This window comes from Leguminivora glycinivorella, chromosome 5, assembly GCF_023078275.1.
Source record: "Leguminivora glycinivorella isolate SPB_JAAS2020 chromosome 5, LegGlyc_1.1, whole genome shotgun sequence".
Lineage (NCBI taxonomy): Eukaryota > Metazoa > Arthropoda > Insecta > Lepidoptera > Tortricidae > Leguminivora > Leguminivora glycinivorella.
Window position 1 is genome coordinate 20,442,128 of NC_062975.1, and position 72,089 is coordinate 20,514,216.

Sequence of the window (72,089 nt, forward strand, 5' to 3'; positions counted from 1 at the left end):
TATACTTTAAGATGCTCACTGATTTACTGATGTATTCTTAGTATAAGTATAACGTTATTCTCATTAAGTGAAAATGTAAATTTTCTTTTGGGAAATAAAGTTCTTTAAACACAATTTTATATCTTAAGAAATTCGAAACGAGTGGCGATAAATTAAAACACGAACGTAGAGAGTTGCAAATTACTTATTCGCACGTGTATCGTATGTACAATGTGTGGTACAGTACACATGGTCATTTCAATTTCTGACATAGTTGCATAGTGCGGTAATATAGCGCCATATGATATGTACCTACTGTAAAACATACATACATACAATCACGCCTGTATTCCATAAAGGGGTAGGCAGAGCACATTAAACTACTCAAGTTTATTGTAAAAATCTTGCAATTTCTTGCATGTAGTCAATTGTGCGTAGTATATTATTATTGATTTTCAGGAGCGTCATGCAAGGACAATCACGAGAGTCTCCGTTGCGTGCCGCCGTGCCCGCCTCCTAGAACATGCGAGAACCGGAACATGTGTGCGATATCTGACGACTGCTCCTTCAAATGCGTATGCGATAGCGGTTATTACAGGAAGGGGACGTGGTGCGTGAGATATGAGGAGTGTGGTAAGATTATTTGATTCTTGATGATCAGCCTGCCTTAGTTGATAGTGCTAAGTCGTTCCTTGCCTGCTAAGTCGTTCGTATAATGGCATTTATTTGTGTGATGACCACAGATATTTGTTCCTGAGTCATGGATCTTTTTCGTGTAGTTAGAAATTAAGAATGTATTTACTTATTACATATATTGTTGTCCGAGTACCTACAACACAAGCCTTCTTGAGCTTGCAGAGGGACTCATGTCAATCTGTGTATTTTTTTAAATTTTGGATTCCCGACTTTCCTGGTAAAACTCAATCTAGAGATTTTTAAGATAGTTAAATATCTACCTTTTGTATATTAGCAATAATTACTTCAATAAGACCTTGATTATTATTTTTCCAGATGAGTGATGCCGATGATTATTGATTACATGAATAAGAAATGAAAATAAACTTATTTCGTTCTCATATTTCGATTTATTTATAGTAAGTATATCTACTTTCTTAGGTAATTACTTAATCACCTAAATACCTTGAAGTACTTTCATTCTTTATTCCGAAGCATTGGAGTCGCTTTTGCCAGCTGCAAACAAAATAAGAGTTTGTACTTAAGTGTATTTTCTGGATTTTAAAATGAAGATACAGTTAAGAGACAAAGACAATAAGGTACCTACTTATTGTTATTAAAATTCAGTTGATATGAAAGCAGACATTCTAAGTAGCAGAAGATAATATGTAGTGACCCTGCCTGCTAAGCCACGTTCCCGGGTTCGAATCCCGGTAAGGGCATTTATTTGTGTGATGAGCACAGATATTTGTTCCTGAGACATAGATGTTTTCTATGTATATAAGTATTTGTATATTATAATATATCGTTGTCTGAGTACCCACAACACAAGCCTTCTTGAGCTTACTCAATCAGCTCCCAGAAGTGCATTTTCTGGACTAAGTACCTAGTCTAAAGTGTCCAGTCAGTGGTTAGAAGCTTGTCCTGTTTGATTAATTAAGGACACTCCGAATATAATGAATTCCACAATTTAATGTTAATAAGTTAGATTAGAACAAGTTTAAAATGGGAAAAGTATCCTTAAAGAGCTGTTCCAATAACCAATATGGTGGAAAATTTCGCTGGCTTGGTTGAAATCTTGGTGTCTTAGTTGGCAGAGCGCTGAAATACATATATATGAGCCCGTGAAGTTCAAGTCTCATCCAAGGCAGTACTTTCAACTTTTATTTATTCTAAGCATCGATTGCTGACGTATCTGCTTGTAAAAAGGTAAAAGTAAAACGAGTCAACGTACGGCATTGATTGTAAGGCACGCAAACTTTGTCCTCGTTCCAGAAGTAGCCCTTCTTGCAGCGGCAGCTCGGGTTACATTCCAGCACGATGCCAATGTTTCCGACGATTGGAGGACAGTCTCCTGACGGCGTCGCCTGGCTGCAGGAGCCGTTTGGACAGAGCGGCGGGCAGGGGTCGTATTCTTCGTTGGCCTGGTCACATTTGAATGGGGCTGTGGACACAGTTAAGGGTAATATAAATCTTGTAAATAAGTTAAAAAAGTACATTAAGATTAATAGGTATATTAGGAGAACCCAAAAGCTGATCAAAGGCCAGGCATGTATTAAAAAATATAGTAAATTAAAACATACATTAACAGTTATGAAAAATAGGGTTCAAGACTGTCATTCAGAGCTGGAAGTCAAGGAATCAAATTTTCTGAAATTAAATGCCGACATTAACAGGCTGAAAGATGAGCTTTTGGCAGTATCCACCATGTATGAGACTACTAAAAAACAAGTTGAGGAGCACATACAGGCTTTTAATAAATTGCTGCTAGAAAATAGAGATTTGGAGGAGCGGTGTAAGGCATTATTAAATGGAAAACATTGTAATTGTGGCCAAATGCCACCAGCAAAGATTATTCAAGCCGATGTGGCCCACGACACAACTAGGCATGCGGCAGTAGTTAAACAGCCCCCTAGAGCAGTCAGTAAGACTGTTGTTTTTTCAGATCAGATTGGGTTAGGAATGGGCCCATTATTAAGCTACCAGTTAGAGCAACAAGTGACAAATTACTGTTATCAAAACATTACTTTGTCTCATTTATGTGACCTTATTTCAAAGGGATGTTATGATAGCAGTACTACATTAGTAATTTTATTAGGAAATAGTCTTAATGTAGATAAGCTTAGCATAGATAAATTGATGTCCACACTAAATGTTATTGAAAAATCTGGTGTGGGGAAAATTATATTATGTGCACTACCTTATGCAGAAAATGTATCATATGACTATAATTGTAAGATAGCTTACTATAATTCTTTAATGTACCATGCCATAGCTGTTAATAAAAAGTACCATTTCTTTGACTTAAATAAATTCATTGAGCGCTTCATGCTAGCTCCACGGAAGGTATTTTTGCCAAAGAAATTATTTGTATATTTAGTGGAGTTATTGGCCTTCAATATTGAGCCAAATAGATGTAATAGTGTTATATATAAGTCTCAGTCAGCTGACAAAGCCAAGGACCCCATGCCTCATTTAAACTAGATTGTAAGACAGCGGAAAAACACCTAAATATGAACGTTGTTCACCAGAATATTCAGGGTTTTTCCAGCAAAGAATTAGAAGTAGAATTATTTTTAGATAGTAATAATGTTGAAGTTATGTGTATTACTGAACATTGGTTGAAACAAGAACAGTTGATATTTGATTATGTTAATTTTAAATTAGCTAGTTTTTTTTGCCAGAAAATCTGCTGCTCATGGTGGCTCCCTTATTATTGTTAAAAATTGTATGAAGTGTAAAGAGCGCAAAGATGTTGTAAAATATTCCATAGAAAGAACTATAGAAATTTCATGTGTTGAATTAGACAGATATATTATTGTATGTGTTTATAGACCACCATCAGCTGACTTCAGCATATTTGAATCTACAATGGAAAATGTTCTGAATTTAGTATGCAAGGGCCAAAAACATGTTATTGTATGTGGAGATTTTAATGTTAACTTGCTCGAGTCATCTAGTAATACTGTTAAAATGTTCTGTTTGTTTAAATCATTTAATTTATTTAATTTATTTCTTGAACCTACCCGGGTAGGTGTGACTAGTGCAACATGCCTAGATAATATTTTTTGTAACTGTGAATGTATAGATAAGAAATTATTTAACTGTTTTCATTCCGATCACAGCGGCCAAAGGGCAGCTTTCTTAAACGTTATTCATGATACTCCACAAACAATAACATATAGACCCATTACTGGATCTCGCTTGGAATCATTCAAAAATGAAATTCTACATAGTTTGTCTATAATACCATTTTCGCATTATGACTTGTATCAAGAGTAATCATTTGTATCAAGATGTTTTCAATGTAATTCTTAATCAATTTAATAACAATTTCAAAGTGAAATCTATTAGTGGGTCAAAAGTTAAAACAAAGTTTAGTAAATGGGCTACTGTAGGTATTCACAAAAGTAGAAAAAGACTTTATGAACTTTATGGTGAGAGAGAGCTGAACAAGAATTCAGAATTCCTGGACTATGTAAGAAACTACTCAAGAATCTTCAAGAAAGTGTGTTTAACTGCCAAGAAAAACTTTATTAGTTCTAAATTGAAAGTGTCGGACAACAAAGTGAAAACAACTTGGAGTATTATAAATAAAGAAGCTGGTAAATGTAAATCACGCGATTGTCAAGTCAACATTGTATCAGATAATCAACAAATAGTGTCGAACAGCGATGTTGCCTCGGCATTCGAAGATTATTTCTCAAATATAGCCGTTAACACCACAAAATGTTTACATTCTTCTGCGGCTCAAGCCCATTCATTACTTTGTGCTAATGTTAAGAAATGTAATAATTCATTTGAATTTAGTCAAGTAGACTCTGTAAATATTGTTAAAACATTCAAGTCACTCAATTTAAAGAAAACGGAAGACTTATGGGGAACATCAGTTAAAGTAATTAGTCATGTCATAGATATAATAGCACCTTACTTGGCCGTAATATATAATATTTCAATTTCACAAGGCACCTTTCCAGATCTTATGAAATGTAGCAAAGTCATACCGCTTTTTAAATCGGGTGATTCGAGTGATATAACCAATTTCCGTCCCATATCAATACTTCCTGTACTAAGTAAAGTCTTTGAGAAGCTAATGTTAAATGATCTACTGGGACACTTCAACAGACATAGATTACTTACAAGCAAACAGTTCGGTTTCACAAGGGGCCGTTCCACGACCGATGCTGCTTCGGTACTCATTAAACATATATATAATTTTTGGGAAAATTCTTGTGATGCAATTGGCATATTTTGTGATCTTTCAAAAGCCTTTGATTGTGTGGATCATGGAACGCTCATTTTGAAATTAGAACACTATGGTTTGTCTATAAATGCCCTAAACTTTATGTCTTCTTACCTTAGCAATAGAACACAAACAGTAGTTGTTAACAAAACTCGCTCTAGCGGGACTGTAGTCCAATTAGGAGTGCCACAAGGCTCAATTTTAGGTCCATTCCTGTTTTTGGTTTATATAAATGATTTGCCATGTATAGTGAAAAACTTTTGTGAAATAGTACTTTTTGCTGATGATACATCACTGCTTTTTAATGTTGACCGAAAATCTACGGATTACAATGTAATTAATAGCACGTTAGCTGATGTACTGCAGTGGTTTACTGTCAACAATTTACTTCTTAATTCTAAGAAAACCAAATGTATTCGATTTTCTCTGCCGAATGTTAAACCAATCGATACAAAAATACTTTTGAATGATGAATGCTTAGAGATGGTAGATACAACACTGTTCCTTGGTTTAACATTGGACAAAAATCTACAATGGAGTCCTCATATAAAGAAACTAGCAAGCAAATTAAGTTCAGCCGCATACGCCGTTAGGAGAATCAGGCAACTGACTAATGTTGAGACAGCTCGCCTAGTGTATCATAGTTATTTTCACAGTGTAATGTCATACGGTATTCTGGTTTGGGGCAAAGCAGCTGACATACAGACTATCTTTGTATTACAAAAGAGAGCCATTCGTTCTATTTACAACTTAGGAACACGTGAATCAGTAAGAGAACTCTTCAAAGAAATTAATATCTTAACTGTAGCTTCCATTACATTTATGATAGTATAATTTATGTTGTTAAGAATTTAGACTGTTTCACTAAGAATTCTGATATCCATAATTATAACACTAGAAACAAAAATAAGCTTGCCATAAAGAAGTTTCGTGTCCGTAAAGTACAGAAGTCATTTGTTGGGCAATGCATTCATTTTTATAATAAGTTACCTGACACTGCTTTGAGATTACCCTCCCAGCTCTTAAGAACTACTTTAAAAAATCATTGATGTTAAAGGCTTATTACAGAGTCGAGGACTATTTGACAGACAAACATGCATGGCCCGAACCAGAAACTACAAAAAACGAATAGCAATTAAAATAATTGTATTATGTATAGAGGACACAGTTCAGATAAGAAAGCACATCAAATATTTTATATTTTATGTTGTGTAGGTAAATTACATATTTAATGATATTGAGATTCATATTATCTTTTTCTTCTATGACAATTTGATATGTTTTCTCTGAAGAAGAACGACGTATTATTAAGCAATAATATAATTTATTGAAATTGATTTCCATAGAGTACCTAGTCTGTTCATATTCTTTGATGAATACTTTTGCATGTTAAATTGTATGTTGTTATTTAATGCATGTTAATTATAAGATGTAATGTTTTGAAAAGAAGTTGCCCGCCGAGTTTCTTGCCGGTCCCATAGTGGATACCCCCCTCCCAACTGAGGGGGGACTGAAATCTTCTCGAGGCTGAGGCGTAGGGTTAGAGCCGGCGTAGCTTTATTTGACGTTCATATGCGCATTGTAATATGCCTACTTGAAAAATAAATATTTCATTTTCATTTTCACTTGCCAATTGTTTTTGGTATCTGAAGACTGTAGTTATCAGATGTCATATTTATGTTACATTAGTCAGTGAAAGCTTATGAAGCACTTGAGTGGTTAGATGAGAGTTAGGTTAGACGACCGGTCTGGCTTAGTTGGTAATGACCCTGCCTGCTAAGCCGCGGTCCCGGGTTCGAATCCCGGTAAGGGCATTTATTCGTGTGATGAGCACAGATATTTGTTCCTGGGTCATGGATGTTTTCTATGTATATAAGTATGTATATTTATCTATTTAAGTATGTATATCGTCGCTTAGCAGCCATAGTACAAGCTTTGCTTAGTTTGGGGCTAAGTTGATCTGTGTAAGGTGTCCCCAATATTTATTTATTTATTTATTTAGATGGGGCCTTAAATCGATTAAGAACAGCGGTCTGAAGAAAAATAAATAAATATTATAGGACATTCTTACACATATTGACTGAGTTTCACGGTAAGCTCAAGAAGGCTTGTGTTGTGGTAATCGGAATCCATGACTCAGGAACAAATATCTGTGTTCATCACACAAATAAATGCCCTTACCGGGATTCGAACCCGGGACCGCGGCTTAGCAGGCAGGGGCAATGCCGTGAAATAGGCGTTTGATCGAGCCATTCTTGGCTATTCTTATAAACAGAGTGACTATACATGTAAAGACACTTCAAACTTGGGGCTATTCATCATTCATCTTTTAGTTTAAGGATTTCCTCTAATATTGATAGATTTCGTATTTGGAATTTTGGATTCCCTGTTCCTTTTGCCTTCAACAGCATGATGGGAAAAAGTCGTAGAATAGAAGCACAAAACAGCGAAGAATACTCACGGCATTCGCGTGTAGGTATGCAAGTTCCATTCTCAGCACGACGGTGGTTGAATCTGCACTTGCACTGGGGCGGGGGACAGACATTCGGGCGAGCGCAAGCCACGGTCTTCGGGCCCTTTGGGCAAGAGTCGGAGGCGCAGTCAGCTGGGCAGTAGTCTTTTGTTTCGTCGACACCGCATGCTGGAATACATGTATTATGGTCTGTTAACTAGGTATTTAACCTAACTATAAGTTGTCAAAGCTGACCTCTGACTCCCATGAGCTGTGGCAAAATGCTGGGATAACGTAAGGAGGATCATAGTCTGCTAACTTGGGGTAGAAAGTAGTTAGGTACACCTAACGAATGAAATGTGTGAATAAGCTACGATCAAGGTGCATTCTACCATATTATTTATACCAGAGGGCACGAATAAGGAAGACCGAAAGAGAAGTACCCTGATAGTCGAAATGGTTTCGACGATTTTCCCTCAGGGTCACCGAGGATCGTCAGCCGTGATAAAGCAAATGCGCGGTCACCACCACATCGCACGTCAAATACCTCAATCGAAGTGGGATTAGCGTTGTGATTGTGACCAAGCAGGTTACCTCAGCAACTCTAAAAAGGATTTTTATACGAGCGTTTCAAACGCTTTAACTTTCGGTTCGGTGGCAGCATTTTTAACCGAAACCCGAATGTGGCTCTTGAATTCACGTAAAAATGTTACCACCGAAGTTAAAGCGGTTGGAGCGCTCAGAGAAATGCCCAATAAATTATACTTAATATTTTAGTGATATACTTTATATTTTCTGAGTTCTTACGTTTGTTGCACTGGTCGGTCGGCACGCACACATCGTTCTCGTCCCTCACGGTACCAGGGTTGCAGTAGCATTGCTCCTTACACTGCCCACTGTTCTGGTCTGCTGTCGTGTCGGCTTCGGGCGCCGCACACGTCTGGTCTGGTTGAACCCGGCACGAGTAGTATTCGTTTTGGCCACCGCACATTGCTGGAAGGAAAGGAGAGGGTATTTTGATTTTTGAACTCCTTTGCGGAACTTTTTCGGTAGATTTAGAGTAGATACTTAGGGCTCATCCATAAATTACGTCACACGTTAAGGGGGTGGGAGGGGGTCGACGAAATTGTAACTAAACCTCCGCTCACCTTACTTACTTGACTAACCGACAGTATAGCTAACCCCCCTTTAAATATACTCCGTAAATTTTGGCCTCGTGTCGTCTAGTGTGATTATGTAGAACCCTTCGATGTGAACCGCGATAACCTAGATCCTTTAATGAGTATCAGCTGTATTCTTGACTAATTTTTAAAATTTTATTTATTTATATTTTAAAGAAGATAAAGGTTATTGTAGCATAATAATATAGTGTTATAGAAGAGTATTTTATCAGATTTAGGCCTAGAAAGTTATGAGTGAGAAAATTAATGACGTAATGAAGAAATTTTTAGAATAGAAGTCAGTGAGTGAAACATACATGAAATAAATATTAAAAAATATTTTAGTAATCATCCGCTACGCCTTATTAGTGGTCCCGGCTTGGGCAAGGGCTTGCGATACGGTATGGGACCCCTGACCTGATCAAACCACTTTATCAGGATCCTAAGCAAGTAAGCCTGAAGGGCTATCTATCTACGAACTAACCCCCTTTTTGTTTTGTTCCTTTTTCCCTAGCTAAACCCCCCGTTCCCCAATACTGCTAATAGACCATAACTTCTCGATCTTTCTAATGTTTTATCGAAACACCGAGCAGTTGCTAACTTTTATAAGAACTAAGTCTACTAACTTTTCTAAGGTTTTGACTTTCCATCAGTGGACGGCGCTCGCATGCCACTGGGCCCTATAACAAACCTATGCTTTTTATTCCAAAGAATAGTTTGTTTCCCTAACCATCTTGATAGAATTTACCTTTAAAACCAGTTAGCAACACTAAGTGTCCCGCAGCCACACCGAAAAAATCAGAAATTGCTACCACAATTATTAATTTCACTCAAATAAATTAAGTAATAAGAGTTTTTATAAATTACCAGTTTTACCACATATTTTAATATAGTAAACACCACATTTAAAGTCCATTAAAACCATAATAGTAGTAGTTAAATTATTTCTCCACAATACACGTTGACCAATTATATTCCAAGACCAATCATAAAAGAACTCTACTTTCATAGAAATAGTGTGTGACTCTACCCTAATCCTATCGTTTTCCCTACTCTAGCATATCTGAAACACAGACCGTCACTTACCATAGATCTTGTGTTCAAAATATGCACAAGTGTATCCCTACCATAAGCTGTAGAGTTCAGCCAGCGAAGCTGAGATAGGCAACCTATAGGCTTGAGTTGGTTAGACCCCCCCTCTGCTTTTGCCCGCAGGCTAGGGTAGCAGAGAGTAGATCGCCCTATCCGTGTATATATCCAGTATTCTGGGACACACCAGTACCAGCCACATGACAGACCCAGCTGCGATCAACTTTACTTAGATGTGGATCGATCACAACCGAAATCCCCAGCGACCAACGCCAGCATGGACCAGAGCACCGAGTAAATAAATATAAATATATATAGGACCCCAGCCTCAAATACTGCCGACTTCAGTGAGCAAGGATTACTCCTAATGTCTTTCGTCAATCGTGAAAGTCCTCACTTCCATCTAACAGTTGGACTCTTTGAGACCGGTGAGAAAGTACGCCTTTTGTAAGTAAATAAAGACGCCCAAGCCTCCACTTGGAACAAAAAGACCCCTAAACGCCTTATGTTTAACAGCCGCAAGGTATAAAGCGCTTAGCCGGACAACAGTCTGTCACAAACAATGATCTGGCTTATAACTTTCACATAATAACCCCATAGAAAATTGCTAAGTTCAATTTTACTGACCAACTAAACAAACGAGTGAAGTTTCCTTTATGTGCTATAATCTAAGCTTAGTTTTGCAAGAATTACTCCCTACAAAACCAAACACAGACTTATCTCCAAGCACCAGCCATACATCGACCCAGTCTTTGTATTGCTTGACGGCACTCAAGAATCAAAGCACAGAAAACTTCACTATACAGATTAATTTAAATGTAACACTACACTATAAATAGAACACTAAAATAACCCCACAACTGACGGTAAAGCCATTCCACCACAGGTCCAAGTTCAACTGTACGACGATATTGTCCCCGCACAATCAAACAGAGACACAATTTCAAAGTTTACAATCACTTAGAATAATTTCCAAGTAAAAACAAACAGAGAAATAATAGCAGAACAACTTCACTCACCAGTAACACACGAAAGCCAGGGACACTGTTAGTCTTGTAGATATTTTAAGAATGACGCGCGTTGGCTCGCTCCGACCCTTTTATAGATTCTATCTCCGACTTCCGACTTCCGACATCCGACTTCCGACTTCTGACATTCGACTTCCGACTTCTGACATCCGACTTCCGACTTCTGACATTCGACTTCCGACTTCTGACATCCGACTTCCGACAAGATGGCTACTCAATCGTGTGCTTTGTTTACTAAGTCTTATGCCCTATGCATTAGAGTTCACGATTAACACACGGATGTTTGCTTATCAACACGTGCCGAGTGCACGTGTTTTAGAGAGAGACAGAGCTATTGATATTTATACCTATGTAGTCCAATAGTGGAGCGATTCGCAAATATTTTTACGTAAATATTATTTTGTGGAACATTCTTATTTATTTTGTAAGTAATTTCGCAATGAAATATTTTATCTGTTACTAAATGTTACATTGAATGATATACTCAGGAAGCATAATAACTAATATTAGTCATTATTATTTCTTTGACTTGTAAATGAAACCCAGACATAATATCGGAACGTTACGCAGCTGACAACTGTCAGTGTCAGTATTCCGTCCATGTGAACGTAGTTTGTTGGTAAATACGTTTTTCCAACCTGTTTTACATTAAATAATAGTGAATTTTATCAGTGATGACGTAACTGAACATGTCATAAACCATCACAGATATTATATTTGTTAAAATATTCAATGAAATCCCAAAGGAAATATGCACCAAAAAGTTGGTCAAGGAAAAGTTGATTCGCCGTAAGTTTTATATGTAATAACGAGTCCATTTCCTCGTCACAGACGCTTGTTCTGTTACAAAATGTGACAATGTGTGACAAGGGGGTGGGAGGGCTCCTAAATTTCGTGACGTTACATTTCAAAATCTATCATAATGTAAGGGTTAAAACACGAACTTTAAACTGTTACTTTATGAAAACCTCTTAAACATATACAAATACAGGATGAAAAACTGAAAGTAGGCAATATTATATATATAAATATAAGATACCAATTGTTTTGTCGACCGATTCAGAATGTGGAATCTTGAGCGTTGCGGGGGTTTCAAGGCAGGTTATAGTTATGTGTTATACAAGAGTGCAAAATTGTATTTTAACGCAGTGTGGAATTGAAAAACGAGCAAGCGAAAGGATTCTATAGTTGAACCACAAGCGAAGCGAGTGGTTCGAGAATAGAATCCTGAACTTGCGAGTTTTTCAACACACGAGAAGTAAAATACATTTGCACTCGTGTGTAACACAAAACTTTTCCCCTCACTATAGCGAGGAAAGTACAACGCAAAAACCGGCCAAGAGCGTGTCGGGCCACGCTCAGTGTAGGGTTCCGTAGTTTTTCGTATTTTTCTCAAAAACTACTGAACCTATCAAGTTCAAAACAATTTTCCTAGAAAGTGTTTACAAAGTTCTACTTTGATGATTTTTTTCATATTTTTTAAACATATGGTTCAAAAGTTAGAGGGGGGGGACGCACTTTTTTTCCCTTTAGGAGCGATTATTTCCGAAAATATTAATATTATCAAAAAACGATCTTAGTAAACCCTTATTCATTTTTAAATACCTATCCAACAATGTATCACACTTTGGGGTTGGAATGAAAAAAAATATCAGCCCCCACTTTGCATGTAGGGGGGGTACCCTAATAAAACATTTTTTTCCATTTTTTATTTTTGCACTTTGTTGGCGTGATTGATATACATATTGGTACCAAATTTCAGCTTTCTAGTGCTTACGGTTACTGAGATTATCCGCGGACGGACGGACGGACGGACGGACGGACAGACAGACATGGCGAAACTATAAGGGTTCCTAGTTGACTACGGAACCCTAAAAACGCGTTTATCACTGCTTCCAGTAGTGCCACAGGTGGCAAAAATCTTCATCACTAGATTAACCCACTTTTATAAATTTTAAAGCAGAAAATTTGCCTCTATTCAAGGTCAAATTACTTTATCCACTAGTGGATAAAATGCGTTTTTACCCGCTGGTATTAAAGGACAAAACACGTGTTTCCGAGCTAGTGAGGGGAAAATTTGTCACACACACTCCAACACGTGGAAAATATTAACTGCAAAACATCAAACACTTTAGTTTGATTCTTTTTTTTTTACATTTAAGACGGTTGGTGAAGAATAATTTAAGTACATAAATGGAAATATGATTTCTAACCGCTGTTTTGATTCAATAATATTTACGTGTATTTTTGCAAAATAAGTATGTGACGTCACACTAGGGAGGGGGGAGTCTCACAAATGTGACCAGCTGTGACAAGGAGGGGGGGAGGGGTCAAAAATCATGATTTATAGTGTGACGTAATTTATGGATGATCCCTTAATAACTGTTCCGCCGTCTACTTTTAATTCTTAACCCCTCAAGCGCCTTGTTCCAGATCTGTCCCAGGCAATTTAAACTGTAATTAACAGTTTGAAGGTTATTGATCAGGATTGTGTCAAATATTTTTTCGGCCTACGTAGTGTTCTTACATGCTATTGCACCTGCCGTTCACGATTTTATCGTTGGCGTCGGACGAATTGGCCCATGGCGTCCATAGGCTACAATAGCTGCTTAGCATCTGCATGAAATAAATAATCAAAGTTACTGAGACCACTTACTGCAATAGTCCCTAGTGACACATTCGCCGCCAGCATTTCTGAAGAACCCTGCTTTGCAGACGCACCTGTTCTTGCACTGTTCAAGCAAGAATTTGCAGACTACTTGGATGTCCATGTTTTGGCAGGTTTTCTGCGGTGGGCAGGACTGTACGCAGCGCTTCTCCTCGTTCGGTTTGTTGCATTCTGTGGTGCAGAAGAAAAGTATAAATCTGTTCAACAATTTAGGGCTGATTTAGTTGGACGGCACGAAATCTCGCATGCGAGTTTCAATACTAACAATGCGGCATTATAGGTTAGGTCGGTGGTTACAGTGGCGTAGCGAGGGGGGGGGGCCGGGGGGGGCCATGGCCCCGGGCGGCACATGACAGGGGGCGGCAAAATCGGCAATTAAAAATTATAACATAACATAGAGACAGAGTCGCAGCATAAGTGTTCCTTTGTACCTTTTTGTTACGGAACCCTACTAATAAAAGAAAAATTAAATTATGAGACCAACATTTTTCAAATCGCGCTGTGAAACGCGCCAATTCTCTGTTTTGTGCTGGCGCCAGGGGCGGCTCACTCCGCGATTCTATCGCCGCGCTACAAGTACATCCTCGCGGCCGCGAGTTCGCGGCCTACTCAGGGGTGGCGCGCGTTCTCACGGAATGCACGTTCGCACTTTCTATTGTTAGTTTACGTCGCGAGGTTTTTTTAAGCGATGTCCGCGTGTTGAATGGCTAATAATACTTAGTTAAATAGACATATTGAATAAAATAAATACCATAAGACATTCTTACACAGATCTACTATTGATTAAGTCCCACGGAAAAGTTCAATAAGGCTTGTGATGTTGGAACTTCCAAAATATATAAATACAGTATATATACCTAGAAAGTTCCCAAGATTTGAATATAATAGTATAACATTTTATGTGAGTATTAGGTAACCCTATCACCGGACGCCGCGCACGTGCGGCTCGTTTCTTTGTAAGAATTTTGTAGGTATTTAAAAAGGCGGCATTTCGGGAACATCAAAGCAGTGGGCCTTCTGTACTTGTACTATTATATATTCTGTGCTGGCGCCGAATCAACGCCGAATACACCACGGCTGCGAGGGACGCGGGGCGGGGGCGCGAACGGCCGCACGCTGCCGAGCTTCCACGAACTATAGGCGAATGTTCGAAGAACTATGGCGAAAGAGCTTAAGCGGCAGCTATATTACACGATAAAACACCTTATCTTCATACAGTTAAGCCTTACTTTGTAATGAATGGAGTTTTATATTTTTGTACTTACGACACATGAGTACTTGAGTTGAGCAAACAAAATTCGTCATTTTGTTCCGAAGTTTCGATTTTAAAAACTGCAATTTTTACTTCTTAGAGTTCTTAGTGCTAAGTTTAATTTATAATAGGAAAATATTACATTTGATCTGTGGATTGATATTCAATTCACTTATTGTCAAATTGAGTAAGTGTCTATTTTAAGCATTTTTAGGGTTCCGTAGTTAACTAGGAACCCTTATAGTTTCGCCATTTCTGTCTGTCCGTCCGTCCGTCCGTCCGTCCGTCCGCGGATAATCTCAGTAACCGTTAGCACTAGAAAGCTGAAATTAGGTACCAATATGTACATCAATCACGCCAACAAAGTGCAAAAATAAAAAATGGAAAAAAATGTTTTATTAGGGTACCCCCTACATGTAAAGTGGGGGCTGATATTTTTTTCATTCCAACCCCACATGTGATACATTGTTGGATAGGTATTTAAAAATGAATAAGGGTTTACTGAGATCGTTTTTTGATAATATTAATATTTTCGGAAATAATCGCTCCTAAAGGAAAAAAAAGTGCGTCCCCCCTCTAACTTTAGAACCAGATGTTTAAAAAATATGAAAAAAATCACAAAAATAGAACTTTATAAAGACTTTCTAGGAAAATTATTTTGAACTTGATAGGTTTAGTAGTTTTTGAGAAAAATACGGAAAACTACGGAACCCTACACTGAGCGTGGCCCGACACGCTCTTGGCCGGTTTTTGAATATGAATTGAATGTTGAATAGTTTTGTTCCATGTTTGAAATATTTCTCGTATGTTATGTGCGTAAGTAAACAATAATACTTTAGCTTAGTGGTAAGGCCACTGAGTAATATTAGACGGTCAACCAAATTTTAGCACTAAAAAAATCGGCTAAGTGCGAGTCGGACTCGCCTACCGAGGTATCCTACAAACAAACTTTCAATAGTTGAATCATCAAATGGTATTCATATAACTGTACAAAAGTACAAACTTGACTAAATCCCTCAAGGGGTGAATTTCTTAGCGTGATTTTTTTGTGGCGGAGCTGAAATTCATTGTGTGGGCTAATTGTTTCCGGGTTTTTATTTTTTTTATGAAAACCAATCCTAAAATACTACCTTCGGCAACATTGCAAATTGTTACAAGTGTTATGTATATTTATTTAAAAATAATTTTCCATCGAAATTCTAATTTTGGTGTAGCGTCCAGAGCCTGTTTTTAGCGGATTATTGCTATGGTAAATCCAGTAAATCCGCAGCTATAAATAAAACTTGCCATAACTTCATTCTTTATTACATTAAGTATACTTTAAGATGACATAAGTCAATATTATTATACAATTTGACACTTATAACTGAGCACCAAAAGTTGTCCGGGGGAAAGAACCAATTTTGGTGGTAAGTATTGAAATCATTTTTATGGTTAAACGAGACGCAGCAAGACGAACAAACGTGTTGTAACATGACCATTCAGGTTCGTTCCTGCATTTAGACATGACACAAGTGTCATACCTTGCTGGATTGGTCCGCCCCACACAAAAATATCAAATTTTGGTGGGTCGTAATACTTTTTCCACCAAAATTGCATAAATTTTGGTGGTGAACAAATTGAGGGCAGTAACGTTTTTGTTTCTATTTGAAAAGTATTTATTACATGTTAAAAGTTTATTATTTCAAGTAGAAAATAATAGAAAAATGAATAAAAGGCTTTATTTTTGATTTTATTTTTTATTTTTGTGGGTAGACCAATTTTGGTGGCGACCATGTCATTGAAATCGTAATTTCTGTAAAACTACTTATTATAATGAAAGGTCATTGATACATAACATTGGGTAATAATTAGTTATGTAACATCAATACATAATTTCAACAATAATTACAAAACTAAAAAAATCCACCAAAATTAGGCAAATTTCGAGTATGTTGAAATTCACCCCAAGACTCAATTACCACATAAGTAATATTTTAATATACAATTTTATTGTTAGACAAGACAAAGAAAATCACGATTCGACTTAAATAGTTTACGACATGTAAGGACGCTCCTGAAGCGACCTCATTATGTCAGGAAAAACGTGATGTAGGAAATGAGCGTTCAACGTACAGCGATATCTTTCGGCAAATTAAGTAAACTAATGTGTGCGAGATAGTATGGACGATGATTTTTATGAGATAATTGTTTATTATGTGAACCGATTTTAACCATTTTTCCTCTCTTTGAAAGCAAACACTTTCATTTTTATTCTGTAAAAAATACAGGTACCTACAATAAACACCCGCAAGAGTGTTCAAATTGAAAATGTAAATCTGGAAGGATTTTTTTATAAAGTAAAAAAAAAAGTTCACATTTTTTTCCAAAAACAGTTTTTCTCCACAATAAAAAAATTATGAAAAAAATAGTTCTGATATGTATAGTTTGAGTTCTTTCTAACGATAACCCACTTGCCCTAGTAAATTTGAAATTTGTAGTCTTCCTCCCTTTTATTTTGACCATTTTTAGGGTTCCGTACCTCAAAGAGGAAAAACGGAACCCTTATAGGATCACTCGTGTGTCTGTCTGTCCCTCTGTTACAGCCGATTTCTCCGAAACTACTGGACCGATTTACTTGAAATTTGGTACACATATGTAAACCTGTGGCCCAAAGACGGACATGTAATTTAATTAAATGAAATTTAATTATAGGGGTCACTTTTGGGGGGTAAACTTGAAAATTAAAAATCAAAGTTATTAAAACTATATTGTGTTATATATCAAATGAAAGAGCATTTTATGAGCATTTGAAACATATTTTTTTTTAATTTTTTATTTTGGTACTTTAGAAGTAATTTAAGAAAATAGAAAAAAAATGACCATTCCCCCCCCCTTATCTCCGAAACTACTTAGCGTAAAATTTTCAAAAAAATACACGAGATAGCCCTCTACCTGTAGATTACAGGAAAACCTATTAGAAATCTACAGTCAAGCGTAAGTCGGACTTACGAGAAAAAAACTCAAATTAAGATTTTCACTCACTGACGCTGCAAGCAGTACTAAACGTCTTAAAATTTTGTAAGCGTGATGGACAGGTAGAAAGAAATTCATTTCTGTCTTTTTCTTTTTAGAAATTGTTCAATTTTTTTTTCATTTGCCAAAATGACTTAAGTTTCTACTAAAAAGGAGGCGCTTAAGACCGTTTGTAAGTGGACTGAGCAAAATTTTGTTCAAATCGGTCCAAAAAAGGTCTCTGTTGACGAAAACATAGAATTTGTGCCAACGACAGCCCAAATCTGAAGTCCATTTTGCTCTATCTCTTATCGTTTCCGAGATATATACGTAAAGTCTTGAAAGTGCGAAAAGTTAACTTTGCCATCACAGTCGTTCAGGCGCTCATGAGTTCTTTGTATGGAAAAGTCGAAAACCGACTCGCACTTGACCAATGTTCATAGAATGTGTTGTGGTTTTTTACGCGGGTCCGCGACTGACGACGTTCGAATGTTTTGTTCGGAAATGTTTGAGGGTGGTTTCTTTGAAACGTCGCCGGCGGCGGGTGGTTCGACGGGCGAAGGTCACACGCCGCACGCGACGGTCTGTATTCGTTTCGTACAATAGCAACGGACGGCGGGTGGCGTCTTGATATGGAAAATGACTGACTTCACTAAAGATAATGATGAACTCATTGAGGTAATACTAGAGAGGACACTGCGAGCAAAACGTTTGCGCTACAAACATAAGTCCATTGGACTTATGTTTCTGCCTGCACACAAATAAAATGTAAAAATGCCTTCCTGCGCAACAAGATGCTGTTTAAGCCATACGAGAAAATCGAATAAAACTGACATGTCACATTTCATCGGTTAGTATACACGCTATGTTAATCGATCTTTATTTAAGTAATTATTTCAATGAAGGGACGCGCTCCTCAAACGCGAAGCTATCGCTGCCATTTTGTTGAACGAAATCATAGATTAATCGCATCATAATCGCACAGACTTGACATGTAGGTAATGAAGTATAGTAATTGTGATTATATTCTGTTTGTAATATATAAAAGAGAAATGTTAAATTTATTTCACGTTATACTTATGAATACTACACAGTTCTAACACGAGTTGTAATCGATATTTTCATACAATAATAACCTATGATTTTCTTAAAGGGCAATTAAAGTAGGTATATGAAAAAAAACAATAATGTATTTTTGTTTCACTTAGTAGAACTTAAACATAGCACAATGTATGATAGTGCTAAAATTAAACTACTTACCCCCTTATTCATAAACGTTCACTAAAGTTATCAAACCGATAAAGTTCGTTTGTCCCTTTCTATCACACCAATACGCCGAAAAGGGACAAACGAACTTTATCGGCTTGATAACTTTAGTGTGCGTTTATGAATAAGGGGTTAGTATTTTACAAAAAGTATAAAAAAAGGTCTACACTAAGAGTGTCGCGTCTAGGTGGTCATTGGTCAAGTCTTACTCTATGACACGGTACCTCCCCACGCATGCGCCGCGCGCTGCCGGCCGGAGCACAGACTTTGTTTGGGGTGTAATTTCTAGTATGTTAGTACATAGTAATTCAATGGATGAATTGTACTTCTGTGAACTGTTTTCGATATACTTAATCGAATATATGATTTAATTTTTTCTTTACTACAATGCAAGTGTTTGAGTACCAAGTTAAAAATTTCACTTTCTTTTTGCCGGTTTCATACAAAAATATCGTTTGACTGTCTCTTTTTTTTGGGTAATATCAATATTTATATGGACGGATTAAGTCGCGTATAATCTTCTTCCTCTAAGAATTACAATGTAAGTATTTTTGCATTCATTTTGATCAGAGCACAACACAACAGTTCAAAAATCAGTCTACCAGAGCTTCTGAGTTCCGTCGCCGACGACGGGTGACCAAGGGTCAGAAAACCCACGCACCCGCGACCGACAGCGTGTGGCACAGCGGTACATGCGGCTCACATCCAAACGCCGCCGGGCGCGTGTGACGGGCCAGAGAAACCAGGGCCTTAGGGCTAGGTGATTATCGCCGCGCCGCAGAGGACGCGCTGAGGGGGGGGCGGTGCCTACAGCAGTTGTAGTTGAATGCATACCTAGCTCACGCACACAGACGCGTCCGCTGGCGCTGCCAGGGGCGGCTCACTCCGCTATCCTATCGCCGCGCTACAAGTATATCCTGTCGGCCGCGAGCTGTGGCCGCGAGTTCGCGGCCTACTCAGGGGTGGCGCACATTCTCACGGAATGCACGTTCGCACTTTCTATTGCTACTTTACGTCGCGAGGTTTTTTAAGCGATGTCCGCGGGTGGAATGGCTAATAATACTTAAATAAATAGACATGTTGAATAAAATAAATACCAAAAGATATTCTTATACAGATCTACTACTGATTAAGTCCCACGGAAAAGTTCAATAAGGCTTGTAATGTTGGAACCTTGAACAAAAATATATAAATACAGCGTATATACCTAGAAAGTACTCAAGACTTGAATATAATAATATAACATTTAATGTGAGTATTAATTCGTTTGGATCCATTGGTATTATCACCGGACGCCGCGCACGTGCGGCTCGTTTCTTTGTAAGAATTTTGTAGGTATTTAAAAAGGCGGCATTTCGGAAACATCAAAGCAGTGGGCCTTCTTTACTTGTGCTATTATATATTCTGTGGCGCCGCGCCGGTGTCCACGTGCGCTCTCTGCAGTGTGCGCTGCCGCTGCCACGAAACGTTTACCTACTCCGTGTAATACTGATAAAAGAAAGTATTGACGTGAATTCACACGTTTCGGAAATGACTGTAGGTATTTTAAATATTTTAGCACAATATGTTTTTTGCCTCTTATTGCCTATTATACAATATATACATACCTACTATGGCAACTCTATCACAGCGCAGAATATGCAGAAGCCACATGGTGGTCTGCGACAGAAACTCAATAGACATTTTTAGAGTTTTTAAAATAAGTACCTAAGTAGGTACGTGAAGTAACATGGTAAATTAAAAAAATATCATTAGATACTTATTGCGAAGGTGTAAACAATTTCCTTCGTTTTGCCACATATCAATAATTACCTATCTATATTAAATTCATTAATCCGTATACATTACATTTTTACAGTACGGTAATACTCACCCCGTCATTCATAAACGTACACTAAGTTATCAAGCCGATAAAGTTCGGTTGTCCCTTTCCGACGTATTGGTGTGATAGAAAGGGACAAACGAACTTTATCGGCTGGATAACTTTAGTGTACGTTTATGAATGACGGGGTGAGTATTACCGTACTGTAAAAATGTAATGAATAAAGGTGTTAAAATTTATAGCTACGAAATTTTACATAAAACACCTACTTTAAAATAAAATAAAAAATGTTGAATTTGGTTAACATTATAAAAGACCTCACGCAAGCTGTGCTAATTAGTTCGCGAATTCGTCGAGGTGGCGCTAAACACAATTATGCTCATTAGAGAACCTATACTTCTAGCCTAGCCCAGTCTTTAGACTTATGTGAGTAACGTAAAAGTACCTAATAGTTTTGTAGGTACGGAACCCTCGGTGGGCGAGTCCGACTCGCACTTGGCCGGTTTCTGTATTTACATTAAAAAAAATATACTTTCAATTCAATCTCTACAAGATTAACGATTTTCATAAGTATTGCAAATTTAAAAGCGATAGCATAAGTAGATCTCGAGATATTAAATAATGTGACAGACAGACAGACAGACGGACAGAGTCGCACCATAAGGGCCTTTTATTTGTACCTTTTGGTAAGGAACCCTAAAAAGGCGCGAAATTTAAATTTTCTATGGGAATTTAACCTTCGCCCCTATATTTTCAATATTTTTTTGAAGTGTCAGGATATGGTTCGTCGATGATTCCGCCAACGTCAAGGTTTAGGAAGGCACGCGTTTCAAGAAATTAATAACTAGCCGCTGAGCCCTCTACTTTTCAAATTTGCCGTTTTTTTTAGTACCAAGATTTGGTTGACCGTCTTCTTTAGTAGGAACTAGGAACAAAAGACAAAAGCTATTGGTTTGGATTACCTCAGAAAGGAAAAACGGATCCCTATATGATCACTCGTGCGTCTTTCTGTCCATCTGTCACAGCCAATTTTCTCCAAAACTACTGAACCGATTAACTTGAAATTTAGCACACGTATGTCCTGTGACCCAAAGACGGACAAGCAATTTAAATTAAGAAAATTTAATTGTATTGTAGGGGTCACTTTTGGTTGATAAAAATGAAAATTAAAGTTTTTCAAACTATATTGTGTTACATTTTATCAAATGAAAGAACTTAAAATATTTTCTCAAATAATTTTTAGTCAAGTAATTTTCAAGTAATTTAATAAAATAGGTAAAAAATGCACAAAAAAAATACACGAGATAGCCTTCAATCTATGGATTACACAGGAAAGCCTATTATAAATCTACAGTCAAGCGTAAGTCAGACTTAAAAGAAAAAAAAAACTCAAATTTCACTCTCTGCCGCTGAAAGGAGTTACCAAATCTCTTGAAGTCTACCTAAATTAATTTCCGTTTCGTTTTTTAGAAATTGTTCAGAATATCCATTATTCCCAAAAATTATTTAAGTGCCTTCAAAAAACGAGGCGCTTAAGCCCTTCTTGTGGTGTACGGAGCCCTTACAACCATAGCATAACTCGCACTTATAATGACCAAATCAGAGGACCAAATAATCTAGATATGTTGATCGAGGGGCGGCATATCGGCAAAATTGGTGATCGGCCCCGGGCGGCAACCACAGACGCTACGCGGCTGGGTGGTTACCCTGGCTGAATCGAGTGTAAATACAATGTAACCGCTAAAGCCTGTAGGCAATGTTTTTTTTAATCGCATGCGAGTTCTCAAACCGTGTAAATGGGTCCGTACATACAGTAAATAGGATAGAGGATAGTAACGTAGGTGCCTACGGAGTTTTGTATGTCTATACAAAATACTTACATTACATGTAGGTATAATGAGAATAGATTAAGATGAATTTACGAGAAGCTAAAATTCTTGTAAATACCTACAACGTTACTAATGTCTATTCAATCTAAGTAAATATCCTGTCTATTGTTAAAGTTTTAACTGAAAAATAAAATTTGGCATTGTTTTTTAGAAACCTGATCAAACACAAATCTGAATAGTAAATACCTACAACGTTACTAATGTCTATTCAATCTAAGTAAATACCCTGTCTATTGTTAAAGTTTTAACTGAAAAATAAAATTTGGCATTGTTTTTTAGAAACCTGATCAAACACAAATCTGAATAGCAAATAGCGACGTGGAATTAAACATCTGTTTCAACAAGATACAGCTTGGAAAATGGCAAATAACAGTAGAAAATAATAGGGGCGCCTCCGTCTATGTAAATCGTTTTGCATGTGGCAACTATTTTGATATTTTTGATACTTTTATATGAGAACGATTAAGTGTTGCTATGATAAAAAAAAATAGTTCCGTTTCTACTGTTTTTTGCTAAGCTGTATAAACAATATAGCCCTTGAATAGGGTTGCAAAAAACGGTTTTTTCTGGCTTGAAAAAAAAATATGAAAAAAAAACCGTGAAATAAAAAACAGTTTTTTTCTGGAATATGTCTTTTTTCTAAAGTACTAAATCTCAATAGAATTTATGTTAATTTCTGGTTTTATAAAACCAAACTAACATTTACGAAATCTGTAGTTGGTACTTATCGCTATTTGCTGTTGGCAACACCACCGCGCTTCACGCCGCATCGGGGATTCCCCTATAAACGTTTGTATACGAAATATGAATGTCTATCGAATTAAAATGTAAGTTATTTTTATTGAAACGTTACAACTCACGAAAAACCGTTATTATCGTATTATTTGTTCATCTAAAAAAAAACAAATTTGAAAAAAACCATGATGCTATTACATATACGTTAGATTATAGACGTTTTTCATGTTTTTTTCACAATTCTGAAAAAAAATCACTTGGTTTTTTTTTTCTATTTGCAACCCTACTCATGAACCAGCAACGTTAGGCCTCCGCTCTCGCCATTTCAGAACGGAAGTCGAGGTTACAGTTATAATGAGATTTCGGTTCTAATTTTAGTGGTGTAGTAAGTTTATCGGTATAAATAGTAATTATTTTTTGGCGTGTTTGGACAATTGTATTTTTTTCAATAGCTACCTAATTAAATACCTAACGTAATTTTATCATCATAGAAGAGTAGTGAAATGTATGGGACCCCATACATTTCACGACTCTTCCACAGTACCTATAAGGACGACTCAGCAGTTAATCTCCCGCGATCGGTATTCGGCTCTCTCGCACGCGCCGCGCGCGACCTTGGCAGCGTCACGCAGCGCGGCGCGTACTGACGCGACCGGCATCATCCGGTTCCGCATGTACCCCCTGCACCTCGCTTGCGCAGAGCGTTTTGTTAGAAGTTTGCGAATTTGTTAGAAGAATTATTACTGAGTCGTCCTTATACTGTTCTCTTCCGAACAGACTACCATAATTTTGATACCTAAGGACGTGGCTATTTAAGTATGTACATAGAGTTAAAAAAAGTTAATAGTACATTGTGCAACATGGGAGGTAAGGGGAATATTACAAACGTGTGTTAATTCACGACAGCCTGGCAGGCTGGCTTTCTCCCAGTGCCAACGTCCCCACAGCTTTGGATTTGGAGCCCGAGATCACTTAAAGATAGAATAGAATAGATTTTTTCCCCTCACTAGCTCGGAAACACGTGTTTTGTCCTTTAATACCAGCGGGTAAAAACGCATTTTATCCACTAGTGGGTAAAGTAATTTGACCTTGAATAAAGTCAAATTAACTGCTTTAAAATTGATAAAAGTAGGTGAATCTAGTAATAAAGATGATTTACCACCTGTGGAACTACTGGAAGCAGTGATAAACGCATTTTTTGCGTTGTAGTTTCCTCGCTATAGTGAAGGGAAAATTTTTGTGTTACACTCGGGTGCAAATTTATTTTACTTCTCGTGTGTTAAAAAACTCGCAAGTTCAGGATTCTATTCTCGAACCAGTCGCTTCGCTCGTGGTTCAACTATAGAATCCTTTCACTTGCTCGTTTTTCAATTCCACACTCGGCGTTAAAATACAACTTTGCCCCCTTGTATAACAAATAACTATTTCTTGCTCTCATGTTGGTGTACAGATCTTACACTAGGTACAATGGTTACATAGCAACAACATGACCCTACAGGGTATTATGTATAATAGTAGAGGAGTTGTACGAGCATTTGTATGGGAGGGGTCATAATAATTCCCACAGAACCGAAGTTTGGTTTTTTTAGTTCTTTATGTGTGTCTTTTTGACATACTAAAAATATAGTAAAATATATTTCTGCAAAATGCGTTTTTTCGACCGCCAAAAGTTGTATGAAAAAGTACTATGAAAAAAAAAAATCCTAAAATTTAAAAATCGTCTCTGGTATCAACTTATGAGGAATTAGGCGGCAAAAAAATTTATAGCGTTGATGTTTAGCAAAAGTATAACAATTTTCCATTTTTTTGATAAAATTAAAACTGATAAAAATCATAAATTCGATGAAGGGAAGTAATTGAAACATAAATTTCATGGTAAATACGGGTACGATCCGCCTGGTGATACGTAGTCAAGGAGCCTATGACGCCTGCCACTCTAGAGCCTCCACATGCGCGTTGCTGGCCCTTTAGGATAACTTTCCACCAGAGATGCGCTAATAAGTAAAACAATATACTTACGAAACGGTACTAAACCGTAATTTTTTAATTAACCAACAAATCCAATTATTTTATATAAAATATAACATGTTTTTATTTACCTGTGCTCTGGGCCGCAGCCGCTGAGATTCCCACAGATATGATAACGACAGCTAACAACGCTAATGATTTCGCCATCTTGCTCAGCCGCTGAGTCTTCTCTGACCGAACTGGCTTTCCGCCTTTATTAATAATTTAGACATTATTTGTACAGCTGTGGCAACAAAGGATGTTATTTCTCAGGTTCGTGCTTAGTAATAGATTCTTTTTATTCTTTTTTTAGGGTTCCGTAGTCAACTAGGAACCCTTATAGTTTCGCCATGTCTGTCTGTCCGTCCGTCCGTCCGTCCGTCCGCGGATAATCTCAGTAACCGTTAGCACTAGAAAGCTGAAATTTGGTATTAATATGTATATTAATCACGCCAACAAAGTGCAAAAATAAAAAATGGAAAAAAATGTTTTATTAGGGTACCCCCTACATGTAAAGTTGGGGCTGATATTTTTTTTCATTCCAACCCCAACGTGTGATATATTGTTGGATAGGTATTTAAAAATGAATAAGGGTTTACTAAGATTGTTTTTTGATAATATTAATATTTTCGGAAATAATCGCTCCTAAAGGAAAAAAAGTGCGTCCCCCCCCCCTCTAACTTTTGAACCATATGTTTAAAAAATATGAAAAAAATCACAAAAGTAGAACTTTATAAGGACTTCCTAGGAAAATTGTTTTGAACTTGATAGGTTCAGTAGTTTTTGAGAAAAATACGGAAAACTACGGAACCCTACACTGAGCGTGGCCCGACACGCTCTTGGCCGGTTTTTAATAATTGTGTTCGAGAGAGCGGAGTAGTACCTAAGCAAACATTCATTGTGAATAAAACACTGTCACACAATAGGACGGACAATGTTTATCTAATGGCACGTGACTATGAGAGTGCTACAGTAGGTACAGGTACAGTATTAAGCGACTTGAGCCACTGTTCCCTACTTGACCTTATTATACTCTTCCTGTAATTGTATTCATTGGAAACTTATTTTAATTGTTTTTCGGTATTCATTTATTTTATTCGAAACTTTGTCACTTGTCGTAGGTACCTATTTGGAGGAATTATAGGTTAAACTGTGGTCACACACACTAGACAGGTATGATATTTTATTTTACTTAAAAATTAAATATATTAGGAACACATATGCCTTTCCCATCTTCTCATATCTACCTTTATGCATACCCTTTCTTGCAGTAACACACTTCGTTAGGTACACCAGAATGTTCCTTATATAGGCCAATTCTTCTGGCTCCGTTCGTGTAACGTTGAGCAGACATGAATCTAGGTAGTTATTGTTGACATAATTCTATAGGAACACATATGCCTTCCCGTCTCTTGCATACACAGTAACACACATCGTTACAGCTAATGTTCCTTATAGGGCAGATGTTCTGACTTTGTTCGTGTAATATTGAGCAGATGTGAATGTAGGTAGCTATTGTTGACAAGATTCTATAGGAACACATATGCCGTTCCCGTCTCTTGCATACCCTTCCTCGCAGTAACACATATCGTTACACCTAATGTTCCTTATAGGGCAGTTGTTCTGACTTTGTTCGTGTAACGTTGCACAGACGTTGTCGCACGCGCCGCCGCATGAGTAGTATTCGTGAGGGCCCGTACAGCGTTCTGGGAGACAAAATAGAACTATAATTATACATACACATACAAATGTCATAATCTCACGTCTCACTCACGTCTGGAGACTCAGGTTACAGAGCCACTTATAGCAAAAAAAATCTGATATTGCAGTAACAGGCTGAACCCACACCACAATTGAATCCGAAAGTCGTATTCTACGGCAGCAAAAGTGGTTTTCACCAACCCTCCTAACCAGACGCCTCATGGAAAAATTTGATTGTATCATGACATAATTTCTTTTACAGATGATTGAGCAATTGAGAGCGTCTGGATGTTGTTAACGAACGATTTCTCAGAGAATGGAAAATACTCTCATTAAACCCGCGTTATAGACACATCCATTCAGTCTCCTCTACACACTTCACGAGTTCCCACTCACCGCCCTCAAATATCCCGGTTTGCACACATGCAGCTATAAGTTCGCAACTTGACACAGGGTACTGGCTTTCCAAGGTGACTGCAGTTTCAACTTACGTTTCTGACATTCTACTTCCTCCACACACTTCCTGCTCGCCGCCCTCAAATATCCCGGTTTGCACACACATCCCTTGATGCAGCTGACAGCTCGCAACTTGACACAGGGTACTGAATTCCCAAGCTGACTACAATTGAAACTTACCCTTATGACATTCTACCTCCTCCACACACTTCCTGCTCGCCGCCCTCAAATATCCCCGCTTGCAGCTGTCAGCTCGCAACTTGACACAAGCTACGGGCTTCCCAAGCTGACTACAATTGAAACTTACCCTTATGACATTCTGCCTCTTTCACACACTTTCCGCTCGCCGCCCTCAAATATCCCGGTTTGCACACACATCCCTTGATGCAGCTGTCTGCTCGCAACTTAACACAGGGTACTGGCTTCCCAAGCTGACTACAATTGAAACTTACCCTTATGACATTCTGCCTCTTCCACACACTTTCCGCTCGCCGCCCTCAAATATCCCGGTTTGCACACACATCCCTTGATGCAGCTGTCTGCTCGCAACTTAACACAGGGTACTGGCTTCCCAAGCTGACTACAATTGAAACTTACCCTTATGACATTCTGCCTCTTCCACACACTTTCCGCTCGCCGCCCTCAAATATCCCGGTTTGCACACACATCCCTTGATGCAGCTGTCTGCTCGCAACTTAACACAGGGTACTGGCTTCCCAAGCTGACTGCAATTGAAACTTACCCTTATGACATTCTGCCTCTTCCACACACTTTCCGCTCACCGCCCTCAAATATCCCGGTTTGCACACACATCCCTTGATGCAGCTGTCTGCTCGCAACTTAACACAGGGTACTGGCTTCCCAAGCTGACTACAATGGCAATCAATCAATCAATCAAAATATTCTTTATTCAAATAGGCTTACAATAAGCACTTTTAAATTGTCAACAGTGTACAATATTCATCTTATTCTAAATATCAGAGCAATTTATTGGTGCAATAAACAATATTGTTTTAAAACTACATTGATTTAATAAAATGATATCAATCTAAATTGTATAAAAAAATACTAGTATAAAAACTTCTAGAATAAATTCTAAATGTCAAAAAAATTGTGTAAAAATACATTGAATTATCAATATCATCATTAATAAGCTATATAATTAATGGTTTTCAGCAATACTTGTATCCCACAGTGTTTCATCATTCATGTAGTCTTGTGTGCTATAGTAGGCTTTAGAGATCAGTATACGCTTTACATAATGTTTAAATCGATTAAAAGACAGTTCAGTGATGGCATTAGGAAGTTTGTTATAAAATCTTACACAATTACCCATGAATGATTTTTTAATTTTATGGAGCCGAGTGAAGGGCACTGCAAGCTTATGCTTATTTCTAGTGTTTATATTATGTACATCACAGTTTTTCTTAAATTTACAAATGTTTTTATGTACATACATAATATTCTCATAAATATATTGACAATGCACTGTCATTATATTAATGTCCTTAAACTTATCTCTAAGTGAGTCTCTATGGTTCATTTTGTATATTGCTCGAATAGCCCTCTTCTGCAGAACAAATATGGTATTTATCTCTGAAGCACTGCCCCATAGTAAAATACCATATGACATAATGCTGTGAAAGTAACTAAAATAAACTAATCGAGCTGTTTCCACGTCTGTTAACTGACGGATCTTGCTCACTGCAAATGCTGCAGAGCTCAGTCTATTCGAGAGGGTAGCAATATGGGGACCCCACTGAAGTTTAGAATCTAAAGTTATGCCAAGAAAAACTGTACTATCTACCAGTTCCAATTCCTCATCCTTCACAACGACACTTGCTTGTTCATTTTTAGCATTACTCGTTACAAACTTAATACATTTAGTCTTTTTCTCATTTAACAATAAGTTATTAACACTAAACCAATTAACTACTTCGGAAATAGCATTGTTTACATTTTCACAAGTTTGTTGCTGACGTTTGACTTTGAAAATAAGGGAAGTATCATCTGCAAACAATACTATATCATGGTGGGTCTTTACAAGATATGGCAGGTCATTAATGTAGATAAGGAACAGGAAAGGCCCCAATATTGATCCCTGCGGTACACCCAACTTACACCCAACTTACCGCAACTTACCCTTATGACATTCTGCCTCTTCCACACACTTTCCGTTCGCCGCCCTCAAATATCGCCGCTTGCATCCCGCATCCCTTGATGCAGCTGTCAGCTCGCTACTTGACACAGGCTGCTGGCTTCCCAAGCTGACTACAATGGAAACTTACCCTTTGACATTCTGCCTCTTCCACACACTTTCCGCTTGCCGCTCTCAAATATCCCGGTTTGCACACACATCCCTTGATGCAGCTGTCTGCTCGCAACTTGACACAGGGTACTGGCTTCCCAAGCTGACTTCAATTGAAACTTACCCTTATGACATTCTACCTCCTCCACACACTTCCTGCTCGCCGCCCTCAAATATCCCCGCTTGCAGCTGTCAGCTCGCAACTTGACACAAGCTACGGGCTTCCCAAGCTGACTACAATTGAAACTTACCCTTATGACATTCTGCCTCTTCCACACACTTTCCGCTTGCCGCTCTCAAATATCCCGGTTTGCACAGACATCCCTTGATGCAGCTGTCTGCTCGCAACTTAACACAGGGTACGGGCTTCCCAAGCTGACTACAGTTGCGGGCATCACAGCCCCCGTTGGTGCATGAAGAGAACACTTCGTTGCCACTGCACTGTATAGCTGGAAGAAATAGTTTTTTGCTTTAAAAGGGGGCAAAGTTGTTTTTTCACCGCACGTGCCAATATTAATAACACCTACCCGAGCAAGCGAAAGATTCCAATATTGAACTGGTTTAAAACGTGGAATTTTAAGCGTTGCGAGAGTTTCAAGGCACACCGAATGAAACACAAAATTTATTACTAAGTAGATAGGGTTTGTTGTAAAGTTTAGGCGCATTTGCGCATTTAAGATTTATTCATTATAGCTATTTATATTTTTAATTCTTACCTGTTTCATCGTTGTCCCCCTTATCTAAAGGATTAGCCCCACAAATACCAAATCCAGCAATAACTAAAAATAAAAGGTATCTGTCCATGATGCACAAGTACAACGGTCAGTATTCGACTGTTGATGTAATTTCCTTGTACAATTTTATTATAGACTAAAAAACAAAGTGTTGCAAAATAACTGAGAATAAATTGCGTGCTTAATAAGACCGTATGCCCTTGGCATAGAGTTAGTTTTAGCTTTTCTGCTGTTTTTCTAGGGAATGCCCCTAAGAGCGTGCGAAGTTCCCCGAGGTCATTGTATGACAGCCATGTCGTGATAACCGGTCATTAATGAGTTAGATTACCATTATAAAGTAAACATAGTATTTCGCTTGGAAAATAAGTATTTTTTTTGCAGATTTTGCAGTCTTGGGACAAGTTTCGAATATAAGATAACTAAGATTAGCCAACTACTACGATAAGGTGGAGACATAATAATTAGGTTCTGCCTTCGATATGAATCAAAGGCAACCGAACCAATTGGCTAGGGCCTACGAAAGCCCTTGCCACCGCACTGAGTCCGGTATGACAGGACCTATACTTCACTATTACCTTCATGCTAATCCCGCATGCTTCATGTGATGCAGTAATGTTATAATTTCTGGGGAAACACCTAGTTACCCTATTCAAATGGCCAGTCAAAGGGAAGCCTTATTCATGTCGACTTGACTTACGGGCATTTTCTCGAAAAAAGATTTCAAAACTTTTTTTATTAAATAGGTAAATTTACTCGAGTTTAGTAAAATGGTTACCGAGTGGGACCCACGGAACACCGTAGAGGGTGCAGGCCGGGGTTCAGGCAGACCAAAAAAGAGATGGCGGGATGACTTGAACGCATTCTATCCAAGCCGGCAGATTTACGCACATGACAGGGTTGAGTGGAAGAAGCGAGGGGAGGCCTTTTCCCAGCAGTGGGACACTACAACAGGCTAATTAAAAAAAAAAAAGGTAAATTTAATGTTTTTCCTACTCAGAATCACGAGCCCTTTCCATCCTACTAGGTGAAAAAAAGCGTCCCAAATTTATTTAAATTTTCTACTTTGTTACTAATACCTACTTTGTACAGCGTGGTACAGCGGTTACAAACAAAGTGGAAAATAATATATGCAAATAGAAAATTAACACTTTCGCTACCAAGAACCCGACTGTCGGGCACACCGCTCGTAGAAGCGTAGCCGATTACATGGGGAAACCCGTATGTAGCGAAAATGTCGTAGCGCCGCGTAGAGCCCGGTTTCGAAAGTGTTAAAAGAAAATTTTGGGTCCAATTTTTTGTTCTAGATCGAAAAGGCTCGTGATTCTGAGTAGGAAAACATAAAATTTACCTACCTTAGAAAAAATATATTTGGCGATTCTTCTCGCGAAAATGCCCCCTACACCTTCCTTGCCTTTAAATATTTCGAAGAGTAAGATCGACAGGTTGATGAAAACATACAAATAAAACAATTACCTTTTTCACACACACGCCGTCATCGTCCCTCAGGTATCCCTCGCTGCAGACACATCCCGCTGGCAGAATTTGGGGTCGAGCCTCACGCAAGGAATCGGTTTGCCGAGTTGGGAACAGTTGCGGGCTTTGCATCCACCGTTTGTGCAAGCATTGTATTCTTCGTTGTCAACGCATTTTCGCTCTGAAAACGATAAGTTCATTTTTGGCACCTGCAGGTTTTCATCCATGAGGATTTGACGACCTAAGCTAAGCCAATGCTTCTAGATTTGAATCCCGGTAGGATCATCCATAAATTACGTCACACGTTAAGGGGGAGGGAGGGGGTCGGCGAAGTGTGACAATGTGTGACATGGGGGTGGGAGGGGTCCTAAAGTTCGTGACGTCACATTTCAAAATCTATCATAATCTAAGGGTTAAAACACGAACTTTAAACTGTTACTTTATGAATACTTCATAAGCATATACAATACAAAATTAAAAATACAGGATGTTCGTCAACCGGATGAAAAGCCGAAAGTAGGCGATAGTCTAGGCCATTTAGAACATTCTTTAGCTATAAATGTCTTGGACAAAATTTGATTCGTCGTTTCTTTTAATTTTGTGTTATTAATCTAAATTTACATACCTACTTATAAGATAAACAGCTAGTGTATACCGTGGAAGAGCGGTGCTCTCTTAGCACAAGTGTTTCCTCACATAGAAAGAGGCACCAGCGCAGATACTTTGTAAAACATTTGTTGATACAGAATAAAACATTTTTATTTTATTTTATTTTTTATTTTTGTAAACTTTTCGGTGAAAACTCCAAAATTTCAGACTAAATCGATAAGCGTACTCTTGTTACTGTATTAAGTTGTTTTGGTTTTATTTAGTATTGTAAAATGTCTATCGTATACCATAAAATAGATTTGAAATATATGTGTCTAGAGTTTTCTTTAGAAGACAGTGACAGAACAAACGACAGTGATTTAAAAATTGAATAACATAAAAAAAAAATATTGGAGTGATTACTTGGGTCGATAAATAAACTAAAATTTGTCTAAGCTACCATATAGCTAAAAATGATCTAAATGGACTAGACTATCATCTATTTTCGGCTTTGCATCCTGTTATAAAAGATACCAATTGTTTTGCTGGGGTTTCAAAGCACGTAGGTTAGGGGGCGTCCATTAATCGCGTCATACTGTATAGAGGGGGGAGGGGGTCATAGAAAAATCACCAAATATCACCATGGGGGGTGGGGGGGTCAGGAACATATCACGTGTATTTTTTTTTGTTCCTGTGTGATACACTGTGTTATAGTTAGTAAACGTAAAATCATATTTCTGAGCAATTTTTTTAATATATCAACTTTAACATAACCAGACTGTCAAAACCTGAGCTGAGTTTTAAAAATTCATGCGCCGTAATTTGCCTCGCAGTTGGCACTTGCGTTGTGCAGTGCAAAGAGCAGCTGGGTGCAAAACGGTTATTATTATTTTTCAAAGATTTTTTTTAGTTTGCCCTCATCACGTATACCTACTTATAGACGGACGGTCAACCATCATGGCAAGAAAAAAACGCCGCTTTTGGGTTTCTGGTGAAAGAAACTTGCGAATGTTGGATTATGTAGAAATGTGTATTTTTTAAACTATCCCTTCACTAGAACTTGAGCTGGTCCAAAATGTGACATGAAAACCCAACATTCTGAACGAACATAATGAAGAAAATAAATCTCCTAACATGAGCTACGCGTCGTTGAGGAGTTCCGTTCTGCTCATCACCAGCAGTTCTACTGCACCAAATGTCACTGTTCTATACTGTTCTTATAAAAATAACAAAGTCACTATAAGTGTGCCGTTGAGATTTGAGGAGTTCAGTTCTGATCATCATCAGCAGTTCCACTGCATCAAATGTCACTCTTCTAACATAAATGCATGCTGTTCTCATAAATACACAAAAATCACTATATACATTCAGTCAAAAAACGGCTAATTGTCTTCATAAAACCTGTCCCTTCCTAAACCTTGACGTTGTTGGCGGAATCATCGACGAGCCATAACACTTAAAAATGTATTAAAGATGTAAGGGCGAAGGTTCTCGGCATCCAAGCTCTTGCTTGTTAAGCAAAACAAGGTGGAACTGGTATGGATACCGGGACACGAAGGCTTCATTGGCAATGAAAATGCTGATGAACTTGCCAAGGCCGGATCTGAAGACAACTTCATAAGTCCGGAACCTTTTGTGGGTCTTTCACAAGGAACCATTAAACCGGCTATGAAAGACCGAACAAAGGCTATCACCAAAAAGAGTGGGATGCCCTGGTAAATCTGAAGCATTCAAAGCTCTTTATGCGGAATGTTGACTAAGGATGGAGCAAAAAGCTAGGAAAGCTAGGCAAAAGCCAACTCCAAATTATAACGGGGGTTCACAGGCCATTACGGGGTCAAAGGAATCTTGGCCAAGATGGGACACGCTGACAACACGGATTGTCGCATGTGTGGAGGAGAGGAAGAGACCGTCAGATATCTAATGTGTGAATGTCACGCCCTCGCCAGACAAAGAATGAAGAACTTTGGAGCAGGCTACCTGGTACCAAAGGACTTCAGAGAGCTACCCATGAGCCTCATCATCCGATACGTGGAGATGGTCGAGAAGCTCTTGAATAGCTGAAGAATCTTAGGATCGTAGGGGGTAGTGTACTTAAGTTGCCAAAAAAAAAATTACACGTCATATTGGCCGGGGGGGGGGGGGGTCCTGAAAATATCACCAAAGATCACCATGGGGGAGGGGGGGGGGTCTAAAATAAGCCAAAAACGTATGACGCGATTAATGGATGCCCCCTTAGGTATATAAATTTGTCACACACACACACACACACACACCAACACGTGGAAAACATTAACTGCAAAACATCAAACAATTTAGCTTGATTAATTTTTATTAACATTTAAGAGTCAAAATCATCATTTAAACATTTATTCTACCAGCCATACCCGTGGACATCAAGTTAAAATGACTATGAAATTACTTTTGCACTCTTGTAGATAAAATGAAACTTTGTCATTCGTTTTTTGAAGTATCAAGAGAGCCTTTACCTGTTGGTGTGGTGAAGAATAATTCAAGCACATAAATGGAAATAAGATTGATTTCTAACCGCTGTTTTTATTCAAAAATTGCTACGTGTAAATATGTGACGTCACACTAGGGAGGGGGGAGTCTAACAAATGTGACCAGCTGTGACAAGGAGGGGGGGAGGGGTCAAAAATCATGATTTTTAGTGTGACGTAATTTATGGATGATCCCTAAGGGCACTTATGTGTCCTCGTTTGTTAAAACTACGAACTCTTTTTATAGTTGTAAGTGCGAATGAGCTTAAATTACAGGTAGGTACAGTCGACTACAAAGAGATGTATCCACTTTTTCACCTTATTACAATGCAATAAGGTGAAAAAGTGGATACATCTCTTTGTAGTCGACTACCTAGTACCTAAGCTCATTCACACTTACAGTTACAATCTGGGCGACCGAGCTTCGCTCGGTTCTATTTTAATATATCACGTCTTTAGATAAAAATAAACTCTTATAAATACAAAAACAAAAAAAAGACAAAAAACAAAAACTTCATTTCTGGCCGGGATTCGAAACCCTGACTGACACCTAAGATCTATCTGCGTTCATTAGACCGATCTCGTACGACTGAGCTAAGCGGAATCGATGCGCGCGCGGCAAAATTAACGACCATATTTTACATTTACTAACGCGAAAGAAAAACTCATGAAAACTCGAAAATTCGCGTTTTCCTGGATCTAAGGCTACGCTAGATCGATTTTTCACCCCCGAAAACCCCCACATAACAAATTTCAGCGAAATCGTTAGAGCGGTTTCCGAGACCGTCGGTATATATAAATAAATAAATATACAAGAATTGCTCGTTTAAAAGTATAAGATAAAGAACCGGGATAACTTAGGTGCCAGTACCTTTTTTTATCACATACTTACCTAATCCATCAACTTCCGGCGTATCCAAAGAACGAATCCCACAAAGACTCATACCAATAATAAACAGCACTGAATAACCTTCCATACTGCGCGACGTGCAATATTCTACTGATTTCTTAACAACACTATCACTAAGTTAACTGATCAATGGTCAATTGAAACCTTATATGTTTGAAGTAAGGTTTAAATTTTTCTGTTTAGTGAGATGCTATTGTAACCGGTTCGGTGTTTTCCTGATCATTTATCCTGTCAACAAACTCTCGTAAATGTATGTAGGTGTTAATTAAGTACTGTAGATTGCGAATTGTGGCACATTGTGGCCATAACCTTGGAATTAAGTAGTTCTGAACTACGCAGTTCAAAAAATGCTAGCGGTTTCTGGGGAGTTCCCAGCCCTATATCTAAATACCTACAGTACAAGCACAGTATAATAAAGGGTACTACCGTACAGTATGGCCCCTCCTGCTCCCCGTTGAAAGTGCCGCCCACCCCCTCCCGGTTACCTCACAGTTACCGCCAGTCGTACAGTCATATGTCACTCATACAAGCATGGTACACGTTCACCTACACGAGCTTAGAATGTGTGCAAGGAACGCGCCTCTTTCATATATTTGATCGCCAGTGTCCAAGGTGTGGTACAAGTCAATTTCATGTTATAAATATCAGTTTTAAAAAGTACTTATAATCATGCATCTTAGGTAAATAAATGTCCAAGATATCTAGCCTATATACCTATCTCTATATTTAATGCAATGAACCATCTAAAAATCACAATACTAATGATAGTGCTATCTATAATGATTTCTAAGTTAATATATGTATATGTCGCAGTAAGATAGATAAAACCGTTATATAGTTATAAGGTAACTGTCCCATATTACGGGAACTTAAGACGTTTCCTACTTTGAGTGAGAATTGTAAAAAAAATGCGACGTTTCTAGTCGTGTTAATTATTTTATTTTAAGGATAAGTCTTCTACGATGGATTTAAGATATTATTTTGCATCGTAACTTCTAATTTATAGAAATTACCGTTGTTTTACTTAACCCTTAGTTTGCCCATTATTCCGGGATACAATTTTGGTATGGCTTCAATTCCGGGAGTCGTTGTACGTAATTACGGGATACCTTTAAAGTCCACGTTGTTGAAGCATAATGTAAAAAAACGAATTAAAAATATTGTTTACGTAAATATATAAATGCTCATATCGTTTTGATAGATGCTTATACAGAGTGTATTTTTTATAATTGGCAATGTTTTGATGGGTTGGGGTGGGATGGGAAATATGATATTTTACGGTATAACTATTGTATGATATAATGACAGGGTGTTATAAGTTTTACTGTCTGTCTAAGGCATCGCTTTCGAATGGATGAACCGATTTAGATTAGTTTTTTTAGTTTTAAGACTGAATTAGACGAGAGTATTTTTAGCCATGTTTGATGAAAAACGCTTAACAATGTCGGGTTTTTTTTTTCAAAATTTAATTTCAATCCAGAAGCTATTGCCGGATATAAAAATTGCACGGCACTCGTGAAAATTTCAGTTTTTTGGTACTGGTGATCACTGAGCTACACCGTATACATATATGGTGGTGATACGTTATTCAAGTATGTATATATAAATAAATAGTACTCAATAAATAAATATTATAGGCCGTTCTTACACAGATTGACTGTCTGACTAATTTGTACTATTTTATATTTATGTATGTCTATCCTATTATGTATTATCCTCATGTAAATTTTAGCTTTCTAGTACTAATAATGATTGAGCTAAATCGTAGACGGACAGACTGACTGACGGACAAACCAATATGCGGTATAAAGATTTTTAGCTAACTAAGGAAGTTGAAAAACATAATAGTCGGATCTCTATACCTTATTTTGTGTTTATATATTTTAATATATACTTTATATAGGCATACTGGAATAAGATACACTCATATAAAGTCGTGTACTTAATTACGGCAGTCAAAACGAAGGCTATGTTAAAAGGCAAACAAGATTGTTTTCTTAGTACATTGGAAGATTATATAACAATTATACTCAAAACATCGAAATAAGTAACCTTTGTGCTTTAATTTTGTGAAATAAAACAAATTTAATGTCGATGCCACACTCCAATATTTCGCACGTATTACTCAACGAGTATACATTTCGTACTCAATTATGAGACTAAAATCTAAAAAATATATGTACCGTAATTATGTCACTATAATCTGTAATCTTTACTCAATATATTTACATCAAATATATAAATATACTTCACCGCAAATAGTAATAAAACATAAAAACATTGCGGACTGTGTTTCCGTTATTCCGGGATACTCCCGCAATTATGTACACCGCGTCAAAATGGTGTACATTATTCCGGGAGCGGGTATTTTAATTAAAATATGCTTTAAATTAATTTGAAAAGATGATATAAATGTCTTTTAATAACTATAAGACAATTATGATACAAATTTAATATAAATAAACTTACCCGCATCACAGTAAATCCTTAAGAAGTTCCGCTACCGCGTTAAGCTCACCGTCAAACACGCCCATAGAAACCACTGCGTGGTTGCGACTGACGCGTTTGGAGATACCTCACGGCTTCAAAAGATATGATAGATATTCGAAAATCGACTTTTTCGGTTCTATTTGATCTATAGTTAATAAAATACTGCCTTAAATTAAGATTTTACTGATAGTTCCCTTATTTTGCGACAAAAACCAAAGTATCCCGGAATAATGTACCACATTTTACTATCCCGGAATAGTGTACAGTTACCTTAACCCTAGGAATATAATTATACGTCGTAACATAGTTAAACGAAAGCGATTAATTGCTATCTTACTAGGAATATAACTATAATACGTTACTAGTTTAGTCATATAGTTATATGACTGGATTCAGTCTAGTGAAATGATTGTAGGTAGGAGTGCGACGGTGCGGCAGAGGTATAGTTATAACCCTAGGGATATAATTATATGCCGTAACATAGCTAAACAAAAGCGATTCATAACCATCTTACTAGGAATATAATTATAATACGGTAGGTACTACTTTAGTTATATAATTATATCACTGGATTAAACTTAATCTAGGGATATAATTATAATACGTCTCTAAGTGGGACTGGAACCGGAAGTCCCGGTTCTTTATAGTTCTATACCAAAAAAAAATCAAAAGGAACCCTTATGTCGCGACTCTGTCCATCCGTCTGTGTGTTTAGAGAGAATAAGCACATTGAATTGGAAATAATTAACAAATTCTTGCCCTAAACAATTCTTCACTGTGGTTTGTTTGTTTAACGCATATAATTATATCCCTAGGGTTATAACTATACCTCCGCCGCACCGCCACACTCCTGTCTACAATCATTTCACTAAACTGAATCCAGTCATATAATTATTTGACTAAACTAGTAACGTATTATAGTTATATTCCTAGTAAGATAGCAATAAATTGCTTTCGTTTAACTATGTTACGACATATAATTATATCCCTAGGGTTATAACTATATAACGGCTTTATCTATCTTACTGCGACATATACATACAAGGTACAGTGGGGCAAATCTCGACTGGGGGGCAATTGTAACTAATCCATTTTTTCCATTATTACACTATGATGTTGGGTTCTACATGTATCCACTGTACACGCCTACCATGTATAACCGGTATACACTCCATTTAATAATGCAAACACTGTAAAACATGGAAAAAATGGACTACTTACATTTGCGCTCCCATCGAGGTTTGCCCCGCTGTACCAAATGACTAACATAGAGTGGAAGAAACAAAAACAACTATTTTCTTCAATAATAAATACTTATATTTGTTAAATTCTAACATGAATAAATATTTAAATTTGTTATTTACTAACTATATGATAGTATTCCTTGTCCTCATCAGAAATGGCATTAGGTGCACCTGACAACGGGTCCTTTCCTTCATGAGTCTTAGGGAAGGCTATAACATCACGAATGGACTCTGTGTTACATACCATAGACACAAGCCTGTCTATGCCTAGAGCTATCCCGGCGTGTGGCGGGCACCCGCTTTGTAAAGCGTTTAAGAAATGTCTCAATTTCGCAGCATCCATTCTCAACATCTTTAACAATTTCTCTTGTAATCTGACATTGTGGACTCTCACTGAACCCCCTCCAATTTCATTTCCGTTCATGACTAAGTCATATGCCAAGGATCTAACACTCAGTGGGTCAGAGTCCAGAAGATGCATGTCCTCGGGATGTGGCGAGGTGAAGGGGTGGTGACATGTTTCTAAACCATTGTTTCCTTTAGTAAATAATGGGAAATCCACTACCCATAAAATCTCAGTTGTCTCCTTAAGTTTTAGTAGATTTTTAGATTCCAGTAAAGAAGCAATTATTAATCGAATTTCTCCTAAACAATTGCAAGCATTTTCAAGATCTCCTATTGAAATGATGGATGAATTTTCATTGCCAGTAATATTTTTAAGTTTTACTTCAAGGTCTTTCGTAAATGCTTTATGAATATCATGGTCCAATACAACCTTAACATTATATTTCTTAGCTATTTGCCTTATCTGCTCTTTAGTCTTTGTTGTGACTTTTCCTAATGCTGCAGGGTAGGGTAAAGCATAGGCAGAAAAATCTGAATCATTAGCTTTTTCCGGAAATAATTCTTTTATGTTTTTTAATTTTAAATCATACTGAACATTAGGTTTGTCAGTGCCATAGTTTTCCAATGCATATTTGTATGTTATTCTCCTAAAAGGCGGCTTTTGTAAAAGATTTGGAAATGTGTCAACAATCAGTGATTCAATCATAGATAAAACTCCATGTAGATTGGTAAAGGACATTTCTATATCTAATTGAGTGAACTCTGGCTGTCTGTCTGGCCGAGTTGTTTCATCCCTGTAGCACCTGGCTACCTGGAAGTACCGGTCTATGCCTCCAGACATCAACATTTGCTTAAACTGTTGTGGACTTTGTACTAAAGAATAAAACAGTCCTGCATGATGTGTCGGAACCACAAACTCCCTTGCGCCTCCGGGAGTCTGGCAGAACAGTGTAGGGGTCTCCACTTCAACAAATCCATGTTGTTCAACAAGAAATTTCCTCATATTGTGCAGCATTTGTGATCTCAATCTTAAAATACTTTGCATTTCTGGAAATCTTAAGTCAATATAGCGGTGTTGCATTCTTATCTGCTCTTTAGGCTTCTGATATTCTCTTAAATTAAATGGAAGGTTCTCAGCCATATTTAAAACTTCTAACCTATCAATTATAACCTCAATTTCACCAGTGGGCATTTCAGAATTGACTGCATTTTGTGGTCTTCTAGTTACTTCACCATGTATTTTAACTACAGACTCCAGAGGTATGTTAGAAAAGTCTATACTGACAGGGCCAACAGTACACTGTACGATTCCATAGGCGTCTCTTAGTAGAAGAAACTTTGATAGACGTAAATATTGTACCCAACCACACAAAGATACTTTTTCACCTGTATTAGAAGCTCTTAGTTTCCCACAAGTGTGAGTCCTATAAGTAAACGAGTTAACATTTTCGGTGGAACTGTCTTCAATGCTGAATGGCTCTGGAAGTGGTGCACTTTTATGACTGTAGTGACGAGCGCTTGAGGCCCCAATGTTTAGCGGCTGTTGACCTATGCATTGCGGTGCTAAAGGTTGTGTAGTAAGACTTCTCGCATTGATTACTGTCCGTTTGCACACAGAAGCACCAAATGTCTTCAGGTGAATTATGTTCCTTCTCCACATGTTTGAGGCAATGTTGTACAGTAATTAGCTGACTTGAGTGCACAATAGATAAATAAATTAAATCAACATTAATATAATTAAATAATAGGCCAACTTTACGAAATGTTTGGTAATGTTTACAACTCCCCGTGACAACTCCACTCCACTTCGAGTTTGGTTGACATATATAATTATGACAAGTGACACTGACAACCCAGCTGTCTGAGATACGGTTATTCGGATCATCGAGTACATACCCTAATAGAGCAGAAATGTTATTTAATTTGTTCGAGAACGATTCCGCCAACTCGCGGCTACTCATATCCCCTCTCACTGCGCTCCCATTGGCTGATACAAGGTCAAGTAATAGGTGCTAGGGATGAGGTAGTGCGTAAGTAAGGTTTATCGATAAGGATATTTTAACCCCTTACGCGCTTTATGCACCACCGTGTATCCAAGCCCCAAAAGTCCGTAACATTGCATGCACACACGGTGGAGCAGAAATCTATTACTATTAGTATAAAACATATATTATTATTAGTATAAAACACGGTATACAAAAAAGTGAAAACTATATTTTCTTGGAAGTAAAAATGGTATAATAATCAGATTATAATTATTTTAAGTAAAAGTTATGAAATTTTCCAATCCCTAATTATGTATCTTCGAGTTTCTCAAGTTGTGTTTTTTATTTCGATTTAAATAACAATTTATTATTTTACAAATTACTTGAACGTAATATTTAAATTAATACATATATCAGATAGAGATTTTACGAAATCGTGTCACCTAAATATACCCAAAACATATCTAATTACACCTAAGAATTAAGTACCTAATACATATAATATAATCAATCAAGCTTAACATAATCGATAATATACAAATATTCGACATAAACCATTAATGCAAACATTAGTGCAAGATAACTTTCTCGTTTCTTTATTTAAATAGAGTATAATCATTATGTAGTAGGTACACACAATAATATTCCTTACTCATTACTTAAATATCGATACACCACTTGATGCTATAAATTAAGCATGTACAACACTAGTGCAGACTGGAAAGAGATGGTGTGATGTGAATTGAGTTACGTGGAAGCAAGAGATAACGACATACGTCTAGCCTGCGTCATCACCTTTCACTTTTGTTGTCCAGTTTAACTTGGCCTCCGGACAAAATTTAATATAAAGTAGTTTATAATTTAAAATCGTAACTTACCGATGAAAAGTTATTCCTTATGTTGTCTATCAGATGTTTTGCTGTTTTTTCTACGAAACTTAATAGCACAGCACGCCATTATAATAATAGTAAAACAAACTATAATTTATTTCGCAATTCGCAGAGACGTACGCACGGATCCAATACTGGTTTTGTACTGTTTTAGTGAGAGCGTGCGCTAACATTTATAAGTGACAAATCACATATCCGTTGCGCAGACGGACAGCCCCATATTACCACTCTATTGGGTATGTCCTCGATGTAGGAAAATAGACTAGCTAAACGTCAACGTCATCGATGTCATTCGTTGCGTCCATCAACGGGGCGTAGTGAAAATATTATTTAGGTTTTTCACTATTTTCTCTAAATCTTATTTTGTTTAGGAAATTATGATGAATACTGTTTTAACACAATCGTTTTTCTTACAGAGTGGACTTTTAATGTCTGTTATTCGCACTTTATCGGCAAGTGAGACCAACGAGCAGCGAGAAAAAGAACGTGCTAAACTAGAGAAGGAATATAAGAAGAGTGATGCTAGATTGGACGAGCTGGTTGCTGAACATGCACAGGAAATTATGGAAGTTATGCAGGTATTAAACTAGGGTAGAGTGTAGAATTGTAATTGAACACCTGTCTTGAACGATAGTACTTTATATTATAATTTATAACCTAAAGCAAACTGTATACACTCAGTTCAACCTAACTTGTCCAATCATGTACACAAACACTGCTGGAAAACATTATCTCAATTTTCTCTGGAATTGCACATTAACCATCACTAAAAATGTTATGGTAACTTAAATAAACTCACAAAGTATTGAAATCAATCAAAAAACCACTGAAAAATATCATTTCTAAAAAGATTTTCATCAATAATTGTAATTACGAACGGATGACATCAAAAACTCCTGACATTACGAAGTCTAAATTGTCTATGAGTCATAATGTTGGGATGACAACTTATCGTTATGAACGATCGATATGAACGTTTGAGTTTGTATAGCTTTGAAAAAGTGTGTTGATATTAATTACAATAATTTATCAGATTTTTTACCGACTTCTTTACGTTTTATTTCCTACCTCTTTACAATAAATATTTTACTATCAGTATATTTTTTGTTGTATTAATGTTAATGTTAGGTACTATAAAATGAATACTGTACTAGCCTTTTTCATAGGATTGTTGCAAATGTGATGAAACCTAACAAAATGTTTTTACAATAAATATTGTGTGCTGTAAAATTGAAAATCCTCTGATGACGTTAGGAGCGTTTATTTACAAATTATTGTTAATACATCATTTTATCGACATTTCCAATCACTAGTAATTGTCTTTGATCATATTTGACGTTTCGTTTGTTTACATGATAGGACAAGTAAAGATGAACTGACTGTAGAGTACAATTGATTGAGAACAAAAACTAAAAACATAATTTAAGTATTTAGGACATGTCACAAAAGCTCTTTGACCTTATAAATGAGTATATGTCTAATATTTAATCTCACAAGACCCAGGCCCATTTTCTGATTATGAATTTGGAACTTTCCCAACATACATGCCCCCGGCATGTATGAATACAGTCCTGACATGGATAATGCTATAATAACCATATGTGTTGCATTAATTTGTATGTGGATCCATATTACTAGAAATTAATTGTCAAGCTTTGTACAAAGAATTGTAACCTTACAGTTTCATTGTAACCAACAAGCATACTTTTATTAAATTAAATTACACAGAACTATAATTGTAAAATTATCTGTTAATAGGCTAGTTTCCTATGCTTAAACTAAAATATTTTATGCAGTGCATGAAATAAAGCTCCACATATAATTATGTGGATAAGGTACAGCGGGATAAATCTCGACTGGGGGGCAAATGTAACTGGTCCATTTTTTCCATGTTTTACAATGTTTGCATTATTAAATAGAGTGTCCACCTGTTATGTATGGTAGGCGTGTTCAGGATACATGTAGAACTCACCATCACCATGGACAAAATGGATTAGTTACAATTGCCCCTCAGTCGAGATTTGCCCCGCTGTACCTTAGTAGTTATGTTTAAACATAATTTCTATTTAATAAGTCAAAAGTAAATGAGTTGACCATGACGTCACACCTCAGTAATTTATAGTAATTCCATATTAGCAAATTGTTTTGACAGTTCTTAAAAAGAAGCTGATTTGACTAGTAGGAAACTAGCCTATTCAGCCTATACTTTTGAATTTAATTTTAAATGAAAGCATAGAGGTGGTGGAATATAGTTCCAGCATTTCAAGGCGGAATAGTGATGTTGATTTCTATTTTCTACTTTATATTTATACTTATACTCTTCAGAAATTCAGCAGTGTCCAAGCAGCCCTAGCTAGCTGGGGTCAGCACACCGACGCAGCTACAGCGCGACTAACCGCATGCCGCAGCTTGCTGCGCGTGCGACGCGACGAGCTGCGGCGGCTTTGGCAGGATGCTAGGACGCACCATCATGCGCTGCATATGCTTACCATCATGTAAGTTACTATGTGGAGGAGATAAAGTTCCTTGAGTACAAAGATGGGCTCAATAAAGTTACAATTCCCGGCAATCAAGCCATAAATAGTTAGCATTAATGAACTAAATAAATACTAAAATCCATACTAATATTATAAATGGGAAAGTGTGTGTGTCTGTTTGTTTGTCCGTTTTTTACGGCAAAACGGAGCGATGATTTGACATGATTTTTTAAGTGGATATAGTTGAAGGGATGGAGAGTGACATAGGCTGCTCTTTGTCTCTTAATAACGCGAGCGAAGCCGCGGGCAGAAGCTAGTTAATAATAAAACTCACTGCAAGGAATATAATGCACACTGTAAATAAAATTTTGGGTATTCTGAGAAAGTGTCATTTTGAATTTTGGTTATTATGAAACTATTTTGGATATTGGATGTAATAGGCCAATGTCATTTTGGCGTTTTGATATACTGGAAATCGGTATTTTTGTAATTTTAGACATTTTACTACTCATCCGTTTTAACATTGCGACATTCTACGAACATGGTATTATAAAATTTGGTTGTAACGAACCGTAATAGTATTGTGTATTTTTACTTATGCAAGTTTTGTTACAACTTTTCTCCAGTGAACGTGTTGTAGTCTCCGAGCGTGACATCCGTGACCATCTCTCGCGAGGGCTGGTACTAGCTTGTGCACATTCGCTTCGCTCAGCGCTCGATACGGCCGCCACAACACTGTCGCACGTCAGCGCGCTCAACACTACGAGAGCGCATCTTGAGGTTAGTTACAATAAAGTCTACTAGGTGGCTCTGCCTTGATCAAGCGCGGATCCAGCTTTGTGCCCAGGGGGGGGTCACGTGGTAAAAGCCCGGGGCCCCAGGGGGGGGTCACGTGGTCTATTTGTATGGCCAACTTAGGCTCCAGGGGAGGGTCATGACCCCCATGACCCCCCCCCCCTGGATCCGCGCATGGCCTTGATGTGATAACTTGAGCAGACATTGACATCTGCCAGCATCTTTCGGCCGGCGCTTGTGCTTGTCTGCTAGATGGCAAGCGCGGATCCAGCTTCGTGCCCAGGGGGGGGGTCACGTGGTAAAGGCCCAGGCCCCAGGGGGGGATCACTTGGTCTATTTGTATGGCCAACCTAGGCTCCAGGGGGGGGTCATGACCCCCATGACCCCCCCTGGATCCGCGCATGCTAGATGGCGATGAATCAACCTAGAATCCTATCCTATCTATCCTAGAAGTATAACCTATTATTGATTTCGCATGGGAATGTTCGATTTTGGACTTAACACTGCCGTCGCATCATTTCTGCACGTTAGCGCGGTTTACATGTTTTACTATCGCGTATCTTAAGGTTGATTTCACTGACGTCTGCTAGGTGGCGTTTTAACGGCCACAGAGATTCCTGGGCCGCGCAAAATGTTGGTCGTTTTTGGTTTCTTTTGTAATATGAGTTTCAATATAAAATAGACCTAAAAGTCACACCTCGGACACTGGCGATCAAATATATGAAAGAGGCGCGTTCCTAGCACACATTTTATGCTCGTGTAGGTGAACGCGTCCCTTGCTTGTATAAGTGAGATATGAGAGGTCGACTGTTCGCGTTTTTGACAGGCGGTAACTGTGAGGTAGCCGAGAGGGGGTGGGCGGCACTTTCAGGGGGGAGCGGGAGTGGCCATACTGTACGACAGTACTCTTTATTATACTGTGCCTAAGTAGTAGGTTGTTAATGTGTTTCGATATATTGTTTGCATAGGAAAAGAAGCACGAACTGGTGACGGTGATTCTTCGTCGGTTGTCATCGGCATTGTACGGCGAAGCGGCGCCGCTCACGCGCCGGATGTCGTCTCGACGCCGAACAGCGCTGCTTTTGGCAGGTAACAATAGCATTGCCTGAAAATTAATATAACAAACTAGTTTTTAGGGTTCCGTAGTCAACTAGGAACCCTTATAGTTTCGCCATGTCTGTCTGTCCGTCCGTCCGTCCGCGGATAATCTCAGTGACCGTTAGCACTAGAAAGCTGAAATTTGGTACCAATATGTATATCAATCACGCCGACAAAGTGGTAAAATAAAAAGTGAAAAAAAAAATCTTTTGTTAGGGTACCCCCCCTACATGTAAAGTGGGGACTGATTTTTTTTTCATTCCAACCCCAACGTGTGATATATTGTTAGATAGGTATTTAAAAATGAATAACGGTTTACTAAAATCGTTTTTTGATAATATTAATATTTTCGGAAATAATCGCTTCTAAAGGAAAAAAAAAGTGTGTCCCCCCCCCCCCTCTCACTTTTGAACCATATGTTTAAAAATATGAAAAAAATCACAAAAGTAGAACATTATAAATACTTTCTAGGAAAATTATTTTGAACTTGATAGGTTCAGTACTTTTTGAGAAAAATACGGAAAACTACGGAACCCTACACTGAGCGTGGCCCGACACGCTCTTGGCAGGTTTTTTTTTTTAGTATGAATAGGTAGACGTTTGACCACGATCACACCTGATGGTAAGTGATGATGCGGTCTACGGTTAGCACGCTTACCTCTGAGCACAGACAAATACAACAAGACGGCCCTTACAGGGCGACTCGCGGTCACCAAGCATACGACAAATCAGGTTTATAAAAGTTTGAACGCGTGCGACACCGATCAGTAGCGCCCAAGTATACGACCCGCTAACAGTGTTCGTGTCCGCTCGGGAAAAAATCTTAAATAATCAAATTTGGTTGCAAACAATGGTCTATTGCAGCATAAAGTGGTGTGGCAAGTCTTCTAACACTTCTACATATAAAAAAGATGGAATAACATTCCACAGTTAAGTCAAATTAATTATTTTGTTGAATATTGTTTATTATCCGCGGAGTTCATTTATACTGGTCAATATGGCTGTACTGAGCGGCGCCGAGGCGCGTCCATCCCTTTTTGCCTAGTTAACAATGCGATATGCTATCCCTTTCACGTAAACGACTAGGGATGGGGCCATGTTAGTTTATGTCTGTTGCGGGAACTTCGTACTACCGTTCGTACCCTGTGCTACCATTTTATGAAATATAAAAGAAAGCAGATTTGTAATTGTGAATAATTATCTAGAATCTGTAGAGTCTGTAGTGTTATTTAGTTGATTGATTAGTTTAGAATATTTAGTTGGTAATTTAACTTAGTAAACGTAAGTAAAAATGCACAGTTTAGTTATTAGTTACTAGAATGATTTTTATTGAGGTGCTATCACAATCATCATCCTCCTTGCGTTATCCCGGCATCGGCATTCGCCACGGCTCATGGGAGCCTGGGGTCCGCTTTGGAAACTAATCCCAAGATTTGGCGTAGGCACTAGTTTTATGAAAGCGACTGCCATCTGACCTTCCAACCCGAAGGGTAACTAGGCCTTATTATAATTTAATTATAATACAGTATGTAAACTAACGAAAACCATTTACTGTAACCCGTAAATGTCCAGGTGATACTGAGAAACTTTTACTATGGGATCAACCCCGAAATCACGAAAATATCTTCTGACAGTTTCATAGGTAGTTTTATTTTATAGTAAGTATTTCCTATGGGAGAGTAAATTTTTATTTCGCGTTTTGGGTGTTGGTCCCATATTAAAAGTTTCTCAGTATCACCTGGACATTTACGGGTTACAGTAAATGGTTTTCGTTAGGTTACATACTGTATTATAATTTGTTGCAAAACAAATTCACCACAGTACTGGTACCGGTACCATTGTCTATAATAGACATGTCCCATTCCCATCCCTGCTGCTAATCGTAAAGGCGCGCCATTATTTGAAACGACCAATGGCAGCACCGTGCGCGCCCGCCTCGCCCCGCAAGGATTGGTGATTTGCGTCTCGAACAATATCGCTTGCATTAGGCTTCTAGTGGGGTGTTCTGTGCCTCTGAGATACCTATTTACTCTTGCTTTAAAGAGACCTGGATTGTACTCATGGTGGAAACACAGACTCAGGCAGGGCAGTTGGTTCGAAAATTATGATATTTTGTAAGGATTGCTATTTAAATAATTTAAGCTTTTTTTCCTCTCTTTCGTGCACACGTACTTATAAGTGTTAGCATTCATTTAATTATGACATTTATGAGTAAGTACCAAAAGTGTGTGAGATCTATTTTGTTGTACATATATTGTAAGTTTAAAGCTGTTGGTTTGTGATTATCCATAGTTACATACCAAAAAGAAATAATTTGAAAACCAGGTCAGAACACATATCTCGTAAGGCCCCGTAACAATCTTTGATATGATTGTAATAGTATTTTATACAATCGTGATATAATACAAAGCTTTTCAGTCGAGTATCATGTTTAGGCCACGAAGCTTGCTGAGCTTGCTGAGACTTTTTCTATGAGTCATCATTTTCATCATCAATGGGCGACAATTATTATCATCATTCAAGTTAAAATTAATGTTAATAGCGTCGTTCACCATTGTATCAACATCGAATTACCTAGCAACCAATTGTTTGTAATAACCGTCTCTGATTGGTCGATAACGCGATAGATTAAAAAAAATGTGTTTCAGATGCAGAAAAATTTGCCAGGTATCGCAAATTAGTATAGAACTTGTATGAAGTTCTATTTTTGAATTTTTTTCAGTTAACTAAAGTGAAGTGTGTGAAATATTATAGTTGACTAAGCGTCAAAGACTATCCAACACTGAAAAGGGCACATATAGTTTAGTTTGTGGTGTCCTAATTGACAGATTAAAGTCGACGAGTAGAAATTTTTTTATAGAGTCTTTTTTGTTCATGTTTTAAACTGTCACCGCATACATCAGAATAACAGCGCCCTCATGACAATAGTCATATATTTCTGGTCAGACTTTAGAAAAACACATTTGTCAACAGAGCTAACGAAGAGCGAGGAAGTCACCGACGCGTACCTACAAGACATTACGCCCGAGTTCGAGGCGTCGCTCACGGAGGAAGACAAAACGTTTGAGACCACCGTCATGATATCGCTGGAAGCTTTGGGAGTCTTGAACCAGCTCAAAGAGGGTACTGAGGTAAGAATTTGAACCAGCTTAAAGAATCCATCCACTGAGGTTAAAGATATAAAAAAGATATAAAAGTCTTTTGCAAATGTTGCGCCACTGAGGTAAAATTTTGAAGCTTCTCATGATATAGCTAGAAGCTTTGGAAGTCTTAAATTAACAAAAGCCACTGAGGTAAGAATTTGAACTTTGTTTCGTTAGCAGTGTTTGCTTAAATAGGAGAAAACATTTTGAGACTACCGTTATGAATGTCATGATATCACTAAAACTTCTGGGAGTTTTGAAAATTTTGCACCAACATAAAGAGGTCACTGACGTAAGACTGCCGATGAATCGAATATTTAAATATTATGATTTTGACTATAGATACTGATCACGGCAGGCAAAAGTTCCCACTTTAGGCACTGGTCCCACCGCGAGCTAGTAAGCTATGAGCTATCGGCTATAAAAACGAACAAAAGATAAGCACCCCCGTGCAAATAAAAGAGACACGGCGATTTTAATAGCTCACCGCTGGGCGAGTAACTACAAACATCGCGGTGTCTCTTTTATTTGCACGGGGGTGCTTATCTTTTGTTCGTTTTTGTAGCCGAAAGCTCATAGCTTACTAGCTTGCGGTGGGACCAGTGCCCTTAGTGCTTGACTTAAGGCGGTTTGACAGGATATTCGTGTCAAAATATAAGCCAATCTCGTCCTTATAGTATGCGGGAAAATAGGATGACCGATATCTAAATTCTAACGCTAATAAATCGAAGTATATTTTACACCGGTTTTCACGTTGTTACAGAAATTCAAAGTCCAAATCCAAGACGAGTTACTAACCGTAATAGAATCCGTGTCTCGCCGGATAATCGAAGACGGGGACGTGGAGCCGGACCTAGCGGATTTACCGGACTTTCCGGACGTTCCGGACGCGCCGGACGAGGCGGTAGAGAACTCGAAGCCGCTGCGGCTTGTCAACGCGCTCGTGGAGCAGTTTAGAGCGTGTGCCGTGAGGAATAAGAGGTAACTATATTATCCATACTACAGTTCCGATCTCAGCTTGGCTGGCTGCCGATTCGCCGTCGTCGAGACGTGCATGTCCTGTCACTGCTTTTTAATGTTTTATTTAATCCGTCTTCGCCACGTTACCTTTCCGAAAGATTTAGTTACTTGGCTGCTGGCAGTAATCACCGTTTGCGATCTAGCGCCAATCTTGCTCTTGTAATTCCACCCAATAAGACGCGGACATACAGAAAATCTTTTTCTGTCTATGCCGTTAAATTGTGGAATGAGATACCGGTGTCCGTGAGGCAATCCCAATCTGTAGCAGCACTCAAGAATAACCTTAGAAAACTATGGCTTTCCGACACTTTTTTTTTTTAAACGGATTGTTTTTTTTGCTTTCTTTTTCTTTTTCTTTAATTTTTATCTATTTTTTTTTTTAAATTGTCGTCTTGCTTTGTGGTTCGAATTAATATCCATAATCCATATACTTTTTGGTCTAAGTACCTATATAAATATATATTTTATGAGTATTTGTTTATTTATTATTATATTATTATATATGTATATATTGGTGTATTAATGTAATTGTATATGTATATATTTGTTACCATTTGTGTATACAAAATTTGCATTTAATTCTTTTAGTGTTTGTACATTTTTAAATTGGTTACTCATCGTTAATTCGCTTCTACTCATTTCCTCAAAGGTTGACTGGAAGAAATCCCATTAAGGGATAAGTCCGCCTACATTGTATATTACTGACTCTGTAACTGTGTCTCTTTTGTTTCCTTTATGTACAATAAAGCTTATACATACATACATATACATACATACTAATATACTAAAATGCCCATGCGATTAAAACTGCACGAGGCCATGCGCTTCTCGAGGGACAGACGCCTATGGAGAGACCTAGTCTTCAACAGAATGACATGATGTCACGATCCTCAGCATTGAGGGAACGACTAAAGAAGAAGAAGAATACTAATACTAATCCATACTAATCCATTCCATACTATACTTATACTATATACTATATATACTATAATATACTATATATACTATATATACTTATACTATAATATTATAAATACGAAAGTAACTCTGTCTGTCTGTCTGTCTGTCTGTCTGTCTGTCTGTCTGTCTGTCTGTCTGTTACGCTTTCCCGCTTAAACCACGCAACCGATTTTGATGAAATTTGGAACAGACAATCTTTAGACCCTGAGACAGAACATAGGCTACTTTTTATTTCGAAAAAAAGGGATGAAGGGGTTGAAAAAGAGGTTGAAAGTTTGTATGGGATTTCTTAATTTTAAATGATAAAACCATGAAACTTTATATTTTAGCACTTGATAAGAAATCATTAAACATATATTTAAAGTCACATACAGGTCGAACGCGATTAATTAACATTATTTTTACCTTTAAAATAAACATGGTGGGAAATAAACATTAACTAAAAGCGGGTAGATTATATTTATTTGTCTACCCCGAACATTTATATAAATTAATATCGGGTAGTTTTGTGTTGTTTACATCTCCGGTGACATTTTGCTGGGACGTCAGTCTTCCGCGACCACGGCCAGTGCAACCTGGCCGAAACGTTGGGAAAAAAGGTAAAAATAATGTTAATTAATCGCGTTCGACCTGTATGTGACTTTAAATATGTGTACAAAGCGCGAGAACTTAAAGTGTTATATCATTAAACATCTTGATAAGGGATAGGGATAGGGATAGGGATAGCGATAGGGATAGCGATAGGGATAGCGATAGGGATAGCGATAGCGATAGCGATAGCGATACGGATACGGATAATATGGGTATCGTTAGAGGGATACGGATAATCGGTCGGCGGTCTCTTACAATCAATGTGCTCTAAGACGATCGTTGTTTGCTTGCTTGAAGATTACGTTTGCGATAAGTATAAGCAAAATGTAAAAAATTGTAAGGGATAATAGAAAAAAGTACTTTTTACCCACCGATCATAGTATTATTAAATTAAAACGGGACTTAATCGCGTAAAACTTACGTTTTATATTTAACCCGACGTTTCGGACATGACATTACGCCCGTGGTCACGGGTAGACTGGCACCACGACCACGACGGACCACGACGTGACCACGGACGTAATGTCATGTCCGAAACGTCGGGTTAAATATAAAACGTAAGTTTTACGCGATTAAGTCCCGTTTTAATTTAATAATATGAGTGAAGATCGTGTTAGTTTAAATCAATATACCGATCATAGTGTCTAAATACGGGCTATGTGGGATGTTTATAAAGGTTTCCCCAGCGTATATAGAATTACCCACGCTGTGGTCGATGTGTAATATTTCTACAATCATTGCAAGCAAAAGTATTATGTGCAATCGAAATAATCGCAGATAAATATACCTACAGAGAAACCTACGGTCCCTACGGATCCAAATGAAAATCTTAATGAATACTTTTATTACGCGGGCGAAGCCGCGGGTAAAAGCTAGTATGTATTATAAATGGGAAAGTGTGTGTGTCTGTTTGTCCGTCTTTCACGACAAAGCGGAGCGACGAATAGACGTGATTTTTTAAGTGCAGGTTGTTATAGGGATGGAGAGTGACATAGGCTACTTTTTGTATCTTTCTAACGCGTGCGAAGCCGCGGGCAAAAGCCAGTAATATTATAAATGGGAAAGTGTGTGTGTCTGTTTGTTTGTCCGCTTTTCACGGCAAAATGGAGCGACAAATTGTCGTAATTTTTTAACTGGAGATAGTTGAAGGGATGGAGAGTGACATAGGCTACTTTTTGTCTCTTTCTAACGCGAGCGAAGCCGAGGGCAAAAGCTAGTTGATAATAAAAAGGTTCTACTTCTACGTTTTCGGTAAACTATTTGAGTGGTACCCGTACTATCTATCATTCGTCATTTACAGGGTCGTTATATATCTTTAAACCCTACATAAAGATGTCAAAATAAGTCTATAGTCTATTCCCCAAAAACACATTAGTAGCAGTGTGTTTTTGGGTTTTAACGTACTGTGTTACGTTGTTACTAACTTAACATTCCAGAAAAAAGACATGTGAACCATAGACATGTTTTTTCAAGCTTTCAAATTTCAGTCAAAATCCAGGAAACAGTGTGTATTTCACATAACTGAGTCAAAAAATACTCGTCGCATCTTTATGAACAATTTTCGGCTTTGCCTCAAATTGTTACTCTCGCCACTCGCCATTTTTGCCTTCTTTTAAACACCGGTTGCAAAAAATGCTATTTTGTATAGATCGGTTTACGACAGCTCGCAGCGCAGACTCTCAGAAAACTCATTTGTTTTATAACAGACTGCTCCAATTGTGGCGAGCCGCGTTACAGAAGCACAAGATCTCAGACTCGTGTCTTCACACCGAGATACACTACTGGAGCGCCGTTCAACAAGTTGTAAGTATTTGTATTGTACAGTCAATCAATTGGAACCCTAGGCCACTGTAGAACTATGTCATAGTGACGTTATAAATCAGATTGTAAGAAATCTCTTACTGCTAGTCATTTTGACATGGTTGTGGAGTGGCCTAGGGTTTCAATTGGTTGACTGTATATACTTACCTATTATACCTTTCCTATAGTCTTATTTACTGTGTTCTAGCTATCAATCTTGCCGCTCAGCTTTATCCAATTTAAGTTTAACATCCTTGACTTCCACATTTACATGCGGGAAAACTTATTTTTTGTTGGAAATAATGTTTAATTCATAGTATGTATAAGTTACTCTATGGTTCAGTTATAAGTTACCCTATTATCAAAGACATATAACTCCGTATAGACAGATAAAGTCTAAGAAAAAAAACGTACCTCAGTACCATACAGAAAAAGGTATGGTGACCTAGATGGCATTACACCTTCGGGATACGCTCAGCTAGATGGCGCTAATATTAATATTTGCTAAGCTAACACATATCAAGCTAAGAATATAGGTCTAATTCTCAAAACGGAGGTTCAAAAGTTTTAAGCCTGTGTCAAGACATGGCAGTCTATGCACTGTGATGACACATTTTACTTCGACAGTAACTCTCTATAATACTCGATCCTCTTTGCTATTATTGATAGATTTGAATTTGTTTTAGCTTCAACTGCTCCTGACAGACTACCTCCAAATAGAAAGTGTAACTCTCGCCGCCGCCCGTTCCACCAGCGCTTCGGACACACACAGCGAACTTCGCATCGCAGATTACTTCGCTAAGAAGCGGCCGCAAAGACGCGAGAAGCTTTTCAAACTCAACGGTAAGACGTTGTTAGAAATGTAGGACAACCTTGTCTGTCAGGGTCGCCATGTAATGTGTGTCTTTCGAGTAACGCAGGATTCCGGTATACCGGAAGAGAAGAGTCCAAGCAATTTTTTATAATCCAAATCATTCTGACATCGTCAACTATTCCGCATTTCTCACTCACTACCATACCACCTAAATTGATATAGAGGCTATAGTAAAATTCATAGTCAAGTTGCATTAACTGATGGCAGTTAAACTTGGCCTGGTGGCCTGTGTGAAGATGCTCTCGACACAGGGTTTATTCAGTCTCAGTTTGGATAATGTGCCTCATATATCCTTTACCTTGGTTTTGTTCCAGTGGGAGTGGTACCGACAGTAAGCGCGGCGGCGCGCCGGTACCCGCTAGTATGTCGACCGGATCCGGGCCTACTTCATGTGCTCCTGCCGACGCTACACGCGCTCACACACGACATCGAGCCTGTTGTGTGAGTGTACATGTAGATATCTTTACTACTTTTAAAAAATCTCGTATCTCACGCTGTTCCTCAAAGTTAAAACGCAGTAAGTCTATATGCATTCCATACATACTTACTACAGTTTTCTTTTCATTGATAGACGAAGATACAAGTTTTTTTAAAAGTAGTGACGATATATTTAGCGCTTTAGGCAAATGCATCTGTTGATTGTCCAGTGTGTGCACTGTGCACTTATTGGCCATTTAAATTGCACCAACCGCAGTTGGCGGACTCTGAAGTCATATCCCCCCCCCACCTCCTTGCGTTATCCCGGCATTTGCCACGGCTCATGGGAGCCTGGGGTCCGCTTTGACAACTAATCCCAAGATTTGGCGTAGGCACTAGTTTCTACGAAAGTGACTGCCATCTGACCTTCCAACCCGAAGGGTAAACTAGACCTTATTGGAATTAGTCCGGTTTCCTCAGGATGTTTTCCTTCACTGAAAAGCGACTGTTGTTGCGACATCGAGGATTACTTTTGAGCAAACGGTTTAAAGACAGGGGGTCTAGCTGTTGCCTCGAGATAACAAGTGTCCTTGGGGCGCCACGCGCCCGCCTGTGTAGTCGCGTGGCACGTACCTACTATTCTTCTGAATTTTACGTAGTAACTTATTAGTATTAGTTAAATAAAGCGTAGGTATTTGTCGTTTTGCGGGCAAGTGAAGGATCTGTTACGTTAGTAACTTATTAATAATCTGTGGTATTATCAATTAGAAATATATTAACAACCGCCCAAGGTTTGTACTTTGTAGAAATGGCGCTAACAGAGATTTTACCTGTCTCTAGTTAACTATTGTATTTGAGTGTAATAGGCTAGTTTCCTACTAGTCAAATCAGCTTCTTTTTAAGAACTGTCAAAACGATTTGCTTATATGGAATTACTATGAAATACTGAGGAGTGACGTCACGGTCAATTCATTCACTTTATATCTTTCTCTTTGACTTATTAAATAGAAATGATGTTTAAACATAATTCCCGTCCATATTTTTCTTCTATTTATGTGGTGCTTTATTTCGTGCACTGCATAAAATATTTTATTTTAAGTATAGGAAACTAGCCTATTAAAAGTGATTCTTTATTACTAGCGGCGGCGAATGCTCCCTACGAGCGTTCATCACGGACTACGTGCGGTCCGGGGAAAGCGAGCGGCTCGCGAGCGAAGCGAGGGCTTCCATCGAGGTCGCTATGAAGGCGGCCGCGTGGCGCGAACGCGCGCCGCCTGAACCACCGAGCGCTAAGTAAGTTGCTTACTTTCATGTAAAGAATTATACCTTACGCGTCGGATGATGATGTACGAAACTGTTTTTTCTAAAGTAAAATATAAATATGGTTTTCCCTTGTTTTTATTAAGTATAACTAACTTCGGTTAACTGTAGAAATACTTCTCGACCAGTCAGGTACGAGTTGTACAACTATATCTGTATGTTACTTCTTTGATAACCCTTTCCAGCAATTTAAAAGTTATTACCCGACCAAAGTGAAAATTAGTTGTAACTATAAATTGGAAGAAAGATTAAAACGTTTGTAATTATCGAATTATTGTAAAACATTCTTCATAGTCTATTCGGTAACGCCATGTGTATATTGAAATGTATTATTACTTATACTTATAATAAAATTGTCCTTTCTTGCTACGAACAATGTCAGACTTCTACGACTATTGAAGAAGTGAGTAGAATAAGCCAATAAGACTAGTCCGATTGTATCATTAATTGCATAATCATTTAGGATAGATGCTAGAGGCAATGTAGTCAAACTTTGACTTTGCATGGCGTAATAAGAACGTTTGCTTTTCATAATGACCGCACGAGTATGTTTAGTATTTTTCAAAGTATCGATTTTTGACAAAAACCATAGATTAAGCATAAGAAAATCATACCATCCCATACATTAAAATGCGACCGCCTAAGAACGCGCATACACTACACCACACATAGATGGCGCCACAAAATAAATGTCTTGTAGCTTTCGATTATACTTGTAGATGGCGTTGTCACTTTTGACATAGATTTAATAATTCATAATTCATAATTCTTTATTCGCATTTAAAAAGTGTTAACATGATAGGTCTTACATAAATTGTGTGTACCAACTTTTTAGCTGTGCTTTGGCAGCATGCAAATTATACAATAACTAAAACTACATTAAAAATAAGGCTCGAAAGTGACACTTAACGCCAATCTACAAGTAATCGATGGCAACAAGGCATTTTTTGTGGCGCTATCTATGTGTGGTGTAGTGTATGTGCGTTCTTAGGCGGTCGCATTTTAATGTATGGGATGGTATGATTTTCTTATATTTAATCTATGCAGAAACTTTGCTGTAGCATATCGATATTTATTAAAATTTACGGATACGGACGAAGTAATACCGAATTAACTATAGAATTCATCTAATTATTACATTTTTTATCACCACTGGTCGTTTCGCACGCCAAAAGGCGAAATATTTCAAACAAGATATCATTCCTACTTACCTGCTTAGTATTTCCATTATGATGTCAATTTATTTTAGAATTTCCCGATATTTATTTTCATTGTATTGCGCAGCCACCGCCTCGTGTTCTCCTGCTGTACAGCGGGCTGGGCGGCCGTGGCGCACTGCGCGCACGCCGCGCGGCGCTGCGGCGCGTGCGGCGCCACGCACGCGTTACGCGCGCTACCCGCTGCGCTAGCCGCACTCGCCACGCACGCGCGCGCGGCTCACGCACGGTTACAACCCGCTGCGCCGTCAAGAGCGGCACGGTGGCTGGCCGATGATGATATAGTGAGATTCCTGCAGACGCTGCCTAACTGGCAGGCTGTTGTGGATCCTAATTCTGCTAGTAAGAATGAGCAGGTATGTCCAATATGATGTCATTCTAAATCTAGATAACTACCCGCCTCGCTCGCGATGCTCGCCCCGCACGCTTGCAACCCGCTGTGTCGTAGCGGGCGGCACTTTGGCTGGCTGATGACGATATAGTGAGGTTCCTGCAGACGCTGCCGAACTGGCAAGCTGTTGTGGACTTCAATTCTACTAGTAAGAGTTATTGATAATGTTTTTGGGGATATACTGATCTTCAAAAACGACATATATGCTCTCAAATTTTTAAAACAATCCATCCAAATGTTTTCTTTCACATAACTTCTAAAATTTCACTATAAAAATAAGCTGGTATGTAACATGATAAGTGAGGAAGAATAACGAGTGTCAGATACATAAATAAATGTTGTTCGCACGTAACGTATTTTTATATTTTCCGGCAGGACCTGAAACAGGCCTATGAACGCGAAGCTGAAATCCTGGGCTCCAGTCTTGGCGACGGCGCCGTGTCTCGTCGTGAAATCGTCGGAGACATCAACGCTTTAGGCGACTTAGCATTACTCTGCGAGTCCATGGTAAGACAAAGACCGAAAGCTGGCTAAGGTTAATAACAGCAAATAACATTTTTCGATAGGAATTAATTCAGGCATATGAATAATAAGGCCGAAATCCTGGGCTCCAGTTTTGGCGACGGCGCCGTGTCTCGTCGTGAAATCGTCACATGGCATTGATGCAGGCATATGAATGTGAGGCCGAAGTTCTGAGTTCGAGCCTCGGTGACGGTGACATGTCTCGTCGTGAAATCGTCGGAGACATCAACGCTTTAGGCACACCTCGGACACTGGCGATCAAATATATTAAAGAGGCGCGTTCCTAGCACACAGTCTAAGCTCGTGTAGGTGAACGCGCACTATGCTTGTATGAGTGAAATATGACAGGTCGACTGTTCGCGTTTCTGACAGGCGGTAACTGTGGGGGAACCGAGGGTGGGCGGCACTTTCAGCGGGGAGCGGGAGTGGCCATACTGTACGATAGTACTCTTTATTTTTAGCGCGTTACTCTGCGAGTCGATGGTAAGAGGTCACGGGAGTTGAACTCGCGCACACAATCTAGCAGAAAAATACCCGACTGGCTTACAAATGCGAGGCTGAAGAGATCTTTGGAGAAATTAACGCGCCTCGCATAACTTGCAACGAGTCTATACTTATATGCCGAAAATCGACGAAATTACCTATTTTTTTTATTACTATCAGATTTTTTAAACGAAATTGTGACGCAAAATTGTATATTTGGTTGTTTACTTCGTCCATGGTCTATATTAGTTTTATTATAGGACTGGCTGGCCACTAACATCCGGTCGCTGCCGGGGCTGCTTACGGCGCCGTCCGGCGGCGTCCGGCTGACCGACAAACTGCGCGAAGACATCTCTGCCGCGGCAGCCATCTTTGATGAGATCTCTCATAAATGCTTGCTGTTCCTTCATTTGGAGGTAAATTTGTATTTAAAAAATTATTTTTACATACTTCAAGAGTTGAAAATGTTGTTAAATAGCAGTCTCACTGTTTCAAAAATATGAACTGAAGTTTGTAGCAAGAAAACCCGAATAAGGAGGAAAGTCTGTTATAGTTAATTAAAATGATAATGGACTAGATGATTTCACTGTACATACTTATTTCTGAAGACTGTTTGGAACTCGTTCAAATCGGATACTAAATTTGATTGGATAGTTTTTCGTCCTTAAATAAAATTTTGACTCTTGGAGATCCTATACATCTCCATATGTGAGTGTGCACGGGAAAACGTCCCAATTTGTCGACTTCCATAAAGCTGCTTTGTCAGTTCATTCATATAAAGATACAAGTAAATCTCGCCTTAATGGTAACCGACAAAGTGGGACGTTTTACTAAACACACTCACATATACATTCGGAGTCTTTTACAACTCTAAAATTATTTTAGATTTCTTTTTTCTTTGTATCTGTTTATGCTTTCTTTATGTATTAAATAAGTGTAGTTAGTAATAATATGACAATTAAAGACTTTATACACTCTATATCAGTGTATAGCTACTTTGCTTATGATTAATATTTTTAGTTAATATTTCGACGACAACAACGTATCGGGTACAATCTGCAATTATTTTTTTCAGAAAATTGCACCTTACCCACAACGTACAAGGTGCTATCTGTTACAAAAAGATATTGCAGACTTCGCCTTTAATTTGTTTAATTTTAACGAATACTCTGTAATGTTGACATGTAAAAGTGTTCCTGTGGCCTATTTGTATTTTTAGGGTTCCGTAGTCAACTAGGATCCCTTATAGTTTCGCCATGTCTGTCTGTCCGTCCGTTCGCGGATAATCTCAGTAACCGTTAGCACTAGACAGGTGAAATTTGGTGCCAATGTGTATATCAATCACGCCAACAAAGTGCAAAAATAAAAAATGGAAAAAAATGTTTTATTAAGGTACCCCCCCTACATGTAAAGTGGGGGCTGATATTTTTTTTCATTCCAACCCCAACGTGTGATATATTGTTGGATAGGTAATATGGATGGTAAGGTGAATAAGGGTTTACTAAGATCGTTTCTTGATAATATTAATATTTTTGGAAATAATCGCTCCTAAAAGAAAAAAAAGTGCGTCCCCCCCCTCTAACTTTTGAACCATATGTTTAGAAAATATGAAAAAATCACAAAAGTAGAACTTTATAAAGACTTTCTAGGAAAATTGTTTTGACCTTTATAGGTTCAGTAGTTTTTGAGAAAAATACGGGAAACTACGGAACCCTACACTGAGCGTGGCCCGACACGCTCTTGGCCGGTTTTTCATGGTATTTTTGTTGTCAGATGCGAATCCAATGCTTCCACTACCTGGGTCAGCCGGCGGGCGGCGACGACGACGAGGCCGGCGGCGCGGGCCGGCTGGCGCACGCGCTGCTCGCCTTCCACGAGCACGCGCACAACGTCATGGCCCCCGGCCGCCGCGCGGTGAGTAATACTGTCTCACACTGCCTCCAAGCCGGCGACAAGGATGGAGGCGTACGCTGTAAAGTTTACTTATTTAGGCTGGTTTTAGTGTCACGCAGACCGACCGCGAGGAGCGCGACCGCACCGGACTAATATGTATTAATTTCACGGAGCGTTCGTTCTATGAGTAAAGCGGACGGGTCCGCGCGGACGACAACATCAACTTCATACAACTTGGTCGTGCGACGCTCCGCGCGGTCGGTTCGCGTGGCACTAAAACAAACGTTGTACCTTGGCCTTAAACACGACTGCGAGCTACTGATTCTGGTCCTTTGCAGTTTCCCTTCAGTTTTCAATCTGCAGCGCTTGCAGATCAGTGTGCACAGCATCCTCCGCATCAATATTAGCCTTGTGTTATGCTGATTGTTTTCCCTTTAAAAAGACTGAAACTTCAAAATGATTTTGTCAGTAAACAAACTTCGATCTGACATAATAGTTACAAAATCTATTATTTAAGCAGAAAGTAAGTTTCAACCTCGTTTCACGTTAGTGAATAAATAGATTACTTAATGTTGTTTATATTACATTTCTCTCACAGTACATCTTCAACGGCATCGGCGAGATGATGTCCGCGGGCGTCGTGTGGCGCTGGCAGTGCATGGACGCGGAACTCGCGGGAGGAACCCTCGCTACGCTCAGGCACTGCTTGGCGGCTCTCTCCCTACCTCACGCCGGGTTGCAGCGCGCTCATGAATACTCTCGTCTGCTACTGGCTATGCCAGAGCCTGAGGTAATCCATACTAATATTATGATTGGAAAAGTTTGTGTGTGTATGTTTCTTTGTCCGTCTTTCACGGCAAAACGGAACGACAAATTGACGTGATTTTTTTAAGTGGACATAGTTGAGGGGATGCTCCATGCTTGACAAATAGCGAATACCAAACAACGTACACGAATGTAGAATGAAAGCACTTTTTGTATACTTACACTTAAGAACTCACTGTAATACTACATTTTTGCAAATAAATATTGATTGATTGATTGATTGATTAATTTGGCACTCGGCATGTTCGTCGTGTTTGTACTGACTCGTGTGCAAACACTAGGCTTGTACCGTTTCGTTCGTTTATCGGAGCGCTCCGATCTCGTTCAATCGCTCCCACGAACTAGTTCGCTCTTTTAGGTCTTTTGCTCATTTAGTTCAGCCAGACCAGCGACCACTGCGGTCGGAAAGATCAGAACGAATGGGACCGAATAGTGTCAAAATGATACGAATAGTCCACAGATAGTAACATTCCGGGTCGAAAGGTTGTAAGTAACCGAAGTTTAATATGAAACCTTGATATTTTTGTGTTGCTCTGCTAAGTAGCTCTTGCTCTCGGTCGTCGCAGTCACACACTCGTTCTCGATCCAAACTGCTCGCGCTCGCTGATCCTATACTGAACTAAATGAGCAAAGATCGATTCTCAGAGCACGGAAAAATTCAGTTCATTTCGGTCACTGATGGGATTTTATTCCTAACAGTTCATAGTTCGTGAACGACACAAGCCTAGCAAACACTATCGCCCTTATTCATAAACGTTCACTAAAGTTATCAAGCCGATAAAGTTCGTTTATCCCTTTCTATCACACCAATACGTCGGAAAGGGACAAACGAACTTTATCGGCTCGATAACTTTAGTGTACGTTTATGAAAATTACTAGCTTTTTCCCGCGACTTCGCCCGCGTACTAATCTAATCTTGTTTTCCCATACAAACTTTGCACCCCCATTTTACCCCCTTGATAGGAGGTGAATTTTGAAAAATCCTTTCTTAGTGCTCCTCCACACTTTATAAGGAACCTACGTGCCAAATTTGGAATCTCTAGGACCAACGTCGGCTGTGCGTTGATACGTCAGTCAGTTTCTTCTTTTATTTATTTAGATGATTAAGGGGGTATGTGTTCGCTGTTTGCCTTTGTCAAGCGTAAAGAGCCACTTGAGCTGAAGACGTTTAGACTACGTGCTTAATTTTCTACGTACATTTGTTTGTTCACAGGAAATAATAGCATCGATCCGAGAGAAAGGCGCGCAATTCACGGAGCTGGAATACCTGAACGCGTTCAAGGTGATCGCGGCGCGGCGCGGGCTGTCGCAGGCCGACATGAAGCCGCGGCTCAAGGCGCTGGCCAGCGCGCTCGGACACGTCGGCGTCACTGTCTGAGGCTTATACTACCCTGGTACTTGGAGAAACCCTTTTCATTTACATTTTTCTAACAGAACAATAAAATCCATGAGGTTTTGTAGGTTTTTCGGAACTGATTTGTCTAAAAACGATATCATACATATGGGATCCACTTTGACTACTAATTCCAAGATTTGGCGTAGGCACTAGCACTAAAGCGACTGCCATCTGACCTTCCAACCCGAAGGGCAACTAGGCCTTATTAGAATTAGCCCGGTTTCCTCATGATGTTTTCCTTCATCGAAAAGCGACTGGCAAATATCAAACGAAAGTCGCACGCTCTTACCAAACGATAGTCATTTCGAAATCGAAAATGCAGATATAAGTAAAATTAAAAAAGTCGTCATGGGAGTCGTTTCTAGGTTTTCATCGAAAATATATTTTTGCCAGGTCTATGCATGATTTTTCCATTCAATTCAGTTGTGCCCGTAAACGTTTGTACGTAGCGTCGTGCTAGGTAGGTATAGGAACAGTAGAAACATATAAGTATAGTTATAATGTATATTTAAAATAAACCTTTATTGCCTTATATAAAAATAAATTATTTTGTGAAATGGTCTTCTAGATTTATTTTTGATTTAAGCATTTGGATTACACATATTAAAATTGAAATTATTGACATTTTGTTTACTCGTTAATTCCGACTTCCTACTCTTGTTAAAATCATGTCGTATTCATAAGGGTAGTATGATTATATTAAATTATGAAAGACTAATATTTAAATGTATTTCATTACATACGCTGAAATTCATATAATTAATTAAGAGTATTTAAATATGTTATGTAACTTAAGTTGCAATGTATTTTATTTTGAATAAACTACATATTCTAAGAACAAATTAAATTATTTTCATAGAATGGTCACTTTTTCTTTGTATATGACATTTATTTAATGTTTATAAACTACATATTTACAAAAATTGGTTTATTTTCTAATGCAATAATCCACACTTCAACAATATCCACAGTTACACCAACCTAAAGCACAGTTTAAGGACGACTCAGTAGTTACTCCCCGGCATTGGCGACGCGAAAGGTACCGTTCGCAGTAGCATTCGAAAGCACGTGGTTCAACAAAATTACTATAAATGTTACTCGACATCGTCCAAAGTAAGATGTTGATATTTAATACTATTAACAATAAGTATTAGTATAATAATACCACATTATATCAGTCAGAAAACACAAATTATCATTATGCATATTATTCTTATACACATTTATTCAAATCCGCTTGCATGTGTTGCGTACGTACACGACGCGCTTGTGTGCACCCCGCGCGGCGTACATTTGTTGGAAGAGTTATTACTGGTTTTATAGGTACTGTGCCTAAAGTTACTCCACCGATTCAATGTGTTCAAAATCAGAGATGCTACCGAGGCATCTCTAATAATTTGTCATAGTCATAACATAACATAACTAACCACATTCACGGTGCGATCCGTCGCTTCGATCGATCGGACAGATATCGTGAACGATCGGTCGCATCGAAACCGCCGCCACACACGAGACGATCGATCGTTTACGATATCTGTCCGATCCGTAACCGCAAGGGGGCCACACACTTTCGACCGCACGGGATTTTGTTGCGATGTGCGATATCTTATGCGATCAAGTAAATCGTTTACGACGTTGACATACACTGTTGATCGGTCGTTTCAATTGATCTGTTGCGACGGATCGTACAGATATATGCAATAGTTATTTTGTTTACAACGGGCAAAAGTTGTTTAACCTGCCAATATTGATACCCAGGCAAGCGAAAGATTCTAATATTGAACAGATTTTCGAAAATCTCATTGATAGGAGCCGGGGTTTAAACCCGCGACCTCCGGATTGAAAGTCGCACACTCTTACCTGCTCTTACCACTAGGCCACCAGCGTTTTTTCTCCAGCTCTTTTTAACACCCCACGCAAAAACGACGGGGTGTTATTAGTTTGACGTGTCTGTCTGTCTGTGTGTGTGTTTGTCTGTGGCATCGTAGCTTCCGAGCGGATGAACCGAAATATATCTATTTTTTGTCTGAAAGCTGAGTTAGTCGGGTGTGTTCCTAGCCATGTTTCATGAAAATCGGTGTACTATGTCGCGGTCGGGGGTTTTTCAAAATTTTATTTTTTTGTGAATGACAACAATTTTTATACAACCTTAATACAACCATACTACAACCTTTTTATTCGTAGAAAAAAGAAAAGCTTATTATTGTCAGTGTCAAATGTATTTTATTCTGGGATACTTCGTGGATACTTCTTTGAGTTGCAAATATTCTAAAGGTAATTATTTCGTGTCGCGCGTCAACACGCGCGACACAACTGTTTTGGAGTATTCTGAGTGCGTAAGTGACGAGTGACCTCAGTGATTGGCCAGTGTTTGACCTCCATTCTTAACGCTACAAGTAATTACCTACCTGCTTACGCGTAAGTAGAAATTTTCAGTCCCAACAAGGTCCCAACACAGCATCGTAATGAATTATTTTCCTGCCAGAGATGTGTGGTTCATAATCGCACCATAATCTTTGAGTTGATTTAGATGGATACCTACATTTTTGATTTAGTTTGATGATATTAAACATAGAACCTAAAAAACAATTATCGACATGTGCAGAGCCCGGAAAATCCATAGCAAAACAAAAGACTGTCGCAATCAAACTAGGGTGAGAAACATTTTTTTATCGATATCGAGTAAGTATTGTCTAAAAAAAATCATACCGATATGTTTAGGTACGTACGTTATTTTATAATTATTGTTTTGCGTTTGGCGTGAATAATTATAAAATAACGTATATTATGATAATATAGGTTACGTTGTATTTTAGACGAAATAATAACACATATAAAACAAACCCTTAACTTACTACTTGTTTTGCGTTTGGCGTGAATAATTATAAAATAACGTACGTACCTAAACATATTGGTATGATTTTTTTTAGACAAAACTTACTCGATATCGATAAAAAAATGTTTCTCACCCTAGTTTGATTGCGACAGTCTTTTGTTTTGCTATGGATTTTCCGGGCTCTGGACATGTGAAACAAACAGCGTGATATTAAAAAGGGGCACGACTCAGCATAATGCCGCAGTAGATTTTACTGCAACGCTAAGTCCGTTTTCACATTATCCGATCCGATATCGGATGTCGGTAGGATTTCAATGGAAAAAATCCAAGATGGCGCCTGTAATATATGGGATATCGGTCCGACATCCGATATCGGATCGGATAATGTGAAAACGCACTAACGCTGAAAACTCACCCAACCTGCATCAAAAATCTGGTTTGTTCCACTTCTTGATAATATCTTAGCCAACTGTATGGCAAAGCCTGACGCCTTGCGAGACGCTAGATGTGCTGGGCTGGGGGCCTTTAGGATCACAAATATTGTTTCTGCAAAGGAAATCCTTCAATCAGTTTAAGTGATAATTGACTTTTTTATGGCTTGTGCACACATCAGCACGGCTAACACATGATTGGTGCGACAGTAGACAGGCGAGAAAACGCCGCGACATAGAGCTTTCTCGCGAATCGGCAGCACGAAATTCACGCGACCTAATGGGCTTACCTTTTATGTTCGACGGAGACGGGAAGTGTCAACTCCTTTTAGCGTAGTTTCCTATATGTTAACACTTTCTATACGTACTTCCTTATTTCCTTAGTAGTTATGTTTAATCATTGAAGTAATTTATATTTAATAAGTCAAAGAGGAAGATATAAATAAAGTAAATGAATTGACCGTGACGTCACTCCTCAGTATTTCATAGTAATTCCAAATTAGCAACTCGTTTTGACAGTCCTTTAAAAAGAAGCTGCGTGCGTAGCCGAATCCACGATAATATCTCTTTCGAAGCTATCTATCTTTATCGCTCTTGCATATTGGCGCGACAGAGCTAGAGTACATTTCTGCGGCGTTTCGATGTCGTTTCGTGTTGCAGAAATGCCATTCGGCTGCGGGGCCTGATTTGACTACCTTAGTAGGAAACTAGCCTATTATTCTTGTTGCTTGTAACTAAATATTTTCGCCATCCAATCTCAAACATCAATACACCCAAACCAAAACACCCGATTAACGTAGGCAGAAATAAAAGCACAAAAGTAAATTGTAGCCGAGTTTTGAAAGGCCGGCTATTGTGAAAGTTGTCAGTTTGTCGGGCTGTATGTCGAACTCATCAAACTTGGCCTGCGGAAGTTTGAACGGCGAAATATTGTATTTTTGCGAGGAAGCGGTGTCGCGAGTTGGACATGAGTTTGCCATTTTGTACCGTTCATGGAACGCTGGCTACGTTTATTATATATTATATCATATAGTAGAATTTGCGCTATGAAGCGCGGACTTGTAAAAGATAGAAGTGTCTTTTCACACCACAATTTCGGAAAGGGTTCATTTTTTCCCTGCTAGCATCAAAGTGATACTTTTCCGTTCAAGGACCAATTTATTTTACATTTTTAACCGCCGCCTCAAATCTCTCAAAAGAAGGTGGTTCTCTATTCGTCTGTATTTTTTTTTAATGTTTGTTCCTCGATATCTCCGTTGTTATTGGACCGATTTTGAAATTTTTTTTTTGATTGAATGTATATGCATACAGATTGGTCCCATTTTTCTCATAACCCAGTTCTGATGATGGGATCCTGGAGAAATCGAGGGAACTCCTCAAATCTGAAAGGCATTCATATGGCGATTTTTGTGTTTTTAAAGGAACAGCATGCATTTACGTACGGAATAGATACATTTAGTGCAGTGGAACTGCTGATGATGGTCAGAACGGAACTCCTCAAATCTGAACGGCACGCTTATAGTGACTTTGGTATTTTTATAAGAACAACATGCACTTACATCCAGAACAGTGACATTTGGTGCAGTGGAACTCCTGATGATGGTCAGAACCGAACTCCTCAAATCTGAACGGCACGCTTATAGTGACTTTGGTATTTTTATAAGAACAGCATGCACTTACGTTCAGAATAGTGACATTTGGTGCAGTGGAACTGCAAATGATGGTCAGAACCGAACTCCTTAAATCTGAACGGCACACTTATACAACGTGTTTCCGGTATCACTCAAAACCTCAGACACCCCAACTGATTTTTATTTTTTTAAACTCATCTAGAGTAATATCTTTAATCTGATCGTTACCTTTTTTTTAATTGAATTTTTAATTTTCTGTACAGCTCTACTTGACTTTTAGCTCTACACTCAATAAAATAATTGCTATTTACCATCATAAACCATAAGACTATTTATTTGTGTACGTTACTGCAACGACATAAGGTTTACCAATAGACAGCTAAGATGTCACTGTAAAACACTTTAAAGCTTTATCACAGTAAACTTCAAATTGGACAGGTAATCGCAGTAAGCAAATTTAAACCCAATATTCAAAATGACAAGGTTGTAATTAGGTACGAGTTCAATTTGTTATGACTTATGATAAACATTAAGATTAAACTGACAAACAACGTCAAACTAGTAGCGGAAAAAATAATCGTCCAAGTAACCAGCCAGTATTAATACCCCTAAATACCGAAAAAGGTAAACAACCTCTAGCAATGCGATATACACAATGTTGTATTACGAGTACAATAGAATGGGCACGTAAAAAATAACTAATAATACTAATTTAAATAAAAATATTACCCCCATCAAGATATAACTGTTTTCAGGTTTTTAGTGTTAAGTGAAACACGGTGTAGTGACTTTGGTATTTTTATAAGCATGCATTTAAGTTCTCCAACATTCGCAAGTAGCTTTCACCCAAAGGCAGCGTTTTTTTTTTCTTAAAAATTATTACATACATAAATGTCTTCAGTTACCGCGATAGTTACTCATGAAATACGAGTAAAACTACATAAACGGATTATATAGCTTACAATGAATTTACAATTCATCCCGACGTTTCGAACACTATAGCATTCGTAGTCAAGTCACCCGTTGATCACGAATTCTGTAAAGTAAGTACCTGGGTGAATCAACTTTTTCTTGCCTGTTATTGCCATGGTTACGGTCCCCCGAGTCACGCTGGTTTTACGCAAAATTATGCTACTTAAACTATGCAAACATGCATTTTTCGGCTGTTAACACGCCCTTTCCTTAATTTGCCACCTACAAACATGGACTACACTCATGCTTGCATAATTTCAGTAGCATAATTTTGCGTAAAACCAGCGTGACTCAGGGGACCGTAACCATGGCAATAACAGGCAATAAAAAGTTGATTCACCCACCTAGTAATTTTACTTCCCTAATAAGGTATAATTATAATCTGTAAAGAGAAAGTAAACAGGGTATCATCATCATCCTCCTTGCGTTATCCTGGCATTTGCCAGGGCTCATGGGAGCCTGTGGTCCGCTTTGACAATGAATCCCAAGATTTGGCGTAGGCACTAGTTTGGCGTTGGTTTCCACGAAAGTAAACAGAGTATGTAAGTAATAAAAAATAATATAGTATTTGGTAAGCATTTACGATACTTTCACAATATAGGCACCTATAAGCTCTTGAGCTGCGAAATTGCTTGGCGAAATTATGAATGAATTAATGATAAATTCGCCATGCACGCCATGCTCACTGTACATACATAGGTAAATAAATTCTCGCTTGTATTACGAAAAGAGGCGAAGCCGCGGGTAAAATATTTTATATAAAAGTTATATATAAATTCATCTCTGTTTCGTTTTTTTTTTAATTTGTTCAAAATATCGATAATTCGCAAAAATGACTTAAGTTCCTTCAAAAAAAGGAGGCGCTAAAGCCCTTCTTGTGGTGTACTTCCGTACACCACAAGAAGGGCTTTAGCGCCTCCTTTTTTTGAAGGAACTTTTTTTGAAAGGGTTCCCCCTTGCAACGCGAGTACAACTCGTACTTGGCCGATGTATTTATTCTTACTAGTTATAGCCGTACTTCCACGAATTAATATATAAGACCGTATAAAAGGAAACTAGGTCGAGTCTCAGGAACGTAGGTTTCCACGATATTAGCTTAAGCGGGCAACCCAATAACTAAACTTGGAGTAATCGCGAAGTGGCCAGGGGGCATCACGTCTAGCCAACTTGCTGTTCGCAAATCACTTGTATCTCTCTACCATGATCAATATAATTTGATCAAATATAATTTGATCTCTTGGTACAAGGTGCTAGAGGTAAGGTGAAGGTATTTAAAACATTTCGACGTTATTATCTTTTGCATACATTTCAAAATTATAGATGTACGTTGACTCTAAGTGCGTTTTCACATTCTCCGATCCGATATCGGATGTTGGACCGATATCCCATACATTACAGGCGGCATCTTGGATTTTTTCCATTGATGTACAAGTTTCTCATGGATCGGCAACGCGCATGTGACACCCCTGCGACTGCGTTGGGTGGGCCACCTAGAAAGAATGCCGGATTCAAAGGCGACCATTATATAATAACAAAATGCAATCTCTAACAAAAGAGACCACAAGACAAAGGCAAAACAGTGGATAGACTGCGTGGAAGAGAATCTGAGAAAAATGGGAAAGTACTTAAATTGGAGGATTGTCTCCTGCAAAGGACCGGAGGAAATGGAAAAACACTAGAGGAGGCTAGGACCCACAAAGGGATGTAGCGCCACAGGAAGTAAGAAAAAAAAAAGTAATTTATTGTCGCAAATAATTTTAAGGTACAATTACTTAAGTATTTATTTCTATAAGTAGAAGTAAGTACTTGTAGTAGTACTACTACTGGCCTTAGCGTCTATTTCAGACGATTTATGGTGCAATGTCCGAGAGACATCGCTTTTGATGACTATAGAGACCTATGCGAGAGCGGCATATTTTGTCACATAGCTGACAAGGGAAGCTTGCAACCGATTGTGACGCTTCGCTATGGTGTCTTCTTTCCCTTTTGTGAGCTAGTGCCGCAAACCAGGTCCGGTCCAGGTCCATCAACGAACTTGCGACCATCTCCAACGCACTTTCACCACTCCGTCCGCTTCTCCGCAAGCTTCTCCCAGTTTGTCAGTCGATTTTAA

At 38.4% G+C, this 72,089-nt stretch overlaps 3 protein-coding genes across 5 annotated transcripts; 1 reads left to right on the forward strand and 2 right to left on the reverse strand.

Annotated features, from left to right (window-relative positions):
• Window positions 1-1,044: 1,044 nt before the first annotated feature.
• LOC125226090 (zonadhesin-like) lies at window positions 1,045-30,592 on the reverse strand. Of its 3 annotated transcripts, XM_048129947.1 has the most exons (7): window positions 30,441-30,592; window positions 29,976-30,173; window positions 13,283-13,465; window positions 8,157-8,342; window positions 7,359-7,538; window positions 1,889-2,098; window positions 1,045-1,170 (listed from the first exon to the last, which is right to left on the reverse strand). In XM_048129947.1, the coding sequence occupies exons 1-7, from the start codon at window positions 30,526-30,528 to the stop codon at window positions 1,139-1,141; spliced, it is 1,077 nt and encodes a 358-aa protein (XP_047985904.1). In that variant the 5' UTR covers window positions 30,529-30,592; the 3' UTR covers window positions 1,045-1,138. The 3 variants fall into 3 exon arrangements, with proteins under 3 accessions (XP_047985904.1, XP_047985906.1, XP_047985905.1); XM_048129949.1 differs by lacking the exons at window positions 29,976-30,173; window positions 30,441-30,592 and adding an exon at window positions 26,507-26,766; XM_048129948.1 differs by lacking the exons at window positions 29,976-30,173; window positions 30,441-30,592 and adding an exon at window positions 25,352-25,599.
• A 9,128-nt stretch (window positions 30,593-39,720) lies between these two features.
• On the reverse strand, window positions 39,721-41,817 carry LOC125226182 (aspartate--tRNA ligase, mitochondrial). The gene has a single exon (XM_048130095.1). It carries the CDS (start codon window positions 41,667-41,669, stop codon window positions 39,777-39,779), a length of 1,893 nt encoding a protein of 630 aa, XP_047986052.1. The 5' UTR covers window positions 41,670-41,817; the 3' UTR covers window positions 39,721-39,776.
• An 874-nt stretch (window positions 41,818-42,691) lies between these two features.
• LOC125225970 (exocyst complex component 4) lies at window positions 42,692-64,937 on the forward strand. Its single transcript, XM_048129784.1, has 17 exons — window positions 42,692-42,724; window positions 43,301-43,462; window positions 45,210-45,379; window positions 45,988-46,141; window positions 47,125-47,245; window positions 50,228-50,385; window positions 51,161-51,378; window positions 54,675-54,771; window positions 55,455-55,611; window positions 55,957-56,083; window positions 57,200-57,352; window positions 58,664-58,952; window positions 59,363-59,494; window positions 60,253-60,408; window positions 61,766-61,906; window positions 62,484-62,675; window positions 63,924-64,937. Exons 1-17 carry the CDS (start codon window positions 42,692-42,694, stop codon window positions 64,086-64,088), a joined length of 2,625 nt encoding a protein of 874 aa, XP_047985741.1. The 3' UTR covers window positions 64,089-64,937.
• The last annotated feature ends 7,152 nt before the right edge of the window (window positions 64,938-72,089 follow it).

Bases quoted from the DNA above. Each gene is read 5' to 3' on its own strand.
- LOC125226090 (XM_048129947.1), bottom strand. From the start codon at position 30,528: ATGGACAGATACCTTTTATTTTTAGTTATTGCTGGATTTGGTATTTGT. The intron at 30,174-30,440 runs GTAAGAATTAAA...TATTTCTTCCAG, and splicing joins GGGGGACAACGATGAAACAG to CTATACAGTGCAGTGGCAAC. The intron at 8,343-13,282 runs GTAAGTGGTCTC...CTTTCCTTCCAG, and splicing joins TGTCACTAGGGACTATTGCA to CAATGTGCGGTGGCCAAAAC.
- LOC125226182 (XM_048130095.1), bottom strand. From the start codon at position 41,669: ATGTGGAGAAGGAACATAATTCACCTGAAGACATTTGGTGCTTCTGTG.
- LOC125225970 (XM_048129784.1), top strand. From the start codon at position 42,692: ATGTACAACACTAGTGCAGACTGGAAAGAGATG. The intron at 42,725-43,300 runs GTGTGATGTGAA...TTTTTCTTACAG, and splicing joins GTGCAGACTGGAAAGAGATG to AGTGGACTTTTAATGTCTGT. The intron at 59,495-60,252 runs GTAAGACAAAGA...GTTTTATTATAG, and splicing joins CATTACTCTGCGAGTCCATG to GACTGGCTGGCCACTAACAT.